Source organism: Excalfactoria chinensis, chromosome 13, assembly GCF_039878825.1.
Source record: "Excalfactoria chinensis isolate bCotChi1 chromosome 13, bCotChi1.hap2, whole genome shotgun sequence".
Classification (NCBI taxonomy): Eukaryota; Metazoa; Chordata; class Aves; order Galliformes; family Phasianidae; genus Excalfactoria; species Excalfactoria chinensis.
In genome coordinates, this window is record NC_092837.1 from 15,064,718 (window position 1) to 15,130,673 (window position 65,956).

The 65,956-nt window shown below is 55.1% G+C and overlaps 6 protein-coding genes across 13 annotated transcripts; 4 read left to right on the top strand and 2 right to left on the bottom strand.

The window, feature by feature from the left end:
- The first annotated feature begins 2,259 nt into the window (after positions 1-2,259).
- Positions 2,260-8,158, top strand: LOC140258350 (START domain-containing protein 10-like). The gene is made up of 6 exons (XM_072348553.1): positions 2,260-2,875; positions 5,171-5,318; positions 5,399-5,502; positions 5,576-5,693; positions 6,889-6,941; positions 7,060-8,158. Exons 1-6 carry the CDS (start codon positions 2,711-2,713, stop codon positions 7,270-7,272), a joined length of 801 nt encoding a protein of 266 aa, XP_072204654.1. The 5' UTR covers positions 2,260-2,710; the 3' UTR covers positions 7,273-8,158.
- A 2,504-nt stretch (positions 8,159-10,662) lies between these two features.
- ARAP3 (ArfGAP with RhoGAP domain, ankyrin repeat and PH domain 3) lies at positions 10,663-26,484 on the top strand. 4 transcript variants are annotated; one of them, XM_072348449.1, is made up of 34 exons: positions 10,663-10,797; positions 12,043-12,965; positions 13,436-13,497; positions 13,761-13,834; positions 13,975-14,039; positions 15,583-15,852; positions 16,095-16,164; positions 16,931-17,051; positions 17,240-17,427; positions 17,733-17,839; positions 18,154-18,353; positions 18,443-18,528; positions 18,643-18,825; positions 19,037-19,193; positions 19,471-19,587; positions 19,676-19,829; positions 19,989-20,091; positions 20,181-20,379; positions 20,449-20,512; positions 20,771-20,934; positions 21,070-21,282; positions 21,537-21,642; positions 22,094-22,241; positions 22,377-22,445; positions 22,712-22,786; positions 22,899-23,013; positions 23,132-23,260; positions 23,369-23,502; positions 23,607-23,689; positions 23,790-23,825; positions 24,355-24,418; positions 24,495-24,632; positions 24,825-24,863; positions 25,394-26,484. In XM_072348449.1, the coding sequence occupies exons 2-34, from the start codon at positions 12,082-12,084 to the stop codon at positions 25,973-25,975; spliced, it is 5,199 nt and encodes a 1,732-aa protein (XP_072204550.1). In that variant the 5' UTR covers positions 10,663-10,797; positions 12,043-12,081; the 3' UTR covers positions 25,976-26,484. The 4 variants fall into 4 exon arrangements, with proteins under 4 accessions (XP_072204550.1, XP_072204552.1, XP_072204554.1 ...); XM_072348451.1 differs by having other exon boundaries at positions 13,439-13,497; XM_072348450.1 differs by lacking the exon at positions 10,663-10,797 and adding an exon at positions 11,809-11,935.
- On the bottom strand, positions 26,455-29,343 carry LOC140258293 (proteinase-activated receptor 3-like). Its single transcript, XM_072348454.1, has 3 exons — positions 29,313-29,343; positions 28,302-28,609; positions 26,455-27,723 (listed from the first exon to the last, which is right to left on the bottom strand). The coding sequence occupies exons 2-3, from the start codon at positions 28,381-28,383 to the stop codon at positions 26,714-26,716; spliced, it is 1,092 nt and encodes a 363-aa protein (XP_072204555.1). The 5' UTR covers positions 28,384-28,609; positions 29,313-29,343; the 3' UTR covers positions 26,455-26,713.
- Positions 29,344-29,562: 219 nt separating this feature from the next.
- On the top strand, positions 29,563-34,682 carry FCHSD1 (FCH and double SH3 domains 1). Of its 4 annotated transcripts, XM_072347895.1 has the most exons (20): positions 29,600-29,670; positions 29,789-29,886; positions 29,997-30,042; positions 30,420-30,541; positions 30,864-30,937; positions 31,154-31,298; positions 31,375-31,511; positions 31,589-31,652; positions 31,724-31,852; positions 31,998-32,120; positions 32,208-32,303; positions 32,377-32,484; positions 32,565-32,669; positions 32,873-33,121; positions 33,201-33,284; positions 33,371-33,548; positions 33,618-33,823; positions 33,903-33,993; positions 34,057-34,124; positions 34,293-34,682. In XM_072347895.1, the coding sequence occupies exons 6-20, from the start codon at positions 31,287-31,289 to the stop codon at positions 34,350-34,352; spliced, it is 1,710 nt and encodes a 569-aa protein (XP_072203996.1). In that variant the 5' UTR covers positions 29,600-29,670; positions 29,789-29,886; positions 29,997-30,042; positions 30,420-30,541; positions 30,864-30,937; positions 31,154-31,286; the 3' UTR covers positions 34,353-34,682. The 4 variants fall into 4 exon arrangements, with proteins under 4 accessions (XP_072203993.1, XP_072203992.1, XP_072203995.1 ...); XM_072347892.1 differs by lacking the exon at positions 30,420-30,541 and having other exon boundaries at positions 29,563-29,670; XM_072347894.1 differs by having other exon boundaries at positions 29,584-29,670; positions 33,903-34,124.
- A 1-nt stretch (position 34,683) lies between these two features.
- On the bottom strand, positions 34,684-42,665 carry RELL2 (RELT like 2). Of its 2 annotated transcripts, none has more exons than XM_072347897.1 (8): positions 41,995-42,665; positions 41,334-41,547; positions 40,564-40,629; positions 40,421-40,487; positions 40,121-40,309; positions 36,149-36,629; positions 35,385-35,427; positions 34,684-35,171 (listed from the first exon to the last, which is right to left on the bottom strand). In XM_072347897.1, exons 2-7 carry the CDS (start codon positions 41,539-41,541, stop codon positions 35,386-35,388), a joined length of 1,053 nt encoding a protein of 350 aa, XP_072203998.1. In that variant the 5' UTR covers positions 41,542-41,547; positions 41,995-42,665; the 3' UTR covers positions 34,684-35,171; position 35,385. The 2 variants fall into 2 exon arrangements, with proteins under 2 accessions (XP_072203998.1, XP_072204000.1); XM_072347899.1 differs by having other exon boundaries at positions 34,686-35,171; positions 35,347-35,427; positions 41,995-42,287.
- A 1,121-nt stretch (positions 42,666-43,786) lies between these two features.
- HDAC3 (histone deacetylase 3) lies at positions 43,787-56,284 on the top strand. Its single transcript, XM_072347896.1, has 15 exons — positions 43,787-43,924; positions 44,102-44,184; positions 47,926-48,068; positions 49,108-49,189; positions 50,330-50,386; positions 50,480-50,535; positions 52,330-52,463; positions 52,718-52,798; positions 52,877-52,950; positions 53,190-53,254; positions 53,575-53,664; positions 53,786-53,844; positions 54,250-54,329; positions 54,713-54,870; positions 55,085-56,284. Exons 1-15 carry the CDS (start codon positions 43,870-43,872, stop codon positions 55,152-55,154), a joined length of 1,287 nt encoding a protein of 428 aa, XP_072203997.1. The 5' UTR covers positions 43,787-43,869; the 3' UTR covers positions 55,155-56,284.
- Positions 56,285-65,956: the final 9,672 nt, after the last annotated feature.

A 65,956-nucleotide genomic window follows, 5' to 3' on the forward strand; every position in this document is an offset into this window, starting at 1 on the left:
TGTGAGCATCCCAGAGCAGGGCTCTGTCTGAGTGGCAGGGCCCCAAGGGGTACTCTGAGCTATGCAGAGGTTAAATTGGTGCCATGTCAGCCAAGGGAGCTTGTGAGCCATCTCTGCTAGGACCCCACACTTGCACCATTGCCATGGGCTCTGCGGACACGGGGCAGAGGGGACTAAGTGCCACAAGGGGAAGAGGGCAGTGGGACCCCAGCAGCAGGACGGGCCCTGCAGTGCTACACAATGACCCCCACCAGAGCTCCCTGTCCCACCGCTGTCCCCTATCCCCCTGCTGCTCACTGTGCCAGGCTGTGAAGACATGGCAGGGACCCTACTGTGCAAGGCACGTACCTTATTGGGGGGATTGAGGGAGGGAGGGGACTGAGGGCAGTGTGTCCCCTCTGCACCTTCTGCTGTCACCAAGTCCCCACGGTGGCAGCAAAAGCGCTGCATAAAGGCGGACAGGAGGGGTTTGCCGGTGGTGTCCGGGCGCCCGACCGCTGCTCCTGCCTTGTCCCCAACACCGGGAAAGGCGAGAGGGATGAAGGGTGATCACCATGGCTGCTCCAGACCCCGACGGGGACAGGGTGGGTGCGGCCGCAGCGCAGGACAGAATAAAAGGACGAGGAGGAGGAGGAGGAAGAGGAGGCGGCTCCACGGAGTCGGGGAGGCTCCAAGCCCTCGGCACCCAGCAGCTTATCCACACCTCCCTGCTCTGGGTCCGGCCCCGGCCGCTCCCTGCCGTTGTCGCCGATGGAGCACGCGTGACACCCTGTGGGCGAGCAGCAGATTGCACGGAACGAGGAATCCGTCGCCAGGAGCGCTGGGATATGCTGGAAACCACCCGGCTTTGGCAACGCAGATACTGGGCTCCGTGCAAAACGAGCCCGTCCTTCTCCGGCTCAGCTCCTGCCGGGGACAGATGTGGATGGAGCTGATGAAGCCTTGAGGGCTTGTGAAGGCGGGTGGGCACATCATTGGGAATATACCAGCTCAGCTGGTGGCTGGCAGAGGGCACACAGCCATGACCAGAGGGTTCTTGGGTGACTGCACTCCTGTCCAGATTGATGCATCCCCCATGGTAAAGAATCACAGACTCATCAACTCACAGACTCATATAGAATCACAGACTGCTTGAGTTGGAAGCGATCTCAAAGGCCATTCAGTTCCAGCCCCCTGCCACAGGCTGGATGTCCCCCACCAGCTCAGGCTGCCCAGGCCTCCATCAATGGCTTTGGGCACCTCCAGACATGGGGCACCCACAGCTTTCTGGGCAACAGTGCCAGGCCCTCACCACCCTCTCAGCAAAGACTAAGACTAAATCTCTTAGTTTAATACCATTCCCCCTTACTCTATCACTTCCATTCTCTCTGACGTCCTTCACTCCATCAGATCCTTATGTTGGGGTCTACAGAGCTGAAAGCTGTACTGGATGCTGAGGTCTTCCAAGAGGAGACAACCTCCTTCCTCACCCCCTGGTCATGTGGCTTTTGATGCAGCCCAGGTTATGATCAGCTTTCTGGGCTACACATGCACACTGCTGCCTCACATCCAGTGTTGCACCCACCAGCATCCCCAGGTCCTTCTCCACACAGTTGCCAATCCTCCAGTCTGTATTCATGTTTGGGATTCTCTGACCCAGGTACAGGACCTTGAACTTGGCCTTGCTGTAGTGGATAAGGCACACAGGGACCCACTTCTCCTCCCTCCAGCATGTCAGCTTAACTTGGTGTCATTCTGCCAAGGAAAATGGGCTCACAGTGCTAAAAGGAAGGGGCTGAGCTGGAGCATCCTCAGTGAAGGGGTCTTGGGATAGCACCCAAGAGTGCACTGACCTCATCCTGGTTGGGGCTCCCCAATCTGGGGGGCAGTCTTGGTGACTGCACAGAGGTTTGTTCACCCAAGCAACTGGGGAACCTGTGGGTTGGACTGGGTTCCTTCTGTGGGGTTTTGCCCATATGATGGTGATCAGTGCCTTGATGTTCAGTTGGGCTCAGGCTGGGCACCCCAGGGTGAAGGCTGGGTCCATGCTCATTGTACCCATTGGTAGGGTACACTGGGTAGGGACCCACAGCACCCCTCACCATGCAGTGAGGCTGAACTGGGAGGAATGGACGTTTAGGGAAAGGCAGTGCCTGAGAAGCCCAAATCTGAGACCAATGGGGACCTCCTGGACACCACCACTGTAGGACAGCTGACCCAGGCCAGGGTGCTGAGCAGCATCTCAGCAGAAAGCATCAGGACAACGTGATGATAAATAACAGTGAGCTGTATCCTGGGCCAGCAGCGTGAAGGACAAGAGCGTCTCTCCTGCTGTGCACCAGGAAGGGGCACGGCTGGGCGCTGCATCACTCCCTGCAATCAAGCTGCTGCAGCAAAGTCAGGCACAGAGATTGCCAGGGGACAGCGGGGACGGGAACACGGGGACTCGGGCAGCCGGGGGCAGCTCTGCCCTGAAAACCGAGCCCCTAGCGAGCTGCTACCTGCTGAATAATAGAGGAGCAGCCGGGCAGCTGGAGAGAAACGTGATCCCGGCGAGCCCGGGAAGACATCCGAGCTGCCAGCAGCTGCCGTAACATCCGCAGGGAAGGAGCTTTCCTCCTCGCTGCGTTCTGCGGCCTCAGGGCCGTGAGGATGAGGACGGCCGCGTGAGCTGGGTGCGAGCTGGCTGCCGGGTGGGGAGGCAGAAGGAGCCTCCATCAGCTCAGCCCCCATGTCCAGGGGCGGGGAGATGGTTTATATCCCGGACGACTCCGATTTCAGCTCGTTCAGGGAGCAGTGCGAGAGCGCAGAGGGCTGGCACTGCCGCTACAACAAGGCTGGCGTCACCGTCTGGAGCCAGGGCCAGGAGGAGAGCTGCACCGTGCAGAAAATCAAGGTGAGCCCTCCCCTGCTCCAGCCCCAAACAGCAGGGCTCGGTGGGGTTTGGCCCCAGATGCGCTCCTGCATGCTGGTAATGTGCTTGGCAGCTTCTCTGCCTGCCCCATGTCTCAGCATTGCAAGCAGGGTGCTGCTGCAGCATGGAAACACACCCAGTGCACCTGTGTGTGCTTGCCTTGCCACTGCCTTTGCTCTGCACACAGGTGGGAATAATCTTGTGGTGATGGCCTTGCTGGGGAGCCCTGGGGCATGGGGTGGGCTGGTGCATTTCCCCCAGGCACACTGTCCTTGGGTACAATTGCCTTGCATCCCATACTGCTGAGCTTCTCTGAGGATCTCAGATGCCCCAGCTGTCATGGCAGGGGCTTTGCTGCATGCCAGGGGATGGATTTGGGATGCTGCAGAAGGATTAGTGATGTTCACCCATCCCTTGTGCCATCAAACCTCATTGCTCACCCACATGGCACCAGTGTCAGTGCTGGGTAATCTCGAGCATACCAAGAGCAGCTGCAGGGTAAGGGAGCCCCACAGACCCCACTGAAGAAGAGGTTATTCCAGCATGAGCATCATGTAGGGCAGCACTTGGCTGCGGGGCTGCTGTCATGGCTTTTGTGGCTATGGGATCCTCACCGAAGATCAGGCAGGGATGGAATCTGCCAGAGCAAGTGGGGCTGGAGCATCTGATCACAAGGCTGACTAACCCGGTAAGGAGCGCTTCCAACTGGGAGCACTGGGGGAGGGTTACTGTGGCCTGAAGAGCTGGGGAGGCACAAGGAGGTCTTGAGTAGGCCCCTGGGGTAGAGGGTACAGGGAACAGGGAAGACTTTTACACTGCTCTCTCAATCTCAGAGTGGCAGCAGCCCAGTGAGACACCAGGAGGGCAGAAGAAAGCTTCCTGGAGCTCCAGGCATTTGCTGGTTGCAGTGATGCTGGGGCTGGAGGCCCATCTAGCCAGGGAGAGGAGGAGGAGGAACATCAGCAAAGCTCTGCAGAGCTGTGACACGGATATTGAGCTGGGGCCAGCAAGCAGCCCAGCCAGCTGGGGTTAGATGTACAGACCCACAGGACCAGGTAGGATAAACCCAAGGGTGCGAAGGGGTCTGGCTGGTATCTCTGTGAGAATTCACGGTGACTGCAGGAGGTCCCCGATACCTGGGAAGAAGCAAAATTCACATCCAACATCCTGATGTGCAGGAATAAGGCTCCGGGGCACTGCAGGTGCTGAGCCACCTCTAGTTCCTTGAAGCCACGTTCAGGCACCCAAAGCGTGAAGGGCAATGGGGACAGCAGCAGGGACTGTGGCACTGTGCCCAGATCAGATTATAGGAACCTGGAGAAGTCCAGCCCTGTTCAAACAAGCTCAGCCCAGTGGGGAGGGTGCAGAATTTTCCATCGCTGCCCCTGTAGAGGAGGGGCTCCCAGAAGGCTCAGGGGATTCTGAGTGTCACACCATTGTCTAGACTGGGTCACTGCCAATATCTCCTTGCTGTGGCTTTTCCCTGCTCCATAAAGGGCCTGAGCACAGAGCTGGTCAGATCTGGTTCCCAATCAGCATTGCCCAGGGATCCTTCCCAAGAGATGCAGTGAAACCAAACCAGGCTTGGCATTACGGGGCCAGAAGAACCCTGGTTTTCTCACCAACAAAGGCACAGCTTGGAGGGTTCCTGAGCATCTGGAGCATCAGGAAACCCCCTTCAGCCCTGTTCTGGGCAGCTGACTGTCTGTTGAAGCTGTTGTGTGGCCTCCATTTGGCCACGCTTGGGTTGGAGGAGGATGAGCAGTGTGTGTTTAGGAGGGGATTCTATGGGTGCAATGGCCCCTCGGTGACAATGGGCATTTCCAGGAGGATGTGTGGACTCCTCCTGCAGCAGGACACCTGAGTGAGGAAGGGCTGGGTGCTCCCACACCTCAGGCACATCAGGTCTGCAGCCCTGCTGGGCAGACAAGCATCACCTGGGCCAGCAGGGAGAGCTCACCTGAGATTGATGGGACCTGCCACCAGCGTTCAAAGGGCCGGCTCCCATTACATGGAGCTGCCACGCACCTCATCAAAGATGCAAGGCCTCTAACGAGGAGCAGATGACATCTCTTTCCTCCCGGCATCAGGAGGAGCAGGGTTGGGGTCATCAATAATGCACGCTGGAGCGGGTGGCTCCAGTTACAGCAGGACCAGCCAAAAGAAACAAGCTAAATCCCCAATCCCTGGGGTGTGCACCACCCTGGGGATCCTAGGGGGAACCAATGGGGATCCAATGGGGACCCAGTGGGGACCCGACCTCCCGTCTCCCCTCAGACCCGCATCTCCTGCAAGGATGTCTCTGCTGAGACGCTCTACGACGTGCTGCACGACACCCACTACCGCAAGAAGTGGGACTCGCACATGATCGAGACCTACGACATCGGGCGCCTGACGGTTAACGCCGACGTGGGATACTACTCCTGTGAGCAGCCCCCAGCCCCTGCACACCCGGGGTGCCCCAGCTGCTGCCCCACATCAGGCTGTAACCAGGTGTCTCTGCAGGGAAGTGTCCCAGCCCCTTGAAGAACCGTGATTTTGTCACCTTGCGCTCCTGGCTGCCCCTGGGCAATGACTACATCATCCTCAACTACAGCGTCAAGCACCCGGTAGGTTCCCCTTGGCCTTGGGGGTGGCTGTGGGCAGAGGTTGGGGCAGGGTCTGAGCTTCTTTGTTTTGCAGAAATACCCACCCCGAAAGGATTTTGTCAGGGCTGTGTCCCTGCAGACCGGTTATCTGATCAAGGCCAACGGTACCAGCGCCTGCGTCCTCTATTATCTCACCCAGGTGGACCCCAGAGGTGAGAGCTGAAGGGCAGTGCTGCGGCGTGCTCCTGTGGGATGGGTCTTCAGAGCTTGGAATCACAGCATCATGGTATGGGTTGGGTTGGAAGGGACTTAAAGGCAACCCAGCTCTTAACCCGCTGACTCTCATCTAGACAAAGTTGTTCAAATCCCCATCCAGCTTGGCCTCGAGCACTTCCATGTATGGGGCATCCACAGCTTCTCTGGGTAGCATGTGACAGAGACTCAGCACTCTCTGAGTAAAGAATTCATTTCTATTTAATCTAAACTGTATAAATACTGTATTTCAGTTTAAAACCATTACCTCCAGTGCTGTCACTACAGACGCTCAAAAGATCTCTCTGCAAATCTTTCTGATAAGCCCCTTTAGGCACTGGAAGGCTGCTGTAACTTCTCCATGGAGCCTTCTCCAAGCTGAGCAAGCCTTTCCCTGTAGGAGAAGTGCTACAGATCTCTGAGAATCTTTATGACCTTCCTCTGGACCCACTCTAGGCTGCCCTGAGAGCTGTGGGTGCCTCAACCTTGGAGATGCTCAAGGCCAGGCTGGATGGGGCCCTGGGCAGCCTGATCTGGTGGGGAGCACTCAGCTCACAGCAGGAGCTAAAGGGCTTTGAGGTCCCCTCCAACCCAAACCATTCTAGGATTTCATGGTTTCAACAGCTCCACGTCTTATGCTGGGGATCCCAGATCTGGATGCAGTATTCCAGATGGGGCCTCACAAGGACAGTTACCTCTCTCACCCTGCTGCCAACCCTTCCTTGATGCAGCCCAGGATACAATTGGCCTTAGAATTTGCAGTTATTCACTTGCCAGTATCCTGAACTCCTCCTGAGGGCTGCTCTCAACCCATTCATCCCCCAGTTTGTATTCATGTTTGGGATTGCCCCAGCCTGACAGCGTAGGACCTTCTACTTGGCTTTGCTGAACTCCATGATGTTCAGATGGTCCCACCATGGATTCAGCTTGCCCATCTTGGTTCTCAACCATCCTGTGTCCCAAAGGGAAGGGAGGACAACTATGGGAAGAAGAGGGGACCCTCTCAGAGCATAGCACAGGGCAGTTTCCCTGATGGGGGGATCTGGGGGTCTCAGTCCAGCACTGGATGCTGAGCACTGACCAATGCACCTAGCAGGGATTTTGAGGGGTCATGGCGTCTCTTCAGCTCAGTGATGGAGCTCTGGGCTCTTGCAGGATCTCTGCCAAAGTGGGTGGTGAACCGTGTCTCCCAGTTTGTGGCACCAAAGGTAAGCAGGGTGCATGGCTGATCGTGGGGCCATGGGGAACCATGAGAGCACCTTGGAGAAGCAGAAGGTGCTGGAGTCTTGGGGGGACTGTGATGGATCACAGCTGCTCTTCCCACAGGCAATGAAGAAGATATACAAGGCAGGGTTGAAGTACCCAGAGTGGAAGCGCAGGCACGACCCCGGGTACAAGCCTTGGGTGTACCCAGAGCAGAACACACTGCCCAGCCTCAGCCTGGCCGAGCTCTCCCTGCAGCACGCTGACTCTCTGGAACACATTGATGAGACAGGGCTGTCCGAGGAGCACCTCAGCACCAGCGACCACGAGGCCTGATGCCTGCCCTGATGGGCCACCAGAGAGGGGCCACGGTGGGGATTTGGCACCCTGTGCCCTCCACGTTCTTCATCATAGACACCTTCTAGTGGGGGGACTGTCCTGTGGGAGCCCAGTGTCTGTGCACTGAGGGGGTGGTGGTCCATGGAGATGTTTCCATGCAGGTGGCAGTGTAGGCTGCAGGGTTGGGTACTCCAAGGAGAGGTGAAAGACTGGGGGGAGGAAGCCTTGTGTGACTGAATGAAGCTTTGCCACCACCAGGAGGTCCCTCTGCTGCTGTAAGACCTTCTGGGTGCGCTTCTCAAAGGTCCAGAATGGAGGGTTTACGTGAGACCAGCCCAGGTTTTGCAGCAGTACAGGACCAGAACTGTCCCTCTCTGCCGTGTGTCTCACTTTCCAGGTCCTCCCAGGCTCTGTGTGACCCCCACCTCTGGGAGCCCCCCAGGTCCTCTCCTGGGTGATGGGTTCACCTCCGCAGGCTGCCTCTAGTGTTTGCTGCTGCAGTGGTTTCTGGTATAATAAAGGGGTTGGTGTGTGCACAGCCGGGGAGCTTCAGGCTGGAGTGGGGCACTCCCAGGCTGTGCTGGGTGCTGCACACTGGGTTCAAAGACTGGGGGGGATGGGGACGTGGATGGGGATGCTGAGCTCTGCACATCTGGCAAGGGCAGTGCTGGGCTCTGCACATCTGCATGCCTGTGGGTGAGAGTGTGTGGGCACAGGTCGGCTTCCTCCGGACAGCAGGGAGTTTGTCTGGACAGACAGTGTGGAGGGAACAAGCTGACACATGCTGGATTTTCCACCCACCCATTTGCTGCTGGATTCCTGCCTCGGAATGATTCCAACCTGCTCTGTGCTGCTCAGTGCAAATGGAGACATCGTTGCTGGTGGTGCAGGGCTTTTTCCTGACTCAGCCAGATGCCCACTCTGTGCAGAGATGCCCACTGCCCTCCTTTAGCCACCCCACTGCACCACCCACATCCCCTGTGGAACAAGCATCCCTGGTGCTGCCATTCTGGGTGCTGGGGTAGGGCCCAACATGCATAGCCTCAGCCTCTCTTTGCTCCCCCTATATTTCTCTTCCATGCCCAGGCTGCGGCCAGATTTAACAAGGGGTGAGAAGCTGCTGCCTGAGCATTGTGATGCTGGCAGGGTTCTTCGGTGTCGAGGAGGACAGCACCTCACCCCACGTTCTGCCCCATGTGGCGGTGGCATTGGGTATATGGGGAGAACAACAGGGGTGGTGGGGACAGGGACCCACATCCTCCACTGCTGAGCTGTGATGAAGCCCATGGCCTCCAGCATCACCACACCTGGGGAGCCTTATGATGCTCATGGGACTAGGGGTGGGGACACCTGGTTCTCCATGGTGTGCTGGACCCCCAGCATGGTGTTTCCTATTAACGATGGCTTACCCTAGGCACAGGTAGCAAGGGACTGTATGCCAGCATCCCCTAAGGAAGAGACAGGTAGGCTGGGTGTGCGGGGGGACCAGAACCCCAAGGGTGCCCTGGGTGGGATACTGGGGGGATGGGTGGTAGGGGCCCCCCATGAGAGCACAGCTGGATGGCTCTTCCTGCCTGGCCCTGAGCAGTGCAGCCTCCCCAGAGCACAGATTGGAAAGGAAACGGGAAACCGCTGCTGGAAGAGAGATTAGCCGGAGGCGAGTGATGTCAGCCGGCCCGTGGATGAGTCTGTGAGGCCCCTGTCCCACCCACGTGAATGGCTGCAGACAGCTCCAGTGTCCCCATCAAACATCACTAGGGGAGGTTGTCTCTGTGTGCCCAGGATCTCATGCTGTGCAGGTAACGCCTCCTGAGCTCCTGTCCCTAACAGCCATAGGAAGACCAATGGGTCATGCAAGGACATCCCTTATCTGACATGCCAGAATACCTCCAGCTTCCCCATCCCCTCTGCCTCACCCTGCTAAATCCTTTGGACCCAATTGCAGACCCAACTCTGTGATATGGTGTTTCTCCATCACCACCTCACACATCCCTCAGCACCATCCTGTGTGGGCACTGCAAGGGGTGCCCATAGCTAAGTGGGGAGGGAGGGAGGGAGGGATGGATGGCTGGATGGAGGGATGGTGGGAGGGAGGAAGGAAAGATATGAGGGGGGAAGTGAAGGGAAGAATGGATGGGCAGGTAGGTAGCTAGATGCATAGACCTTAAGGGACAGTGTCATCCTGTGTGCTTCATAGGTCAGAGAAGACGACGACCAATGTTCTGGGAGGATCCAAAGCCCACTTTGATCTTTGCTTCCTCCAGCCCTTGCCAGCATCTTCACCATGCCCTGTCCCCAGCCTCAGAGCTGTTTTCTGCTCCTCCCAACTGCCTCCCCCTGGGACTAGGCGAAACCTTCCTGTTGTGATCAAAACTAGGAGGCCAGCCACTAAATATAGTCTGTATCAGCAGGTCGGCAGATGCCAAAGACAAACCTGAGCAGTGGAAGACAGACAGACAGACAGGAAGGCCTGGCTCAGTGCCTTGCCACAGGGCAGCCCATGGGCCCGTGCCCTGGGGTAACTGGCTGAGCCGTGGGAGGAAGGGGGGGACGTGCTGGGCAGTCACAGAGTTCTGCTTCTGCTTTGCCAGAAGGAGAAGCTGCGTTTCCAGCCCTTGCTGCACACACAGCCTTGGTCAAGGAGGACCTCATTTACTGGAGTGTTCCTTTATCTCCCCTGCAGTAAGTTTTGGGGATCAGACAGCCCAGAGTTGCAGTGAGGGGATCACCCAGGGCACAGAGCAGCTGTTACCTGAGCCTCAGGAGCTGAGGACGGCTGAAGGTGGTGAGAGATCACCCTCATACATCCCCTGCATGTGGGGAAGGTTGGGTAATAGCGGAGCTGGGCTAACCACACACGTCTCTTGCGAAAAGCATGGCACTAGAGGAACAGGCGGCTGAAAGAGCGGTGTCTGTTCCAGGCAGGAGCCCAGTGCCCACCAGCCCTGCATTCATCCCACCCCCATCTCCTGTTTGCAATGTCAGATGTGGTGCTGCTTCCCTGCAGGACAGAGGTGGCTTTTGGGATCCCAGAGTTTCAGCCACCCATCTCTTGTGTTCATCCACCCTAATTCCTCTGCAGATTTCTTTTAGCCTTATTTTAGCCCAATTTGGCCAAGCATTATCCTGCCTTCCCAGCACTCTATTGCTGGTGGATGGTGGATGTGGCAACGTGTCTGGCCACTTGCAGGGCACAGGGCTGAGTGCAATGCGTGGGTTTGGGGGGGCAGCCAGGGACCCTTATCCATGCCATGGATAAGACCCTTGCTAGGGTGGAGCAAAGGGGACGAAGTGTGAGGGGCAGCATCCAGAGGAGGGCAGAGCCTGCAAAGAGGCAGGACAGGAGGGTGGGGACAGGGCTGGGGACCAGAGGGCTGGCCTGGAGGAGGGACCAGTAGTGGGAGGCACAAGCTGGGTGCTGCTGTCGCTGCAGGCTGAGCCCCCTTCCTGGAGGGGACACCTGGACATCGGCCCTGCCACCATGCCACTACTGCGTTGGAGCCGGCCCTGCTGAGCCCAGAGGTGAGGGACGGCCCCAAGGGTGCAGGGGATGGGCAGGCTTGGGAACAGAGTTCTGTGGGAAGGGCCCATGCACAGCACTTAGTGTGGGTCTATACGGACGTGGACAGTTGTAAGGATGGCAGCTGGGCTGTCCCCAAGGGCCACCCCAGCACCCCGCACTCAGCCCTTTGAGGAAGTCTCGGGGCAGGGAAGCAGAGCTGCCCACAGATCATACAGGGCGATAGGGCCACGAGAAAGGGAGAAATTGCCCCATTTCAGTAGAAAGCCGCTGGGCAGAAGTAGGGACAGACACCCCACACAGAGCTCCAACCTCCACCCCCATCAACAAGCAGCTTTCCAACTGCAGTGTCCCTGCTCTCAGCTCCCCACGCCCTTCCTGGCCATCTTCTGTATACTGTCCCTTGTCACCACAGCCTGATGCACGGCCACCCCTTTGCACCCTTACATGGGCACACTCCCAGACAGCCATTCTTCCCCCCTGTGCTCCCCATGACACCCCTTCCCATAGTCACACCAGTGGGCTGCGGTGCAGTGCGGAGCCTGGGACAGCCGGGATGCAGCCCCCACTAAGGGGGGACAGGGGATGCGTGGGAGAGCACAGGCAGCAGGAAGGAAGCCTGCACTGAACAATAGGGGGAAATGGAGGAACTGGAAAAAAAGAGCCAGTGGCAGCACACTCAGTGCAGATGGTTTAGTGTGGAGCAGCATGATTCATGGGAAAAAGGCTCTCAGAGCCCCGCGGCTGCATCCAGAGAGAGATCTGGGGATGCGGGTCCCTGGGTGGGTGGGCACGGTGCTGGGCGCCCGCCCTGTGGGTTCCATCCCCCTCAGCCTGCCTGTGAGTCATGCTGACCTCTCTCATGCCCTCGCAGGCAGATTATGGTCTGGCCCTTCCGGCAGCAGAGCCCTCCCCGAGGCGGCCAGCACCAGAGCTCGTCCCCTGGGAGGGGCCCAGCTGCTGCCCCCATAGCCGCAATCAGCAGCCCCCTCCACCCCATCCCTCCATCCCGTCCCTGCACACACAACAGCCCCCCAGTCTTGGCGTCACTCGAGCACTGGCGAAGTGGGACGAAGGGCTCCAGGGAGGGGTGGAAGAGAGGGAAGTAACAGGATGAAGTCCTGGCTTGGACTGCTGAAGGTAAGAGGCTGAGGGGGGGGTGGTGAGCTGGGGGGATCCTGAGTGTGGCCAAGCCCCCAAATTCCCTCCTACTGCCTCCTCAGCTCTTTCTTCCCCTCCTTCACCAGATGATGGGCTGAGCACCATCACGGAGGCATCACAGGGCCATGAGCTTGCCGTGTACTCCTAATTCAGACATCGCAGACTGGCTGGCCACCATCCATCTGGAGAGATACCGGGATCTTTTCAAGCAGCATGGATTCCACTTGGCTCGAGATGTCACTGCTCTGGACAATAAGCAACTGCAGCAGCTTGGCATCACAGCCACTGGGCACCGCAAGAGGATCCTGAACCTGGCAGAGAAGACACGTCTGCTTGGGGACCCCCATTCCCAAGCTCCCCAGATGGGTGAGGATGCTACAAAAGCAGAACCAGGAATGGCAGCTGATGCCTTTGGGATGCAGCAATGCAGTCAAGCTGTGCCTTCACAGAAGGACCTGGATCCTCCACCGGTGAGGCCGGTTCCCAAGCCGAGGACGGTTTTTTATCGCCCCAAGTTGGAGCAGGGCTCAGCAGCCACACCAGCAGCACACAGCCCAGACAAGGACAGGACAGCTGGAGCCTTTGTCGTGCTGGAGGGCTTTGTGCCAGGGGAAAGCTCCACGGATCTGGAGAGCCCGGGGTCAACCATGGGCACAGGAACATCCCAGCTGGGTGCAAGGGAGGAGGCATGGCTCCCCACAGTACCAGACCATGGAGAGACACAGGAGACACTGGAGAAGCCCTGCCTTTGTGTCCCATCTGTGCCACCACGGCTCAGACACAGGGTCCCAGTGGCCGAGCTCAGTGCTGTGGGCACGACAGGCAGACCACCCTCAGTGTCGGGTGTGGGACAAGGCAGGATGGAGATGGTCTCCAATGTCATCTACGAGGGGTTCAAGCCATCGCTGGCACCTGTGGAGGACTCAGGACAAGAGGACAGTCCCCGGGGCCAAGCTCTCACACAGGATCCGTCCCCACAGGACCTGACACAACCGGCCGAGAAGCCTAAGTAAGCAGAAGCTTTCCTTTAGGAAAGACAGATTCAAGGGCTCCCCAACCCCAGAACCTCATCCTTAGGGAGCATTGTCCTCATCATGCCTTCCTCAGGGGAGGTTGGGGGGGTGAATGCGCTCTATGGGGAAGCTGGGACCCACGTTGGTTTGGGGAGGGATGGTGAGAGCAGCAGGGATAGGGGTTTCTAGCATGGAATAGCACTGGCCAGGGCCTCTGGTGCTGGCTTGAGCAGGGGGCAAGGTGGGACATATTGGAGGAGATCAGGCTGAGGGAGGAAAAGTATCCCCAGGAGGTACAGTCTCAATATGTAGAAGAGAGCAGGCAGTGGGGCAGGTTCGTTGCACATCCAAGGGAACAAGTACAGGCTGAGAAATGGGCCGACAGCCTCCAGCCCTTCAAACCAGAGAGAGGAGAACAGGGTAAAATCCTGGTCACAGCCGCAATAATCTCTCTCCTGTTTTCCAGCAGGGCCAGCTGGCCAGGAGGGGGTCTGCCCCCCATCCCACAGAGACCTGCCAGCAAGTCAGGTGAGAGCCCCTGGGCTACTGTGTGCAGTAAGGACCCCACGGTGTGCCCAGAGGGAGGGTGGTCCTAGGGGGAGGGTGGACCCAGAGTGCAGCCCCATGAAGGTTTGAGCTGATATCTCTGCCATACCAGGTGCCCTGACTGGATGGGGTGTGCTGTGAGGGGATCACTCTGGGGGGGTCCATGGGTGTCCCCACGTGTTGGCAGGTCATTGTCCTTTTCCAGCACCATTGATGGCCTTTTCTCCCCATGTCCCTGCCTGTAGAGCTCAGTGAGTCGCTCATCAGCCCATACAGTGAGACCACCTTTGGGAACATAGTCCCAGCCCGGGAGCAGAAGGTGAGAGGGGGCCATGGGATCAGAATCTATCCCCTGGCATCACCAGTGGCCACTCTGTGTCCCCCACCTCCTGAGAGCCAGTGAGCCACAGCTGGTGGGACTGTGGTACCAGCTGAAGTGTGACTGCTGTCTCCTCCCAGGGCACAGATGTCTCTTCTGGGCAGGGCTATGAAGCAGTGACTGAGCCGGAGCAAGAAACACAAAGGTAGGCAAGGGGACGATGAGAGTGCATAGGAGACCTTAAAAGTGCTTTTCAGAATGCACTTTCCATGAGTCCTGATAGCATCTCAGAAAGAGGAAGGAAAGCTGCTCTTCCCATTTCAGATGGGGAGGGTTCCTTTTCCTGTGTTGCTTGCAGAGAAGGGAGCTGAGCTGTGGCTCTGCATCCTCCAGCTCTTGTGGCTGCTGTGCCTTCATGTTTCTGATGCCAGCGCCTGGCCTGATCCAGGGAGCTGGTCAGCCCAGGTGACACAGCCACATGGGGTTCATGTGGGGGACTGCAGATACCTGGGAACACGAGTTCTGTGTCTGGGAAGGAACTGCAGTCTCTTATCCTGCAATGCAGAGCAGGGTCTAGTGCTGTTTGCAGTCTCTGTCTGGGGCTTGCAGGGATCTGAAACCTCAAGCATCCCAAGGGCATGTGCAGGGAGCCTACAGCACTGACAGTGCCTACCCACTCTAAACACTTCTCCCCATACCTCAAAGCTCCTTCCCTGCAGGACATGAAATCCCAGGCATGATGTGACCCTGCCAGACACCAGGTGCCCACTCTCAGGCTGACTGCCTGCCTTATAGTCCCACCTGAAAAACACCCAGATCCACCTACAGCTCCTTGTCCTTCTTCCATTACCGATCCTTCATCTTCCACCAACCCTGCCATGTGAGCAGTGACAGGCTGAGGCTCTCCAGCTCAGTGCACCCCAGCTGTCACCCTCCAGGCTATGCAAACCTTGATATCCCTCCTGTAGATCCTTCTACTGGCTCTGTCTCATGACCCCTCCTCCTGGGATTGAAGCTGTGGTGGCTGGAAGGTGCCTTTCTGCCCTCCTCATCCCACTTATGACCTCCAAACCCTCCTTCATGGAGCGATGGATACCACCAGGAACCACCTCAGGCAGAAGCAGTGCCAGGCTGGGAATATCCTTGCTGCTTTTTCTGGAGCCTGGTCTTCATCCTGGAGTCAGGTCCCATTGCTGAGGTGTCCTTGCTGCCATGGGCCTCTTCCTGCCCATCATCATCGTGCCTGGGCAGCTCCTATGTGACCATCTGACGTTTTCTAGTCTGTTTCCTTTTTGGGGGAAAAAAAAAGCTCCTGGCTGACAGGACTGAGGGAAGGGGCAGGCTTAATGGTTTATTTTTGTCATTTCCTTTCATTGTTATGGCTGGATAGGCTCACCAGGCCCTCTCTAGCCACAGCTTCCCAAGAAAATGAGGCTGTTGCAGGAGCTCCACCTGCCAGCAGTCTGTCCTTCCTTTGGAGCTAAATGATCTTTAAGATCCCTTCCAACCCATTCTATGACTCTATGATTTCCAAGAGCTTTGCAGAACATTTCAGCTGGGCATGAGGAAGACCCATGGGGGTCAAGTGCCAAGATCAGTGCCAAGATCTTGGTGACCACCAAGCCCTCATTGCATCCCACTCATGGAGATGCAAAGACCCAATCAGATCTGTACCCCAAGGAGCTCATGATGAGGCCAGAAGCAATATGAAGCATCTCCTGGTTTTCTCATGGCCCCATTCCTTGCAGGACGAGCAGTGAATACAGCAGTGAGGGGAGGAGTGAGAATGAGGAGACACGCACCAGGCTCATCGAGCGCATCGCCCAGAATGACACAGAGGGATACTCCACTGTGGATGCTCCACGGGCCAAGGGTGCCCCGTTCAGCCTGCCACCCCACCTCTACCCCGATGAGGTCCTGGATGACTTGACCATCTCTCCCTATGCAAGCTACACCTCACTGTCTGAGCCCCGGCCCGCCATGCTGAGTGGTTGGTTGGACAAGCTGTCCCCACAAGGGTATGTGCTCAACGTGGGTAGTGACAGCTCCCCATTGTTAAAGCCCCCTTGAGCAAGGCTGGTGAGATGGGCACCTCACCTCTGAGTCTCCCAAAGCCAACCTGAGCTTCTTGGGTCTTGGTGTTACAAGGATTCCTGTGCCTCATCCTGGGGTCTGTGCAGATGTGGGGTTTGTGTGCAGTTGTGGGGCACTTGGAGGACCTTCTGTCTCCTAACAGCCCATTTTTCCACCATGCCAACAGGAATTATGTCTTCCAGAGGCGCTATGTCCGCTTTGATGGGAAGAACCTGATGTACTTCAGCAGTGAGAAGGTAAGAGTGGGCAGAATGTGGGCAGGAGAGAGGCTGTGCTGTGCTACCTGAGCAGGAAAGGCTGAGAGTGCTGGGGATGTTCAGCCTGGGGAAGGCTCAGGTGGATCTCATCTATTTGTATAAGAACCTGAAGGGAGTGTGCAAAGAGAACAGAGCCAGGCTCTGCCCAGTGGTGCACAGTGCAAGGACAAGAGCCAACGGGAACAAATTGGAACTCTGAGCATCAGGAAGCACTTCTGCGGTGTGTGGGTGATGGACAGCAGTGGGACCTAGAGAGGTTGTGAGGACTCCATCCTTGGAATCTCCATCCTTGGAGACACTATATCCTTAGAGATATACAAAAGCAGCCTAGAGGTGGTCCTGCACGCTCTGCTCTGGGTAGCTCTGTTTGAGTGCGGGTGGGACCAGATGGTCCTAAGGGTCCCTGCTAACCTCAACTGATCTGTCACTCTGTGACAACATGTGGTCTGTCGTGCCCTCTTGTCCCCCTTGTGTGAGGACCCAGCACAACTGCAGCATCACCACGGTGGAGTCACTGTCTCTGTGCCCAGGATACAGCCTGACACTGTGTCAGTGGAACACAGAGAGGGCCATGCAATGCCCTGGAGTAGCTGCTATCACAGGAGGCTTGCAGCCAGCCTTCCCCTGTCCCTTACTGGGACTTTGGCACCTGTATGCCCAGTGAGGCAGATTCAGGGGTAATAAGACATAGTAATACCCTGCAGGAAGGGGAAAGTGGGGTGACCACACCTGCTGCTCCTTCCAGGAGCCCTACCCCAAGGGTGTGATCCCACTGTCCGTCATTGAGATGGTTCGCTCCACCAAGGACAACAAGTTCCAGGTCGTCACCAGCCACCGGATCTTTGTCTTCCGTGCTGAGAATGAGGGTGAGTGAAAACCCAAGTTGGGAACCTTCAGTTTCCCAAGAAACGATCCCTCCCTTTGTCCTGCAGCTCTCACCCTGTCCCCACACTGGCTGAGACGAGCGAGGGACATCTATCCCTGCCACACTCTGGCCATGTTGGGGTAAAGGGATGGGCTCTGCACCACTCCTTCAACCCTTCCCTCCCTGCAGCCCAGAGGAATGAGTGGTGCTCCACACTGCAGCAGAAGGTGATGAATCAGCACCTGGTGGGCACTCGGCCACGGCCACCCAACACGGCTCACTGCCAGAAGTCGGGCACCCTGGAGCTGAAAGGTCAGAAGTCCAAAGTGTTTGCAGTCCTCAGCCTGCCTGAGATGTGGCTTTACAAGAGCGAGCAGGTTGGTGGCAACCACAGGAAATCCCAGCTCCTGTATGCTGAAGTGTCTTAGCACCCTGTTGTTGTTTTCTTCTGGCTGCCTCATTTCTAGTTTGTGCAGTGTACCCTAAACCACAGCAAGTGGGTTTTGCTCAAATTGCCCTACCAGCACACCCAACCCAGCAAGGCCTTTAATTTTAAGATCAAAGTATTTGCAGGATGCTTTAATCCAGATCAGATGGGATGGAATCAAAGGTCCCAGGTCTTGGTGGTCTGGGTGCTGTGGGTTGGGTGCAGAGCCAGAACAGGCATTGCTCTGATTTGCAGTTCTTTAAAATGGGCATTGGCATCTGCATGATTGAGATGCGTGGCTCCACCATCCGTGAAGCCAAGAACCGCACCTTCGAGCTCATCACCCCCTCCAAGATATTCAGGTAACAATGGCACGAGGAGAGGGATGGGAGTGAGGATGAGGATAGGGATGGGGATAGGAAGGGGAATGGGAACAGGGGCTGGGATAGGAATGGGAATGGGAACAGGGATGGAGATGGGAATGGGGATGGAGATGGAGATGGGGATAGGGATGGGGATGGGAACATGATTGGAGATGGGGATGGGAACACGGTTGGAAATGGGGATGAGGATGGAGATGGGAATGGGAGCAGGGTTGGAAATGGGGATGGGAATTGTTCAGGGAGCAGCTGGCATCTGGAGCAGGATGTGTGAATGCTGACTGCTGGTGTTGTAGCTTCGTGGCAGAGTCAGAGCGGGAGAAGCGGGAGTGGATGGAGGCCCTGCAGGAAGCCATAGCCGAGACGCTCTATGACTATGAGGTGGCAGAGAAGATCTGGTCCAACAAAGCCAACAGATACTGTGCAGACTGCTGGGCACAGAGCCCAGACTGGGCATCCATCAACCTCTGTGTGGTCATCTGCAAGCAGTGCGCAGGCTAGTGCTTCTCCTCAGGGCTGGGCAGGGTGTGGGTACCCCCTGGGTGTGCTCAGGGCCATGGGTGCTCACTCACCTGCTCCCAACAGGACAGCATCGCAGCCTGGGCTCCAACATTTCCAAAGTGCAAAGCCTGAAGCTCGACACCAGTGTCTGGTCCAATGAAATCGTGCAGGTAGAGGTGCACAGGGCTTCTGTGTGCAACGCAGCAGCCCCATGAGCTCAGCTGTGATGCAGGGATGCTGGGTATCCTGCTCTGCCTGCTGCTGATTGCAGGTCTCTCCCACAGCTCTTCATTGTGCTGGGCAATGACCGAGCCAACAGATTTTGGGCTGCCCACATCCCTGCCACAGAAGTCCTCCACCCAGATGCCAGCACTGAGCAGAGACGGGACTTCATCTCCCGCAAGTACCGGGATGGGAGGTACCGCCTGCCCCATCCACACTATGCATCCCACGAGGACGTACTTCAGGTAGGGGCCACCTCAGGGTGTGTGCAGGGTGCCAGGGTGCTGGGAATGACAAGAATGACTCTGGAACTCAGTTTGAGGTGTCAACACATTCTGCTTGTCTGATGTGCCTGAATCCCTATGCTGGGCTTGGGTGGGATCTTGTGATCCTTGAAGTGGGATGGGCTTTCCATCAGACAGGATGTGGTCCCTACTGGTGTATGTCTCATCCCAGGCACTGTGCGCTGCAGTGGCAGGACCAGGTTTGCTCAAGACCATCCTGCAGTTCTTCTCCGCTGCGGAGGCTGGGCTGGCAGCTGACCCCACAGCCCATGAAGTAGCCCCAGCAGCTGAGCCATGGTGGGACCTGGAAAGCAAAAGGAACCATGCAGGTAAATCAGTCCCCTTAAGTTTGTGATGGGGCGTTTTCCTTCTTGCCACTGCCCCACCGCTGCCCCTGTGTCCCAGAGCTCAGGACAGCCAGGGCACCAAGTGACAGCCCCACTGCGCCCCTCTTCTGGAATGGGGCAGGGTGATATCTACTTCTGGATCCCCTTTTCAGGGGATTCCCTCATGGTTGGAGCATTCCTCTGCCTACACCTACATGAGTAAGGGACTCACTGCCCCCAGTACCCACACTTTTGGCCCACTCAGTGCCATTCCTCACAGGTGTACCAGGTCTGGAGGGTGTATACAATGAGATCACACAGCCAGTGGCACACAGTGGGTACCTGCATCGGTCTGTGGCCCACCCCCGCCTCCCAGGTGCCAAGAAGAACAGAGAGGGTAAGTGTGGGGAATGTGGGGAAAATGAGGAGCGTGTCTGAAAGTGTGGGTTTCCCACTCCAATAGCACTTACTCCCCACTCTCACAGACTTCCAGCGTGTCTGGTGCTCATTGGAGAGAGCCCTGCTCATCTTCGAGACAGAGAAATGCACTGAGCCTCTGAGCCACATCCAGAGTGGGGATCTGCTCTCCCTGGGTGTGAGCAGAGCCCAGCCTCTCTCCAGCCCTGGTCCCACTGAGAGGTACCTCAGGGTGTCCCCATCCTGGCATGGGTGAACCTGCAAGCCTGGAGAACCTAAGGGCATGCAGGGGGCAGGGATGGGTATCACTCTGTGTTTGGTGTCTGGACACATACAGAGCAGGGTGGGAGCAGCCCTGATAGGTGGCTTCATCCCCTGCAGGTTTCATTTCAGCCTTGAGCTTTTCCTCACCGGGGAAAAAGTGCAGCAACTGGGGGCTGACAGTGCTGATGCACTGCAGGCATGGGCCAGCGCCATTGGAAAGGTGAGCTGGGCTCTGTCCATGCTGCTGTCCCCATCCTCGAGCAGGCTGAGCCCTGCCTTCCCTATCTCACCTCTTGCTTCATCCCACAGTGGTTCACTCCTGTGAGCTGTCACTGTCTGCTGGGCTACGAGTTCCAGCGTGTGGGCCAGCTGCGTTACAAGTGCATGCTCAATCCCGAGTGCTGGCAGCGAGCTTTTTTCATCCTGCAGAAAGCCCACCTCTTCATCTGCCCTGCTGAGGAGGATGGGGCTGAGGACAGCATCAACCTGCGGCGGCTGCAGGAGCTCAGTGAGTGCCCAGGCTGAGCACGCGGTTGAGGATGTGCCTGGCTCTGAGCTCATTCTCATTCCCACACAGGTCTGGTGCCCCCTGCAGAAACACCGGAGAAGAAGGAGATGCTGGTGTTGGTGGAGATGGGGAGGTGAGAGTTGAGCATGGGAAGGGTGGAGAAGGTGCTGGGGTGAAGGTACTGGCATGTGCATAGAGGATAATCCTAAATCCACTGTGGAAATACTGGTGGGGTGGCATGGCTGTGGCTGAGGGGTTTGCAGTGGTCACCCCAGCTTGGGATCCCTTGGGGATGGGTGTTCATCAGCTCAGCCTGGCATATGAGGCAGGAGGAGGCAACCCACATCCCTGGAGACCTTAATTCCCAATTCATCGCCCTTGTTGTTCTCAGGACATTTTACCTGCAGGGCCTGTCGCGGGCAGACACGGCAGCCTGGTATGCTGACATCCAGGCATCAGCAGGAGGCCGAGGCAACGCGCTGCGGGACCAGCAGCTGAGCCGTGGGGACATCCCCATCATTGTGGACAGCTGCATTGCCTTCATCACGCAGTATGGTGAGTGTGGGACAGTGCCCAGCACTCACGGTGTGACTGATGCATCTGGATAGGAAGCATTACCCACCTGACACCTTCCCTGGTGGGGACTTTCTGAGCAGCATCAGGCCTTGTGACCCTGCATCCCTTCCCCAGGGCTGCGCCATGAGGGGATTTACCGCAAGAATGGAGCCAAGTCTCGGATCAAGGTACTGATGGAGGAGTTTCGACGGGACGCTCGCAATGTCAAGTTGCGCATCAGCGATAACTTCATTGAGGATGTCACTGATGTGCTGAAGAGGTTCTTCCGTGAGCTGGAGGATCCCGTCTTCACCCTGGAGCTGCACCCACAGTGGAAGGAGGCTGCGGGTATGTCACCTCATCCCCTCTGTTTGCCCAAAATGGTGTCCCATTGGCATGTCAGCTCTGGGGCCATCAGAATCAAGGATAGTGGAACAGATTGCCCAAAGAAGTTCTGGATGCTCTTTGGAGGTGTTCAAAGCTAGCTTGGATGGGGCGCTAGGTAGTTTGTTCTGGTCCACTGCGGGGATATTGGAACTAAATGGGCCCTTCTAACCTGAGCCATATCATATGATTCTATGGTCCATGATTTCTCTCTCCAGCAATCTCCTCCAAGCCCCAGCGCCTGGAGCGGTACAAGGAGCTCATCCATCGCCTGCCTCGCCTCAACCGCAAGACCCTGGCTGCACTGATTGGGCACCTCTATCGGTCAGTCACCCCCCCCCAGGTCCCCTGGTCTGATGATGTCTCTGAGGCCAGCACACAGGGTGGCATTTCCCAGAGAATGCTGGCTTCTGTTCTTGGGGTTCAGGCAGAGCCCAGTGCCCTAGACCAGTGTTGGGAAGTGCTGAGTGTGCGTGGCAGCTCAAATGTTCCCAGAGTTGTCCTACAGCAGTGAAGTTTAGGAGTGGGGAACACACCGTTATAAGATGTCTAATTCACCAAGTGCACACAAAAAAATAGGGGGAAGAAACAAATTCCCATCCCTGACTCAGAGCACTGTGTGATGGCAGCCTGAAGTCCTGGAAACAGGAATTTCATGCCCAGCGGATGTGGGGAGCTGGAAAGAAAGGGGGTGGTTTTTGAGTGGAAGTGGGCAGCTGGGGCTGGCACACCTCCAGACCTGGCCAGCCCCTCACCCCTATGCTTCCTGCCCCAGTGTGCAGAAGTGTGCAGACCTCAACCAGATGAGCACCAAGAACCTGTCGCTGCTCTTTGCGCCCAGCCTCTTCCAGACTGATGGCAAAGGCGAGCATGAGGTGAAGGTGATGGAAGACCTCATTGACAACTACGTCACCATCTTCAATGTAAGCTGTCCTTGTCCCCCTGCCTCCACCCATGCTGGTCCCCTGTTCCTCACTCTACATCACCCATCCTGCCCCTGTCCTCACCCACAGCCCCCTCCATGCTGATGCCATGCATCTCATCTCTTTCCCTGGCAGATCGATGAGGACCAGGTGTCCCAGATGGAGCTGGAGAACAGTCTGATCACCACCTGGAGGGACACCCAGGTACCTGGGGTGTGCTTGCTCTCCCCACATCAGGGGCCTGGGATGCTGAGAAAGACGGGGACCATCAGTTGCCCACTCTGCATCCCCACTGTCCCAGATCTCCCCACGCTGAGACCAAACATTTACAGAAGGGGCTTTATCTCCCTTCTCTACCCTTCTGTCACCTTGAGGCTCAAGCCCAACTTCCACTCCCTAGTATACCTGGGGACAGGAAATGTGCACTGTGCCCATGCCATTGTGGCACCAATACCATCCTTCTCCCACAGCTCTCGCAGGCTGGGGACCTCATCATTGAGGTTTACCTGGAGCAGAAGCTGCCTGACTGCTGTGTGACCCTGAAGGTGAGTCCCAAGGACAGACACGTCAAGGAAGGGCCACTGCCTCCTGGCACAGCTTGTCCCCAGGTCCCATTCTGCCACCACCTACCTGGTCTTCCTATGTGTCCGGCCCCAGGTGTCTCCCACAATGACAGCAGAGGAGCTCACCAATCAGGTGCTGGAGATGCGCAACGTGGCAGCTAGTCTGGACATCTGGTTGACCTTCGAAGTCCTGGAGAATGGGGAGCTGGGTGAGCACCATGGATAGATGTGATGGGATGCTCTGGGGGAATTTGATGCCAGGAGCAGGGAGGATGGTGGCTGGAAAAGGGAAAGGACACAGCAGTGATGGTGCCTCTTCATTCCCAGAGAGGCCCCTGCACCCCAAGGAGAAGGTTCTGGAGCAGGCGTTGCAGTGGTGCAAGCTGCCAGAGCCCAGTGCTGCGTATCTACTGGTGAGGAAGGTCCCCATCAGCGAAGGCAGCTGCCTCTTCACAGGTGCGGTGACAATGGATGGGCCCATCACCCATGGGTGTCTCCAGCCAGGACTGTGGAACTTCCCCTAATATCCCCAGCCCCCTGACCCACATCTCTTCCACTGGGCAGGTGCCAAGCGTGAGACCCCCAAGTGTGGGCTGCTGAAATGCCGTGAGGAGCCCCCCAAGCTGCTGGGGAACAAGTTCCATGAGCGCTACTTTGTCATCCGCAACCGGCAGCTGCTGCTGCTCAAGGAGAAAAGGGTATGGAGGGGACACAATGGGGCCAGGGAAGTGGGGAGGGATACAGTGGGGACTGTGGTGGCACTAGAAGGGCCACAAGGGTCAGCTGGACTCTCCATCTGCAGAGTGCTAAACCAGAACGTGAGTGGCCACTGGACGTAGCCAAGGTCTACATGGGCATTAGGAAGAAGCTGAAGCCACCAGCACCGTAAGTGGGAGCATCCTGGATGTGGCTGTGGAGCACACAACCCCTGCACAGTGCTGCACTGGGTAATGCTGCCTCACTGCCTGTCTCTTCCCTTCCCCAGGTGGGGCTTCACGCTGAGCATGGACAAGCAGCAGCTGTGAGTAACTGTCCCAGCTGTGTGTCCCTGGGTTTAATGGGATCGGAACATTTGGAAATGCTGGGTCCTAGGGTCAGGGCCAAGCTGGTGGCTGGCTGTGATGCCCAAGGGTCAAAGAGTTGGGTCCTTGTGCTGCCTGGGCACAAGGTGGAGACCAGGTTTTGGAGGAAATCCACCTCTGAGCCCCCATACATCTCCAAGCACTGGGCTTTGGTGCATGCCATTAACAGGTCCATGCTACCTGCAGGGCTGTGCCACCCTCCACTATTTGCCCCACCACTGCTTCACCCCCATGCAGTCTAAACCAGGGTGCTCCAGGGTTCTAAGCAGAGCTGCTTCCCAGAGCCTGGTGTACCTGTTGCCTTACACCAGAGCTGTTATTTGGACATACAGTGAGTTTGGAGGCTGTTTCCAGCAATGCCCACCAAGGAGAATTGTGCTGGTAGCCCTGGGTTTGCAGGCAAGATGTCAAGGGAACCTGGACCCTGCTGTCCTTGCTGCCTGCAGTTCTCATCTGGCTCCCTTGCAGGTACCTGGTGTGCACGGGGCAGGCGGAGTTGTGGGACTGGATCACCAGCATCCTCAAGGCTCAGGTGAGTGCAGGCAAGGCTGGGTGGGCAGGGGGCCAGCAGAACAGCCCCAGTGTGACCCTGTACTCTTGGCATGCAGCACGATGACCTACGCCCCGTCATCATGCGCCGTCGCTCCTCCTCTGACCTCGCCAAGCAGAAATTCGGCACCATGCCATTGGTGCCTCTGCACGGGGACAGCACCGATGCCACCATGCTCTCTGCCAACCAGACCCTGGTAAGAGCCTGGCACCGGTGTTCCTGAACCCACCCATGTCATTGTGCCCACCCAAGCAGGCGCTCTGGGTGTGTGTCCCTGTGTTTGTGCTACGTGCTGTGCTCATATCTGCCATCCCCATGCCTGCTTAGGCAGGTGTCCCCACATCCCTGCCACCAGGTGCTTATCTCTGCCTGTCTCCTCTGTTTCTAGCGCCGTCTGCACACACGAAGGACTTTGTCCATGTTTTTTGTAAGTACCCACATGCATGGGGCGTGTTCATGCTGGCTTTGCACTGTGCATCCTGGCTCTGGGGGATGCATCTGTGATGCTCTGCACACACTGCATCTACTGTCCTGTGTGTCCTGTGCACAGTCCTGTTGTGCATGCCCAAGAGCAAAGATGTCCAGCCCAGTTCCCAGCACCTCCCAGAGGGGCTGAACATAAGAAATGTAAGGCGGCAGGTTTGGATGCTGCTTTCCATCAGGTTGTTTCTATATGCGCCTGGTCTTGCCTCACCTGGTTTCATGCATGAGCACTTATGGCCCTCCATCCCCACACTGTCAGGGGCTATGGAAATAGTGCCATTGCTTGGTGGCATGGATCTGATCCCAGATGAGCCCCAGGTGGCTCCACTGGCCAGAAGGGCAGCAGGAGCATGTCCAGAGACCCAGAGCAGCATGTATGACCCATAGGAGCACCAGCCCCACAGCAAGGCAGCCCAGCTCCCCAGGCAGCACCCTTTTGCTGGGCACTGTCTCACTCTATCCCTGTGTCCCCAGCCCATGAAGGTGCATCAGGACTCCCTGGAAGAACAGCAAGAGAAGGAGATGGACACCGAGCCCGTCTATGAGGAGGTGGGCAACTTTCCTGAGCTGGCCACGCTGGAGCTGCAGCGGGGGCTGCTGGTGGACCCCTCGCCTGAACCCAACATGGACAGATCCCAGAAGCCATCCTCATCCCCTGGGAAGCCCCCAACCCCTATGCTGCGCTCCTCACTACCCCCCAGCCCAGCACAGAGGATGCCAGCTTCCTCTGTCACCAAGGCTGTGTCCCTTGAACGGGGCTTGAACCTGGAGTGTGACAAAGCCCCATCCAGTGGGCTCAGAGCCACCCTGACTGCCTCTCTGGAGAGGAACCTGGAGCCACCTACAGTGCTGGCCAGAGACCAGGAGCAGGCTGCAGTGCTGGGGTACAGCTCCAGCCCCGAGACCTCCATTAGCACCAAGAAGAGGAGCGCACAGCCATCTTCACCCATCAGCGACAAACTCATCCAGGAGCTCAGTAGCATCATCCTCAAGAAGAGTGATGGCCAGACACAAGGGACGGGGACAGGGACAGGGTCAGGCCAGACAGTGACATGAACTGGAGTGGCCACCGACCTGGCAGCAATGACAGTGTCACAGAGTGGGTATCCTCCTCCCAGCCTCACCCCGGGGCTGGGCTGGGAGTGGGGACAGACAGACAGGAACCACACGTCTGCATGTGTGGGCAGCACATCAGCCACCACTGTCGGTCTCGGCGCCGAGGGAAGCGAGTCAAAGGAAAAGTAAAAGCAGAACTGCAGTGCTCCTGTCGTGGGCTGAGGACACGCAATGTCAGAGACATGGGGTACGCAGGGTGAAGCTATCACCGTGCTGCTCTACCCAGCATCCTCTTCCCAGCCCCTGTTCCATTGGGCAAGGCACCCATTTGCCCCCGCTATCCCTTCTTGCATACATCACAGTGTGTATTTTGGGTGGTCCCCAGCAGCAGAGCTGGCCATGTGTGCACGGTGCTTGGTCCCGGCGATGGAGGATGGCTCCTGCTTATCTGGGGTGTTCACACCTGCTCCTTCCAGCATCAGGGAGAAATAAAGGTTTATTTGGATTCTAAGTTGGTTCGGTAACTGCAAGGTGTGTGAGGGAGACACCAGGTGGGGATGGGGGTGGCAGAGACAGGGATGGGACTGTGCAATAGGAGGATAACAGAAGGCATGGAGAAGTGACTGTCCCCTATGGGGATGTTCTAACAGCATAGGGTCAGCTGGGGGGAACCCCAGACTGCAGCTGCAGGACGGTCCTCTCCACATGGAGATCATGGCACAGTGTCCCTAACTCTGCCTACAGCTGGCTCTGCTCACTGGACCGCAGGGGCAAGGCTGCCTTCTTCCATTCCCCTTTTGTCCCCAGCCCCCAGAGACAGCAGCCAGCATCCCGGACCCAGCCCCGAAAATCCTTGGAGATGTAGAAATAGAGGAAGGGATCAAAGCAGTTGTTCAAAGCACTGAAGGCCAAGGCCAGGGCATACCAGCTGTAGGTGATGTTGTTGCAGCCCGTGTCCTGATGCAGGTAGTGTATGAAGAGCAGCACGTTGCTGGGGGTGAAACAGAGGAGGAAGGCCAACAGGACCACGGCCAGGACGCGCACCACGTGCCCGTAGTTCTCCTGCTTGGCCAGCAGCCGGGCCAAGATGCAGCCATGGGAGACAGTCATGAACACAAAGGGCACACCGAAACCCAGCCCCACCAGGCAGAGGAAATAATGCTGGAAGAAATTGTCCTTTCCTTGGACATCGTGGCATGTCGTGATGTTCAGCTTCAAGATGTGCTCTGTCTGTGGGTAGAACAGCAGCGGGCTCACACCCAGCCCCACCAGCAGCCAGATGACCACACAGATGCTCGCCCTACCCCACGTACCCATGGAGCCCTTCCAGAGGAACGGGTGAGCCACAGATACATAGCGCTCCACACCGATACAGGTGAGGAAGAGGATGGAAGTGTACATGTTCCCATAGAAAAGGGCCACCATGGTGCGGCAGAGGTAGTCCCCAAAGAGCCAGTGGTTGCCCAGGAGGTGGTAGGAGATCTTGAACGGCAGCAGGAGGATGAAGAGGAGATCAGCAGCAGCCAGGTTGAGCAGGAAGAGGCTACTGGAGCATCTCCTGAAGTTTTTGGTCAGGACCCAGCAGGCCAGCACGTTAGCAGGTAACCCCACGAGCAGCACCACAGAGTAGAGGGTGGGGAGGAGGATGGTGGTCGTGGTGCTGTTGAGGAAGTATTCCAGAGAGGCGTCTGGGCACTCAGCTTCTTCTTTGGGGGTCAAGTGCCATAATGCCCGCCCTTTGCCATGTGCTACAGAGGACACCAGGAGTCAGACTGGGCTAAGAACACCATCCCAGCTCCCCTTCCAAACTGGGTCCACATGGCAGCTGTCCTAAGGACCCCTCCCTGCACCAGGAGATGGTGCCTCTCCAGCCCATGGCAGCTTCAGAGCACAGGAACTCTGAGCATCTGCTGAGGGATGGGACCTCGGAATGGCTGTGCCCTGGGTTAGGGGACATGGGACATGGGCACCAACACCAGGTCAGAGCTGGGACAGCCACCTCTACATCATCCCATGTATCCCAGTACTGAGCTGCCTCTGCTCTCCGGGTCATTGCAGACCCACAAACCCTGTGATTTAGGAGCACTGTATGCACAATGTGCCTATGGGACTACGCATGGGGACATGGGGGAGATGTTCTCCCACAGCAGGGCCAGAGTCACCCACGGGTCTGCAGTACCTGAGCTGTCCCCCTGACATACAGCCACCCCCTCCAGGAGCCAAGTCTTAGCATGCCCCACAAGGATCCCACCCTCTGCCCCTTTGCCCTCACCCAGGCTCAGCCTCTACCCACATCACCCACATCTCCACGCCAGGGGACACTTACCCAGGGACAGCTGGGTGGCCAAGCCAAGCAGGAGGGTGACACCAAAGCCAGCAAAGCCAGGCAATGTCACAAGCCGGGCCATCTCTGTGGGGTGGCCTCTGCAAAAGCTGCGTCTCAGCAAGTGCCAGAGGCAGGGCTGGCCCAGCCACACGTTACCGCAGCAGGATGTCCACCAGGTCCTTCCTCTTTCTCCTCTGTCTCTTGTCCATGCGCTGCCCTTCTCCCCCGCGGCCGCAGACAAAATGTGACCTCGAAGCGTGATTGTCTCATGGACGTCACTGAGACGTGAGAGGTTGGGGCTTTCCAGCCTCCGGAAGAAGGAGGAAACAGATGTTACGTAGCTGTGAAGGGATGGTTTGCAAACCACAGCAGGTGCTGGTGGGCATTTCCTGGCAAGGGCAGCAGAGACACATCTGGAGCAGACGTGCAGTGAGTTCAGTGGTGTTGATCAGGATGAGGAGCCTGACTTGCCCCTGTCCCCTTCCTGCCACCAAGTGGGTGCTGGCTCCACTCCATGTCCTTAGTGAAGCAGAGGGGAGTGACAGCTTGGTGACACAGCCCAGGACAAAGCATTGTGCATGGAAAATGCCAAACCACGGTCAAAGTGCCATGGAGGGACAGAGGAGACAGCAGGGAGCCCTGCAGGGGCAGAGCACGGGTTAAAAGTGACAGCAGAAGGAGAAGTGAGCAATAAGGGGGATGGGGACAGGAGGGTGTGGGAGGCATGGAGGACATGGGGTACTGAGGAGCACTGCACAGCACACATGGCAAGGCTCAACCAAGCTGGCACCTGGGATCAGTGCCCTCCCTGTCCCCACGCATCGGATAGCACAGTGCTCCCCACGTCCCCGTGTCCCAGCAGCAGGGTTGCAAGGCTCCCTATGTCCTCCTGTCCCCATATCCCCCTGTTCCTACACCCCCGTGTCCCCTGTTTCCCTGCCCCTCTCTCCTCATCCTCCTATCCCTGTATCTCAGTGTCTTGCTGTCCTTATGTCCCCATGTCCTCCATACCGCTGTCCTCCTGTCCCCTTGTCCTCGTACTCCTGTCTCCACGTCTGCCCGTCCCAGTGTCCCCATTACCCTGCCATGTCCCACGTGTCCCCACGTCCCTGCGGCGGGGCTATGGGGAGAGCAAGGCGGAGCCGGAGATGCGGGGTGGGACCTACATGGGTGGAGTGGGAGAGCCCTGTCGGTGGGTGTAGCCTACAGCGGATGGGGGTGGCCTACAGTAAATGGGGGTGGCCTGCAATGAATGGGCAGGGCAGAGCTGTAGGAGTGGCTTAGAGCGGAGGAGCTTCAGTTCCGGGCTACGCACACGCGCTGCGGGGTTGGATGCGGGATTGGGGTGATGCAGCCGCCGCCGCGCAAGGTGAGAGCGGGGTCGGAGTGCGGTAAGGGGGGCACTGGGACTTGCGTATGGGGACCGGGGATGGGGATGGAGATGGAGATGGGGATCCCCGGGCAAGGGCTGAGCATTCTGCCTGCAGGGGAAGCTGAGCCAGGTGGTGAAGTTGCATTTTGCCGAGCAGCTGTGCGGGTTACAGAGCAAACAGCAGCGGGATGCCGAGCTGCTGGAGGACATCAGGTAGGGCCATCCTCAGCCCGCTGCGGTGCAGGCATGGCCGTGTCACCCGTAGGGGTGGCAGGGGGAGGTGGTCCTACTGCCACCCCCTGCCCTGCTGCCTTGTCTCACAGGTCTTACAGTAAGCAGAGGGCTGCGATTGAACGGGAGTACGGGCAGGTAAGGGTGCGTGGGAAATCAGCCCTGCAAACAGGGCTTGGATGGGGCCCTCGGGAGGAAGGGTCAGCGCAGTGCCAGCCGGGAGGGATCGATGCATCCTGGAGCACTTTGCTGAGCGTGGCACAAATGCATTCTGCTGAGTTTTGGGGGCACAGTGAGAGTGCCGGGGGGGAAAGAAGCATTCCCACTCTGGTGTCTGTTGGGTCATCACAGGGCTGGCATGTACCTGAGCTCCCAGGGTTTCCCACTGCATCCCTTGGGGTCTGGCCTGTGCCCCACACCTGAGCCTCTCTTCCTGTGTCCCCTCTTCTCAGCTCACCGGGATTTTGGCAGTGCCACCATCCCCACCTCCCCCTGACCTCTCTTCTCTCCTTCAGCATCACGCAGGGGGCTCTGTGAAGGCCCTGGCCTCTCACTGCACTGTGCCTTCTGCCTCTCTCCTGCTGCCCTGCTGCTTTCTCAGCCACTTACCTGCTCTGGGCTCTCAGCACACATCTCGGTGGGTGCAGCACCCCATGGGGACCATCCTCATGGGGCCAAAGGGTTGGGTTGCTCAATGCTTGGGGCTGCCCTGCCTTCACAGCTGGCATTTATCACCAGTATCCCCTTCCTGGTGCTCACTCCTGAAAGCTGCAGCATGCGGGCTTTCCTTTGCCTCCTAACCCAGGGCAGCATTGTGGAGCCAGCCTTCACCTCCTTCCCTTGCATGGCCAACACGACCCCCTAGGATGACCATTGGGTGGAGGGGTTCTCCCTTACCCTCATCCTCTGAGGCACAGCAGGGTGCCCATGAGGGAGTGCTGACAGCAGTCTGTCCACAGGCACTGCAGAGGCTGGCAAGCCAGTTTGTGAAGAGAGACTGGCAGCGGGGCCGCAGCGATGCTGGAGACTCGAGGTGGGCTGTGGGGAATGGGGATGGAGACAAGGGGTTGACGTGTGGCCTTCCAACTGGGAGGTGACAAACATCAGACTGGATTTGGGTGCCGTGAGGATGCAGCACTGGATGGTACATCCCCACGGATGTGATACCTGGAGCTGCCTCTCCCTGTGGGCATCCTTCTGGATGCAAAGAAGCCCTACAGATTGGCAAACCCTGTTCCCATCCTTATAGGAGTGTCTTTGCTGTCTGGAAAGGCATTATTGAGGGGACTGCATACACAGGGCAGGCACGTGTCACTGCCTCTGAAAGCTACCGCAGCCTTGCTGCTGAGGCCACCAAGAGCTCCCGGCTGTCTAAAGAGAGGATGCTTAAGAAGGTATGGGGTGAGGGCACGTCCCACAGGGTTGAGTGAGGTGGTGGGGATATGTCCCTGATCTCATGTCTCCTCCCAGAGCATGGAGCAGCTGCAAAAAGCACAGGCAGAGCTGCTGGAGACGGTGAAAGAGCTGGATAAAGCAAAGAAGCAGTTCAGCCACCTGCAGCGCAGCAGCGAGGTGGCCAAGGACAAGGCAGCCGATGTGGAAGCACGGTGAGCAGGGATGGGACAGGGGCTGCTATGGCAGCACTGGAGGCATGTCATGATCAACTGGTCCCCATCCCCACCAGGCTCCGTAAGAGTGACAGAAGGATTTTCCACACCAAGGCCAGCCTGCAGAAACTCAGTGCCAAGGTGGGCAGCACGGGGATGGCACAGTCCCTGAGCATGGGGACAATGTGTCACCTCTCTGTCCCCATCCCCAGTTCTCCATGCAGATGGCGGAGTACTCGAAGCAGCGGGCAGGGGTGCAGAACGAGTACGTGCTGATGCTGGTGTCTGCCAATGCCCACCTGGAGCACTACTACCATGTGGAGCTACCTGCCATCATGCAGGTGGGGGCTGCGTGGAGACACAACAGCGCTGCGGGGACACCATATCCCCATCATAGTCACCCAACGCGGGGTTGTCCTGTGGTGCTGGGGCTGGTCTCGCTGGCAAGGCTCCATGCCTGTCCCTATGGGGATGTGCTGTCCGCAGGCTCTGGATGGGGACCTGTATGAGAGGCTGCGTGACCACCTGAGCACGGCTGGCCGGGCAGAGGTGGAGAGCTGTGAGATCACACAGGATTGGTTCCAGAGCATCTCGGAGGCGGCCGCACGGGTACTGCCACCCATCCCATCTCTGTGCTGAGTGGCACGTGGTGGGGATGGGAGTGTATCCTCCAGCCTCTTATTCTCCCTTATAAAGGTGTGCCGGGAGCAGGACCTCCTCCTCTTCCTGCAGGACCACACTGCCTTCACGCTGGTGCCTGAGCAGCGCTTCCAGCTTGATGGCATCCAGGAGGTAGATAAGAGAGTCAGTACAATATAGGCTACTGCACACCTGGACCCTTCCCAACAACCCCATCTTTGCCCAGGTGTCCTTGCTGCAGCCAGAGGATGGAGGGGCCAGCCTGGAGAAGGAGGCACGGCGCTGGGCCATGCGGGCAACACGAGACAGCAAGAACAAGGCACATGGCGAGGAGGTGGGCATGCAGCCCTGGCTGTTCCTTCCAGGGGGTCTCAATGGGGTGGCTGCTGCAGCCCCATCTTGCTGCCCATGCAGGTGCTGCAGAAGCTAGAGGCCAGGAGGCACCAGGTCCCTGAGGCAGAGGCAGCTGTTGTGGAGAGGCAGATGGAGGAAGTGAGAGAAAACATCTGGAAGGCAGAGGTGGGTCCTACATGTACTCAGGGTGCCCTCAAGCTTCATCACCCTATGGGTATGGAATTGTGCTGGGATGCTGTGCTATGGAGCAGCCACTGCGGGGACTGGGTCTGGGGAAGGAGGGATGAGGCTGGGCTGTCCCCTTCCCCATAGCTGTCCCCTACTCCATAGACATTTCCATAGCCCTTGAAGCATCCTTCCACTCACAGGTTGGCAGGGCAAAGGCAGAGGCACGGCTGGCACTGCTGCGCACGGCAGGGCTGGATGTGGATTCCTGGCTGGCCGGGGCTGTGCGAGCAGCTGGGGAGCTCCCACGCACCCCCAGCACAGAGGCACCCATGGGGCTGGACCCCACTGAGTTCGATGACTATGACAGCGATGAGACTTTTGAGGAGGCTGAGCCTGGACATGCTGCCCGCACCTACCCCTACACCTGTCGGGTCATCTTTGGGTACCAGGTAAAGCCACTGATGCCATGCATGCATGAAGATGGCACTGCTGGCCTGGTTGTCACATGTTGTCACCCGTCCCCTGCAGGGCTGCCATGCAGATGAGCTATCCATCGCGCAGGGAGAGGAGCTGGAGGTTATTGAGGATGGTGATATGGAGGAGTGGGTGAAGGTGGGATCTACCATCCAGCTCATCCTATTGTTGGGAGTCTGGAGTCACGTCACTGGGATGGTAATGTGGTTTCTGGCCCCCCCCAGGCTCGGAACAAGGCAGGGCAGGTTGGTTATGTCCCTGAGAAGTACCTGCTGTCCTTGAGCTGTGTGGGCAGTGAGCCGGACTCAGCTGCCAGCACTGGAGCCACAGGACCCTCTGGGGCAGCCCTGCAGCGGCAGCTGTCCAGCATCATGGCTGCGGAGCTGGTCCTGGAGCCTGGAGGTGGGTATGGGATGGGGACACGGGGCGCATGGGACCACATCCCAGGATGCTGAGATATTTTGCTCTCAGCCTGGCTGGTGCGAGCCCTGTACGACTATGAGGGGCAGAGCCCCGAGGAGCTGAGCTTCCCTGAGGGAGCCATCATCCGTGTGCTGCCCCGTGCTGAGGATGAGGTGGACGATGGCTTCTGGACTGGGGACTTCAATGGCAGAGTTGGTGTCTTCCCCTCTCTAGTGGTGGAGGAACTGACTGGGGCACGGGGCACGGTCGGGCAGGTCAGTGGTGGTGGCAGTGGCGGCTGGGGGGGTTGTGTGCTGTGCCCACCCACTGCACTGTCTGTCCCTGTGTCTGCAGGAACTTCCCTCGCCGTCCCCACCACCCTTCTCCCCTCCTGGCCTCGCACTCAGTGCCAGCCTGGATTCTGGCCCTGAACCACTGCTGGGAGGTGAGTGCCACGGGGGTGGACTTGGGGGCACACAGAGCCTGTCTGAGCCTTCCGTGGATCTAGTCTGCAGGCAGGAGGGTACAGGCAGCGGGCAGAGCTCTCCGGACCTGGCAGCCAACCGCATCCGTCCGGTACGTGCCCCTTCATGGTGATGCTCTGACCCCAGAACCTATCCCAGAGCCCAGAAAAGGGCCAGAAGAACCCTCTGTGCTGGGCTGTGGTGTGATTCTGGAGAGGTTCGGGGCAATGGGACTCCCCACCTCAGCCTGAGGGCCCCATATCTGCTCTCCTCCCTGCAGGTTCGTGCACCGCCCCCACCTCCTGGCCGAGCCCCTGACCTGGAGCAGGACCTCAGCTGACACTGGGGTGTTCCAAGCCCTCCCTGGGCTGCAAAATCTTTGCCCATCCACACATGCCCCTCACCCCTGGGCTACTCCCAGCAGTGCAGAGGGGAGCAGGACTCACGGCACAACCTGCTACTCCTTGAGCTGGTCTCCCTGGGGGGGCCACATCCTGCCTAGCACTGCTTGTGGGGCAATCCTGCACAGTGTGGGGCAGCCATGTCCCTACCTCTGCCCCTCGTCCATGGCATCACTTCCCTAGGGCCTCTGCTCCTCCCCACGCTGGGTGCTGCACTGTGTCCAGTGTAGGCACAGGGTGACCATACCCCATTAAAACCAGTTCACCCCACCACCGTGTTCAGCAGCTTTAATGGTTTTAGCTCATCTATTTACAGTGCGGTTCAACACCAAAGCTCTCCCTGCAGCAGGGCAGGGCAGGAGGCTCTGTTTCCATCAGCGCCCCCGGGGGCTGTGTGGTCCCACCCCATTGGCACCATGGGCATTGTGCTGGTGCTCAGTGGCACCACTGGGGCTGTGCTCTGCAGTGAATTCAGGGTCAGGGAGCTCAAGGCGGTGCCCCTGCCCATCCCTGCAGCATCCTTCCTTGGGGTGTCGGGCATGGGCAGCAGCAGGGTGGTGGGTGCAGTGCGGGAAGTTGGGTAACTATTGCTGATGGGATGAGGTCTGTAATGTCCGTGCGTCGCTCTGGCCATGCCAAGTTGCTCACCCAGGCTGGAGCTGGGGCCAGCTGCCCCCCCACAGCTGAGCCTCTAGTCCTGTGTGGGGCCAGGGGCCCTGTGCCTGCTGTCAGCCACCAGGGCCAGGAGTGGAGAGGAGCTGTGGGGAGAGAGAAGTGGGATGGGGCTTGGCCATTGGCGCATCTGGAGTAGCCCTGTTTCATCCACATCTCCTGATCCTGGGTACCAACCCCCTGGAAGAGCTATATGGGCTGTCTGCAGCCAAAAGTTGGCAAGGTGGGCTGTGATTGCTTGTGGCTTCCCCCCCTGCCCACCTCTGGATGTGGCCCCAGGACTGGAGACGAGCACTCACATCACACAGTGGCTCCTCGGTCGTGCACCACAGCACTGGGCTCCTATGGAGGGAAAAGAGATGCAGGCATCATGCAGCCCATGGCCACAGCAGTGACTCTTGGAGGTGGAGTCAGCACCACTGACTTACAGCCCAGTCCCCCCTGACCATACCAGCCGTCATGGTGGCCCCAGCAGAGACCCAGGAGATGAGGTAACTGCTGACTGGCTCCAGGGCTTGGGGGCAAACATATCAGGGATGTCCTATCACCATTCTCCCTGGTGGAGCAGCCCAAGGGCTGGGTGTGTAGCTGTGCCCAGGGCTGTCTGTGCTCCTCCTGTCTCATGTCTCATCCCACCACGCAGTTGTAGGGCTGGGGTATGCAACCTATTTTTTATCTCTTTCCCAGCTCTCCTCAGAGAGCCAAAGGGAGAAGCCTGGCACAGGAATTTCAAACTGAAAAGGTGTCAATTTAGACTAGATGTAAAGAAGTTTGTCACTATTAGGGTGGTGTGATGCTGGAACAGGCTGCCTGGGGAAGTAGGACCCATCATGGGAAGTGCTCAAAGTTGGGTTAGACAGGGCTTTGAGCAATCTGATCTGATGTCTCTGGCCAGGGCAGGGGGTGAACTCAGTGATCTTTAAACGTCCCTTCCAATCCCAAACATTCTGTCATTGCATGTTTGGCAGCACCCTGGGACCTTAGTTGGGTGCCGCACCACAATGCCTCAGCACCTCCAACCCAGAAGACCATGCAGGGACAAGAAGGAGGAAGAGGAACCCACCTGCTGCCCCACATTCTCTGTTCCAGGCTGCCTCCGGCCGCTGTCTTCTCTCCCCATCTCATCCGGCACTTCATGGAGGCTCAGGCTCCCGTGAATATCCGACACCTCATCTGCTGACCCCAGTCCAGCCTCCTCCTGCCCCAGCTGCCCTGGGATGCTGGGACTTGACCCTCCCAGGACCCGGCGGCTCAGCAGCCTCCGCTGTCGACTGGTGCTCCCAGGAGAGCTGCCCACTGCATTGCCAGGCACTGGGGTGCCGGTGCGGCTCTGCTCCGTGCCCTTGCTGCCCTGTGTCCCCTCCTGCACAGCCCCATTCTCCAGGCTACGCATGGGGACAGTCCCATTGTGAGCCTGTTCCCGCTGGAACCGCTCACTGCTGTGCTCCAGCTCCTCCGTGCTTGGCTCCTTGCTGCCATCAGGCTGGGCACCATCCTGCTGCTCATGGAAAGCCGGCTTCTTCCCGATGTGCGTGACGCGGAACCTGCAGTAGGGTGACCAGGTCAGAAGCTCTTCTCTTCCTGCTCCCACTGTTTCCTTCCCATTGTTATTTCCAGCTTCCCTTTAGTTGGCAGCCTCTCTCCTTTGTTGGAGGATCTCTACCCCTCATACTCCTTCAACACCACTGACGCCCACCCCAGCCATGCCCCATTGACCTGATCCCATATTTCCCTCATTTTTTTGAAGAAAATACACCCAGTACAAAGTGCTGCAGAGAGAAAGAGAAAAAACCCAATCCAGATGTGGACTGGTGCAGGCCAGGCTGGTCTGTCCTCCCCACGGTGGGATGGGGATGGGTCTCTATTCTATGAAATGCCCTGAGATGCAGCTTGGCCAAAACAGGGCTTGAGGAGGGACTCAAGTGTGGATTTGGGGGGTATACAGTAAGTGGGCTGAGGCCAGGGAGGAAGGAATGCTCTAAACAATGAAGGTACTACCAGCCATGGGGATGTTACTAACCATGAGGATGCTACTGACCGTGAGGACTCTACTGACCATAAGGACGCTACTAACCATGGGGACTCTATCAACCATGAGAACATTACACCTGGTGGCTGTCCACTGTTCAGAAAGCAAAAACCAGAAATCTCAGCAGGCAGAGGGAAGACAAGGTTTTGCAGGGTGAGCAGCATTGAAGCAGAGGAATCAGAAGCCAAGAGGAACTGCTTGGCTAAAAGCCACCAGAGCACACTTTGCACAGTCCTCTGGGACAAGGGATGGTGTCTAGGTGTCACCAAGCCTCCACCGTGCACCAGGAACAGCTCAGAGCTCCAGGACAGGAAGGAGAGCTACCACAAAGTTGACCTGACACCCACAATGGGTGAGTCCATAATTGGAGGTGATTGTAATGTTTTGGTTGGGGAGAAGGGAGAAGCCAGGGAACTACCACAACCTTGGAATGTGGGAGGGGTTTTGCGTAGACAAAGTGTAAGAGTCTAAAGTGAGCTGGTTGCGACCAACGCTCTGATTCTGCCTTGCAAGCATTATGAGCCCTTGCTGGCCCAGCAGACAGGAAATCTGCAGAGTGAGTGGGTGTCCAGTGGTCGAGGAACATTGGATTCATCACAGGGACATGACGGCCCACAGCCACCATTGCTGTACGAGTCACACGTGGAGCAACCGCAAAAAGACTGGGCTCTGCTGAGCTCAACTGTGAGTCAGCCAGGGAAAATGCAAGTTCAGCTCAAGCACTGCTCAGAGAAGCATAAGACCTATAAGCTGAGAGAACGGCCATCTCAAAGAGAGGAGCTGAGAACACAGGTCTGTGCTCCAGATGAGATGTCAGAGGTGAAGGAGCAAAGACCACCTCCAGACTGAATGGTCCCAGAAGTCGAACAAGGATGGATTGGTCAGCAAGGAGAGAGCAGCAGTGAGGAATGGGACTTCAGAAAGGTATTCAGGATCGTAGCTCTTAAATTCTCTTCAAACACAGGGGAGCTCCAGACAGAGACAGGGCAGGTTCTAAGCGGATCATCAGAGCACTGAGTGTCCAAAATGATAAGCTTATGTCTATGGGGTAGACACTACAGAGTCTTCAGCATCACAGCTCAAAATGGTGCTCATAACTGGAAAGCCAAGGAGATGCATCCTGAGAACTGCTGGGTCAAACCAAGCAGCATCAGATGTGACCTTCCATCCAGAGATTTGGAGATGAAGAACCAGCACTGTGATACAAGACCAACAAATGCTCCAGTCCCAAGGAGAGCCTGGGAGGAGGCACAAAGGACAACATCATTTCTTGGTAATGTCTTTGAGCAATGTCAGCCTGAAAGAGCCAGGAAAGGACTCTGAGAAGCTGGAGGGGACTCAAGAGATAACGTAAGAAACCTTTGGATCATGAGGCAGGAGTGCTTTGGCTGTCTGCCTAGGCAGCATGGCTGGGACACTTGGTTCAATAGGACACAGTGTGCTGCGGCTGAGCAAGCCTGGGATGAGAGCTCTGTGGGTCGATGAGCTCTGCCATTCTTTGATGGGGCTGCCCAGCAGCATGGTAGATGTGACAAAGGTGAAAGGAGAATACAGCACACATAGCCCCGATTACCTCAGAATTACAAGGATTATTTAGGTGGGAAAGGCCTTCAGATGGTCTCCAGTCCCTCCCCACCCCCATAACTGGGCTAATTCCCACCCTCATTCTGGTTGCTCCAGGTAGGTTTTGGAAGCTCTCCTGAACATTCACCTCCCTGCTCCTACAGGCTCTGTCCCAGGGTAAAATATTTTCTTTTCATGCCTCATCCATGTTTCTCTTGTTGCAATTTCTGGCTGTTGCCTCCTCCCCTTCCAGCGTGCATCTCTGGGAAGAGACCAGCTCCATCTTCACTTCAACTCCCCCCACCCCTTTGAGTAGTTTTAAGGAGCAATTAGATCCCCCCAGAGACCTCATCAGTCCAAACAAACCCCATTCTCTCAGTAGCTCCTCATGGGCCACGTGCTCCAGCCCTGGACAGCTGTGGTGGACCTACGCTAACCTTGCAGTTGGACCTCATACCAAGGAGATTCAGGAAGTGAGAACTTAAAATATAACCTCGGAAACACCTTATGTGACATGAGAACCTAACAAGGATAAGGACAGAACATCAGAATGTGAGGAAAGCTGCAGTTAAGGACAGAGACCAACTTCTTTATGCATTCAGAGGTGAGTGAGAGGAGACTGAGAAGAGCACGGATGGAGGACACAGAGGAAAGATGGAGCTGGGCTCTGGCCAGGGAATGAGATTAGCCATAAATATGTGACTGTACAGAGGTCTGGCTTACCAGCCACCAGCCCAAAACCCAGACCAGCTGACAGCAGGGGCACCAGCTCCCCACGAAGCCCCCAGTTCCCCTCCCTTCTGAGACTCTTGGCTCTAACAGTGGAAAACCCACAACCCTGGTGCTCAATCTGGCTGAACATCAACAGAACTCTTCTGCTGGGGAATAGGGCAGCCTGGGCAGGGTCACAGATTGCATTGGGTTACTCACAGCGTGGAGACCACAGGTAGCTGATGAAGTCCCTTGAGGTGAGAACAGATAGGGACTGGGAGACTATTTGTGGGATTTGTCAGTACATTCCCCTATTCTTACCTTCCTCCCACAGTATCTAATTACCATAATTATTGCAGGCGAAGACTTGGAACAGAGTAGCCATTCTTTCATTCTGGTGGGAGTAACTCGCAACAGCTGTTCCCCCTCTTCATGAGATCCCTATAACCTGCCCCACAGGAAGGCTGCCCCTACCCTGCTGTAGGCTTAGAAGGGATGTGGGTTTGGTGCTGCCCTGCTCTGAGCCAGCAGGACAACCACCTTAGCCTGAGTCACCAAAGGGAGGAGGAGGGAGGAAACCCGTGTGTCACAGCCACACACCATGGGAATTTCGAGGTGTGAGAGGACACAACAGCAGGGCCAACCTGGGGCATGAGATGGGGAAGAGCACGGGGCAAGTGGACAAGGGGGACAGAGAAGACTTTGTGGAGCAGTGCTCCATCTGAGCAGTACCTGCCCACTGAGAAGACAGTGGTCTCTCCGGGGTGCATCCGGCCTTTGCCATCCTTGGACCGCCCCTGACGGTGCAGTGGGTGCCTCCTCCTTTTGCTGCAGTGGATGCAGGGGGCTTGCGTGGAGCCCAGGTGCACTGTATGGTGGTGAGGGGGGCCTCCATCCTGGCTGTTACGGTGGGGACAAAGGCTACAAGAGGAAAAGGACATGACAGGTCAGAGCCTCAGCACTGAGGTGATGCATGATGGTTTCTTTTCCCTGATGCTGGAAGAGCTACAAGCTGGAATAGGTTTCCCTCACCTGGGTATTGGCACTGCGATGTCCCCATCATTGTCCCCCAGCATCTCCTTGAGGGCTTCTGCATTTGCTGAAGAGAGAGGAAAAAGGGATTGTGTCAGCCAAAGCGACTGGCAAGACTGTGAGCCAGCAAAGGAAACACTCACCTTCATTCTGGATGATGCATCTCACGATCTTCTCCACTGTGTCCTCATTTAGCTCCTCCTCTTCATCTGAAAGGAGAAATGTTGGCACTTGAGGGGTGGGATTGGGTCAACCTTACAGCTCCTGGGTGTTGCAAGGCTAAAGGTCTCCAAGGGTAAATGGGACAAGTTCAAATACGAGAAACCTGAGGAGGGCTTGTTAAATACATAGAAACCATCTCCAATGGAGGAAGTCCCAGAGTTATGGTTTTTGAAGCTTAAAAGAGCACGCTGGAGAAATATGGCTGCATATCTGCCCTGTTTTGATACCTATTCCCAGCACCCATCATAACATGCTTTGGCCATTTGGGGGGACAGGAGTCCTGGCTGGGGTCCTTAGCCCAACCTGCAGGGTTGGCTGTTCCTGTGAGCAGGTCCAAGCTGGCAGGGAGCTGCCCTGGGGAGCACAGTCAGGGGCTGCTGCCGTGCTTCTAGAAGCCCACAGGGACTTTCCCAGGGTTGTGGCATCTCCAGCAGTCAGCATCAACCTGGAAACTTCAGACACCATCCATGTGCAGCCAAGTCAAGCAGCTTACTGGGACCAAGCTCTGCCTTGAACCCACACTCTTACACCCATACACTGCTGTCTGTGATGGGGACAGCCCCATGGAAGCAGGGCTGATTCCCTGCCCCATCACACCATGCATCCTTCAGCCAGCCCAGCTCACACCCAAAGGCTGTGGTTGAGGAGTCCCAAAGGGCAGCAGCGGAGCCCCCCAAGCCCCTGTACTCACTGGCCTGGAGTTCTGCCAGCACATCCTTGTTATCTGGGTCAAGCTCATCCCGGAATGTCCTGCACCGGTAGCCCTTCTTCTTCAGGACATGGCAGATGAGGAAGCCTACCAGCCCCATGATGAAGAAGACCAAGACGAGGAGAAAGACCATGTACAGGCTGTGCTGGGAGTCGGACTCCCCATCTTCGCTGCTGCTCTGGTCGGACATGCGGATCTAGGAGAAGGGGGGAAAGCAGCTTGGAGACCCCCAGCAGGCTGCCCGCGCCTCTTCCTCCTCCTCTTCTTCCTCAGTCCCATGCTGCCTCCAGGCCCTCTTGGGTCGGACCCGGCTCCCAGCTGGGGATGAAGGCTCAGCCCTGCCATGGCCGGCTCAGCTCTGTTTCCCAAGGACACACCGCAGCCGCTGAAGCATCCCAAGGGCAGCAAAAGCAGCGGGGGCCCCTCTGCATCCCCCCCACCGCACACAGCAGCCCAAGGACACCGGCCCCCCGGCATCACTCTGCAGAGCCCCCCGCCCTCCCCCCCCTCCCGTGACTCACGGCGGGCGGAGGACCGAGCGACCGCCAGCTCCCGCATCATCCCCGCAATCCCCGGAGCCAGTTCGCTCCGCCGCCCGCTTTCCCATCCCCATCCGCGGTGCGGTGCGTGGCTGCGGCGGTACCTGGGCCTGCGGTGCTCCGCAGCGCTGTCCCCGTCACCTTCACCTGCCTCCTAGCAACCCCGCATCCCCGCGTCTCTGGACCGCCGCGAGCATCCTCCGCTGCCCCGGCTTCCTCGGGAAGAAGCCCGGCGGCTTCTGCCTGTCGAGACGACCGCTGCCAACCTGCTCGTCCTCAGCTTGAGATCTCCGGAACGCCCGCGGTGGGGGATGGCTGCAGGCAGGCTCAGGGAAATGCTGCTGGCAGCTGCAGCGCGGGGCAAGCGGCAGCAGCGGGTGCTGGCACGCTGCTCCCTGCCACAACACCCCCCTTCCCGGGCAGCTTTTGGAGCAGTAAAGAGCCGGCTGGAAGGGGTCTGGGCACAGAGAGAGGTGTATTTTCCTGCAATTATAGAAGTATTGCAAAGGAGCCCCTGTGGATCCAGCAGCCCATGTTAGCACAAACAGCTTCTCTTCTTCCCCAAAATATCCAAGCTGTTCAACATTCCAGTGCCACAACCTCCCTCTCTGCCCTCAGTCTGGGAGGTTTCACCCCAAGTCTTTTCTGCTGCAAATGACACCTCTGAATCCTGCACCCAAAAGCCACACAGCGCCCTTGTGAGCCCTGGTGACACCAGCCCCATCCCACCACCACCACTGAGTCTCCATGTGCAGCTGAGCCCATGGGGATGTATGCAGGCAGGTGACTCACAGCCCTCAGTTGTACCACCACCAGATCTCCCTTTCCCATCCAGAAGTGGCCATAGGAGACCTGGCAGTGGCTGCAAAGAGCCACAGACCATCCTGCATCCCGTGACTTGAGAAGGTCACCAAGTCACCAGTGCCACCCTTCTGTCTGCTGTCCCAGGAAGGAATGGAAGCACAACAGCCCTGGCAAGGGGAGACAATGGGCATGATGAGGCCAGGATGGCTGCTTGAGAGAGCTCCTGATCTCAGCTCAACACACTGCAACAACATACAGCATTGCACAGCCTGCTGACTGGGACATTAAAAGCGGTTTGCTCTTTGCTTCTTCAAAGTGCACCTTGTAGGTCCAGGGTTTTCCTGAGCCTTAGGATGAGGCTGATTCCCATCTGTTCCCATGCCCACACCGTCCTTCACAATAAATCCCTTTCTGTTCCCTGGTGCTTCCGCCCACCCAGTGCATTTCTGCATAGCAGTCCAAGCAGGGGTTGCAATCAGTCCTGGTCACGCCATCCCCTTTCCCATGCCCAGGGGAACCCCTGATGGGAGGAGCTGAAAGCAGGCAAGGAGCAGACAAGGAGCGAGCTCTGCTCCTGCCAGGCACCTCACAGGGGTATCCCATCCCACGGAGTTTCTCCCCCCATCCTTCTTTCCTTCCATCACCACTTATGGGGCACTACGGGGCCATGGTGTGCTGGCTCTGGCCCCAGGATTCCCTTGGACCTGCATCCCCACAGAGCCCCAAACTCAAGTCTTTATCCCCATAGGGATACCCCCTGGTGTCCTCATCCCCATGGAGCCTCCTGTCCCCAGCCCTATGGAGCTGCATCACTGTGGCTGTGCATCCCAATGGGCTCCATCCACACAGAACTCCATTCCAGCAGATCTGTATCCCCGGAGGGCTGCACCCTTCATCCTTACATGGTTCATTCAGACACCTTGGAGGCTTCGGGCCCCCTTGTAACACTGTTCTGCCCCAACCATGGCCCGGGGTACCTGCGAGCACGTGGGTGCAGCCGGGCTGCGTGCAGTGGGCGGAGCTACCACAAAGCCCCGCCTCCATAGCGCACCAGCCCCGCCCCTTGCCTTCCACTTCTCGCGAGAGTTGACGCTCAGACGAGCGCCGACGGGCGGTGCGGTCGCGGAGTGATGACGTAGAAGGGGGCGCGGAGAGGTGGTGGCGGCCTGTTCGCTATGGCGAAGACCGTGGCCTATTTCTACGACCCGGACGTCGGCAATTTCCACTACGGTGCGGAGCTGGGGTCGGGCTGGGTGGGCAGCGGGATGCTTTGGTCCCGCTGCCGGCTCGTGGTGGGGGCTGCAGAGCGGTACCTGTCCGCGGGAGCGGCCTATGCCGCACTCGGGCCTATTGGTGCTCCGTGCCTCCCCTAACCCCCCCCCCCCATTGTGGCTTCCTTCGTTCCAGGAGCCGGGCACCCCATGAAGCCGCACCGCCTGGCGCTCACACACAGCCTGGTGCTGCACTACGGCCTCTACAAGAAGATGATCGTAAGCATCGCACCCCGGGGGGGGCTGGGGGACGCGAGGGTGGGCTGTGGGACCGCCAGGCACGGAGCTGAGCTGCTAAGCCCGATTCCCAAGTACCGGCCCCAGTCGCTGTCAATGCAGAGGCTTGACCCGCATTGCTGAGTTCTCCATTCTAAAGTCCCATTGGCCTTTCTCGTGCCCTTCAGCTCCATACCCAGCAGGTAACAGCCTGCTCACAGGTGTGGCTATAGGTCTAGGCCTGCTGAGGCCCCCTAGTGCCTGCCTGAGCTGTGAGGGCATGCTGTCACAGCTGGCTGGCAGTGCTGAGCTGTGTCTAGCTAGCGCTAATGGGTGTCAAACTAATGGGCCTGGAGCTGCCTCTGGGCAGAACCTGTAATCAGCGTGGGCTGTGTGTTATCGTAAGCTGATAGGAAAACAGCCCTCTGGAGGCTGATGGGTCCATCTTAGTGCCTGAATGGAGTTTGTTCATCCTATTTCATGCTTCGTACATGTCTTCAACATCCTCACTACCCAGCCAGTTCGCTCAGCATGGTCCAACATGTTACTGATGTTATGATTGGGGAGATGCTTTTTCTCCTGAATGCTGAACTATGTAATCCTGTTAAAACACAGCCATCGTTTAGCGATGATCAAAAAGAAAGCTACTGTTTTCTTATATTCCAAGTATGAGACGAAAGGAATCTCACCACAAATGCGTGGTACCCAGATGGTGAGATACTTTCTTTCACTTGGCCTAAGGGGCTCTGAGCTCAGCCCCTCTCCTGTGAATCCTTGTTCACTTTGCTGTCTGTTCTCTAGTACAGAGCAAAGAAAGCTCTGCAGTATGGGGTGCTGTGTCTCACCGTACAGGAGCGAGGCAGGGGTGCTGAGAAGCATCTGCGTGCTTCTGAGATGGCTGCTGCACATTTCAACCTGCAGAATACTTTGTGCTGCTGAATGCGTTGGGGCTGCTTCCTTTGTTCTTAGCTAGCTTATTGGCACCTCAGTTCTGAGGGATGGTATCTGAACTGTTTTGGCTGCTGAGGGATTCGATTCCTGTGCCAAGTGGCGCAGTTCCAGGTCACAGTGTCTGATTCACAACCCGGGTCTGGCTGCTCCTTGTCCCCAGAGCTTTGTGTGCCCTGGGGAAAGGCTGCTCCCCAGGAGGCTGTATGCTTCAGCTCCATGCCTTTCCGGTTGTGTGTGTGTGTATATCTGTATGTGTATGTACTTGCTTGTGTCCATGTACGTACAGGGTGTCCTCTTGTGGGTGTTACCTCTTTAAAAAGACTGAAAAGCACTTCTGTCACAGGCATCATCGCACATAGCACAGAAGGGATAAACCATTGCTTTAAGTTGTGGGGATGCTGCTGCTGCTGTCTCTTCCTTTGTGTGCTCACACACCCCATCTGCATTCCTCTGGCCCGTTGCAGTTAGGCCATGCTCTCTGTGACGCTCCAAACCAGCAGCTTCCCTGTAACTGGTGTCTGAACTCAGTGACCAGGAGATTATGCTGATGCAAGTGCACATTCCTCTGACAGCTTTGTGCAAATAACAGTCATTCCAGCTAGGCCAGGAACCTCCACACTGCTGACAGCTCCCCAGCCTTCTTCTTCCCCAGCATTAAAGCTGTCACTGCACTTACAAGGATCTGACTAGGAGTTTGGTGGTGATAGCAGAGAAAGCCTGTCCTCAAAGGACACTTGTTCAAGCACATAGGAGTCAGGTGATACTTAAACCAGGTCTGTGTTATTGTGAGCACAGGAGAGCAGTAGTGTTGATTCTGGCACATCTTGCTCTGGCGTGTTGTTTGCAGGACAAGGTGCAAAATTCCTGCAGGCAGTGTAGCCAAGTGTGAGCAGACAAATTAATGCAAGCAGGAAAACTGGATCTCAGCTTCTTTAAAGGTGCCACACCATTTTGACATGATCTTTTAGCACTCTGAGTGCCTGGCATTTGGCGTGGGCTCAAGTTCAAGCTGTTCCGCTGCCAGAGCGCTCTCTGTGGTGAGAGACCTGGGGATTGAGTGGGAGGAAATAGAAAACGAGCTGTCCCAAAATGAACACACGGCATCAATTTTTAAAAAGGAGATGCTAAAATGGGCCGGTGAAACTGCTCCTCGATGCAAGATCTGAAATTAATTCAGAATGCTTGAATGTTAAAAAAGCTCCCTTGTGCATTCAGTTTGACTCCTGCAGTTTGGTGTTTAGTAACATCGCATCCTTAGGATTTTTCACCTGCCATTGTAGGAGCTTTTGCAGGTGTATTAATCGGCAGCTACTGAGATTTGAGCCCTCTGCAGGGTCCATCCTCATGCTGGTTTATTCTGGCTTCTTTGGCCAGTCGCTGGGAAGCCAATCCTTGCTTGGCACAGTGATGGAATGCAGGCTGTAGGGGATGTTCTGTCCCCTTTAATATCAGCTCTCTCTTCCCAGTGGAACTCCTGGTCCTCACCACCCACCCTGCCATGTCTGCCTTTCCCTTCCTTTGATTTTCTTGTCCCGGTCTCCTGCCCCAGCAGAGCTTGCTCTTTTTTCTCCTTCCATCCTCTGAGGCTTCTTCTCTGCCTTGATTTAGCAGGGGGTTGTTGGAGTTAGGGTACTGTGGTTAAGGCTGTGGTTGAACTTGATGATCTTTTAGGTCTTTTCCAACCTGAGTGATTCTGTGCTTCTCTGCTTTTCTGCTGTGTGTTCCTGCTGCCTTTCCTGTGCTGCATCTGGAAGCTGCTGGATCCTGTGGGAGCCAATGGAACTCAGTCACTCAGCAAAACTAGGAGAGCTTTGTGCTGAGCTGGCTGAGCGAGGGGCTGAGTGCCAGGCATGCTCAGGGAGGTGCCTGAGGTTGTGGCTGCAGTGAGTGAAGGGCAAGAGGAGGGGGGAAGGAGGCAGCTTTCCCCTTTTACCAACAGCAAGAAGGTCTGGAAGCTTTTGATGTTGTCTTTTTTGTTGTTTTACCTCTGAAAAGTATCCAGGGTCCTGCCTGGCCCAAGGAAGGTGTGCTGTGTGAGCTGCCCCAGCATCTTCTCCCTCTGGAGAGTATGCTTTCATTAAGTCAAGGTTTGAAAGATGGTAGATTTTCTTACTGCTTTCAGTGTGGCTTTAATTTCCCCTTTTTGGGTATGTGGTGTTGATATTTTTTAACTTCCTGTTTATTGAGGTATGCGTGTTAAGTGCCAAACTGGCAAATGTGTGTTGTCATGAGAACTTTAGTTCGAATCCATCCGGCCCCGTGACTGTTTTTAGCTGACTTTCCAAAGGAAACAAAGCTTTTGCAAATGTTCCATCTGCCTAAGAACCTTCTTCAAATGAATTTGTGAACTTACCAGCCCCCGGAGGCAGCTCTGATGGAGGGATGGAAACCTCCATTACATCAGGATGTCGTGACTGGTGAGGCAGTAGTTAGTGCTCCCCGTGAGGACAGAGCTGAAGTTTGGATTTGGCTGCTTTTTTTTTGTTGCCTTGCCATTTGTCCAACCAAAGGGTGGGGGATAGTGATGGAATAAAGGGATCAGAGAGCATATAGGAGAAGCTGCAGTTATTATGAAGGGCAAGAGTTGCAGTTATGGCTAAAAGATAGGAATCAGTTGGGAAACAGGCTCTATGGAACAATTTCTTGCATGTCAATGAACGTGAATATCAGGAAGCCAGTGTACTGGAACACTTTTAGATACACTTTGTGTGAATCATTTGTCAGCCTGAGGTTTCTTACAGTCAAAGCAAACACAGCTTTGGACAGGATGTAAGTCTTGTCTTTCTCTTGAAGGTTTTCAAGCCATACCAGGCATCGCAGCACGACATGTGCAGATTCCACTCCGAGGACTACATAGACTTCCTGCAGAGAGTGAGTCCCAACAACATGCAGGGCTTCACCAAAAGCCTCAATGCCTTCAATGTGGGCGATGACTGGTGAGTGCTCTGTGCTTCCTATGAGCCTGGGGGTGGAAATGCTGCTGTGACCCTGCACTGTTTGTGTCTGGAGAACTATTGTAGTGTGTTCTGGTTCTTAGTTTTTAAGCAGAATGAGGTGCACGCCCCTCTTGAGCATAGCAGATTATTGGAACCTCCTCAATTCCTTCCCCTTCTCTTCATATCTTATCATCCTCCTTTTTAGAACTGAGGTAGAACTGAGGAAAGTTTAATGCTTCTGTATTCACACGAGAGCTTGTTATGAATATTCAGTTCCAGTCTTTCACATTCGTGAGAGGCAAACCTTGACAGAAGTGTGTAGAAGGGCTGTATGTGACCGAGGAGGTGCACAGTATGCCTTGTCTGAGGAAAGTAATGGCTGTCAGAGAATAAGACTGTACTTTTCTATTCTTTGGAAGGGAGACTGTAAGTACTAACGTGAGAGGAGTGACATTAGATAGAGAACAGTGTTATCCCAATAAGGTATTGGGATAGCCAGGTTTTTGATATTTAGATTGGGAATCAGAAGGCTGTTCTGTAACATTACTTTGATCAGAAACCACTTACAAGAATGCAGGGAGAAAATAAAAGTCTCTAAGCTATTATTTGTCCATGGATTATATTTGTGATGTGATGCCTGTGAGTTAGTGGCACATGGGCACCACATCTTCTGTTTCTATACCCTTTTAGAGATCCTGGTGCATTTATTGGCTCTGCATGGTGGGTTTGATCCTCCCTCAGCTCTGCCCTAAGAGCGGCATTCACATCCAGTTATTGTATATTGCATCCTGTGTTGTGAGCTGGGAAGGGGAATGGGCAGGGTCTTATCAATGCTGATAAAAGAAGATAGCATGGGGCAGACCTGTACTCCTTCCTAAGTCATGTCCCAGCTCTGGGCACACATTAGCAGGGCTGCAGGGTGGATGCTGGTGTGTGTTGTGTCAGAGGAGAGCTTTCAGGCCTGGCTTTGCTTGGAAGATGTGTGGAGGAATGAGAAGATGTTCCTTGTTTGAATCATGACTTCTTTTTTCTTTTTCAGCCCAGTGTTTCCAGGGCTCTTTGAGTTTTGCTCTCGCTACACTGGGGCCTCCTTGCAGGGAGCAACGCAGCTGAACAACAAGGTAACTGAGCTGATGGGCTTGTCTTTGAAACACTGGTAGGAAACAACTGGCTATCAGTTCAAGGACGTGAATGTGTTTAGTATAATAATGTAGCAAGCTCTGCTTTTTTGCAGTGGAAATTCTTCCCACTATATGACTGTGAAGGTTAAGACCATTCCTGTGTCATTACAATGACAAAATTATAAACTCATTTAACTTGGAAGAGGCTTCTGAGATTATCAAGTCCAACCATCCACCTAACAATGCAAGTCTACCACTAAACTGTATCCCTAAGCTCCACATCCACAAGTCTTTTCAGTACCTCTAGGTATGGAAACTCCCCTGCCTCCCAGGGCAGCCTGCTCCCATACCTGACCACCCTTTCTGTGAATAAACTCTTCCTGATACCAATCTAAACCTCCCCTGGTGCAACTTGAGGCTGTTGCATCACGTCCTATCATTTGTCACCTGAGAAAAGAGACCGTTATCTCCTTGCTGCCTCCTCTTTTCAAGTAGCTGTATAGAGTGATGAGGTCTGTCCCAAACATCCTCTTCTCCTGGCTGATCTGCCCCAGTTCCTTCAGCTGCTCCTCATATGCCATCAGAACCAATCATTTAGCTCTTCAGTCCAGAGAGAGTCACAGCTTGCTAATACTGCACATAGTAAATCCAGAAGTGCTCTCAGCACTGTACAATAAGCTTGTGTTCTTCAAAGAAACTCGCCTGCTGAGAGATGTCCAGAATGCTGCTAGGTGTCTGCTATGGAAATGCATTAAAAATGGGACCACTCAGTAGGTCTGAAGAAGAGGTCTGCTGGGGAGGATATCAAACAAAGGTGTCTTTCAGAGAGAGAATGCTTCTGGGAAAGGTCTAATGAGCATAGCAGGAAAACATGGGAAAAAGCTACATGTGGCAGGTGTTTTGCCTGGTTCTGGATGGAGGGGAGCTGGTCTTTTCTAAATTGAAAGGGGAATGATTAGCACACAGCTAATCTGTTGTTGGTTGAGCTAATGAGCAACTTTGGAAGGGCCTCTATGGGTGAAGCAGTGAGCAGAGAGGTGTGGGCAACAGTGCTGGCCAAAGTCCCTTCTGACTATCATAATGGATGCAGGGTTGATATAACTGTACTGTCTTGTTAAAGTGACTTATCTTTCCTTTCAGATCTGTGATATTGCAATAAACTGGGCAGGGGGCCTACATCATGCCAAGAAGTTTGAGGTAATGAGGTGTATCTGCATCCTCCTTTATGGTATTTGTGCCTGTTCTCTGTTGATCTCGTTCTAATGCTGTCTGGTTTTCTCCGTGTGGCAGGCTTCTGGGTTTTGTTACGTCAACGACATAGTAATTGGCATCCTGGAGCTGCTCAAGTAAGGACGTGGGGCAAGTGCACTGCTGTCTTGGCTGGTGTGTGACTTCCCTCTCTGTGTTGAATCTCTCCCTCATCTGCCTGATGGCTTTTCCTTTCTGGAGTCCAAGAAGGACTCAGTCGCTTGGCCTGATCTCTTCCTTACACACAAGGAGTCTTAAGAATTAGAATATCTGACTCCAACTCTGTTATTCTGCTGCCTAAGTGATCTGGTGAAGCTCACTTCTTTTTCTCCTCATCCATCTGTGAAACAGCCATTTCAGGGTCTCCTGGCTCTCTGCCTTTTTGCCTCAGTGAGTCTTTTGTAGGTAAAAGCAGAGTATGGCTCACAGGAGAGTTGAATGGCTTGCATCTTTCTTGACTTGCTTGACTGGATTAAGAACAGAACTTGGGTAACACATAATGATCAAAGGCTGCTTGCTTTGAATAGAGTCAATTTTTTTCTTCAGAAAACAGTAAAATCAGAACAGAAGGAAGAGGAAAAATCAGAACAGAAGGAAGAAATACCGTACATCCCTTGGATTAGTCAGTGGTGTATTTTTCATGCTCTCAGGTGCCCTGCTTATCACCAAATCTGAGGCAAGATCTTTCAGAATTAAACCAAAAAGGAAAGATTTGAGGGTTCTGGTTGGTTGACTGGAAAATAGTTATATGACTGATGGCAAGCTTGCCCACTTACACAGTCAGACTGATAGGACATACTGGGGCTTCTTATACCTCCTTCCTCTCAGTCAGCCTTCCTTATTTTGAGTTTGGGACCTCAGGTCTTCACTTTTGCATCTGTGCACACCTGTTTTCTTGTCTCACATGAGTCTTGTTGGCTAGAGGTTTCAATTACTCCTCATGGGAGATTATGTTGTGTCCTTATTCTTTTGTTCCACGGTTTTGAAAAAGTCCTTTCCTCCCTTTACACAAAGGCTGTGTCTATGCGGCCCCTTGTTCTCTGCTATCATTTGCCTATAGGATAAAAAAGCAGGGCAATTTTATGACTTTTTGTGTCTCTGGGAGGCTGAGATGAGGTGCTGTTCTGCTAACCAGCATGGCTCAGCGCCATCAACCAGCATGATTAGGTCACTACAGACACACTTAACACTGTGCTTCCAGCAGACAGATGGTGTAAGCCACGCTTTCCTGCTCTCTGTCTCAGTGTTGTCTTGTTTTTTCAGGTCCCTCCTGCTGGGGTTCTGGCATGCATGCCAGATCCACTGCTCTGCAGGGACTGACCAGATGTAGCGTTTCCATAGGAAAAGTTGTGGGAGTTCTCTGCAGCTGAGCAGGCAGTCCTTGAGCTGATAAGCAGAGTGTGGCTTAGTGCCATGTCTCCAGTGTTTGACAGTACCAGTGCTGTCACCTGCATGTCAGCTTTGACCATTACACCAGTTTATTTCCAATGATCTCCCATTCTTCCTCCTCTGTCTTTGTGACCCAGCAGGCTGGTAAATGTCATGCCTGAAATGCCTGTTAGTGTGGCTGTGCCAAAGGGAGCCTTCTAGATCCCAGTGACCCTTTTCCCATTATACCTGAACGTGTGTTCTGACTCTGAAAGCGTTTTGTTCTACAGTCTCTTTCCAGGCTCAGCGGAAGAAAATGCTTTAGTGGGGTGGGTGCTTAAGTTGATGCTGTGTATAAATGTAGCGTAGCTAAGGCTATTTGGTATGAGATAGATGAGATCTTCTGGTGGGTAGGCTTGCAGGGAGACCTCAGTGGTGATTTTCATAGCACTGAGGCATATGGGTAAAGGTGTGGTTGAGCGTATAGCAAACAATAATGCTGCTTTTCCTCCTGTTTCTGTTAGATACCACCCACGTGTTCTGTATATTGATATTGATATCCATCACGGAGATGGTGTGCAGGAAGCTTTCTACTTGACAGACCGTGTCATGACCGTGTCGTTCCATAAATATGGCAACTATTTCTTTCCTGGTACAGGTATGTAGCTTCCTTTGCTGTGTGAACTTGGCCTTGTTTCAGAGTCCTTCAAAAATGCTGCTGGTGTTTAGGGGTCTAAAATGATTATAGAACTACAGGGACAAATGGTGGAAGAAGGGACATGGAGAAGCAGCTAGAGAGGAACAGGACTATAATTCTCTGTAGTAAAGAGATTGTAGCTGGGTTAACAGACCAGATCTGGCCTTCTGACTCCTCTTAGGGCTGTTGTGACTCTTCTGTCTTTCCTTGGCCAGGGGACATGTATGAAGTTGGTGCTGAAAGCGGTCGTTATTATTGTCTCAACGTGCCTCTACGAGATGGTATCGATGACCAAAGTAAGTTGGTGTCCCTTACCCACATGTCCTTTGATCCTTTTCTCCAGAGCCATGACAAACTTGTTTTTCTCCCCAAAGGTTATAAACACCTCTTCCAACCAGTCATTAACCAGGTGGTAGATTACTATCAGCCCACCTGCATCGTATTGCAGGTAAGGAAACAAGCCTTTGTGCACATGCACGTTCTTGTCAGAGGCTGCAGTTCGAAGGGCCATTTCTCAAACATGCTACTTTCTGTTCCTGGTTGGTCAGGGTTGGTGGGACCCATCTGAACTGCTGGCTGGAGTCACCTTTGCTGAATGAAGTTGGCAGAGGGTTAGGGATGCCAATGTGTGTCTGGAAATCAATGCCTATGTAGCCAAAATTTGATTGTTCTTTTTCTCTTCCCCAGTGTGGTGCGGATTCTCTGGGCTGTGACCGTTTGGGCTGCTTTAACCTCAGTATAAGAGGACATGGGTAAGTACAGCAGGGTTGGGACGCAGCAAAAGGACTGCAGATAGTTCTGCATTATAAGACCTGAGCTTTGACTTTGGCCTTCCAGCTGCACCAACTTTATTTGTTTTAAACTGTTGTGTGACAGAGACTCTCAGAATGGGGCTTTGTAGAAAAGCAGTAGTTCACAGAGTAGCACATGGTTCAGGACCTTTGAGTAGAGAAGCCCTGAGCCCCATGTTTGTCACACCAGCTGTGGTGGTGGATGAACACACGGTGAAACTTCGGGCATGTGAACACGTGCTGCAGGTAGCAGCTCTGATGTGTTTCTTTGGGGTTTCTAGGGAGTGTGTGGAGTACGTAAAGAGTTTCAACATCCCCTTACTGGTGCTGGGAGGAGGCGGGTACACAGTCCGCAATGTGGCACGGTGCTGGTGAGTCTTATGGGCGTGTTGTGTATTTGATGAAGCATTTGCTGTGGGCTTTGTCCCTACATGCACCCTGTAGCTTTCTCTGGACTGAGCTCATCTTAATCCGGTTTCTGGGTTTTTTCAGGACTTACGAAACATCGTTGCTTGTAGATGAAGCAATTAGTGAGGAGCTCCCATATAGTGGTAAGTTCACGTTCCCTTGTTTTCCCTATTAATTGAGCTAAAGCAGTTGTATCAACGGAAGACTTAGCACTTAATTCTGTGTTGACCAGAGCCAAAGAGACAGCACTTTCTAACCTTACTTAGTCCTGATTCCCTTCCATCTCCCCTTCATAGGCTTATCTGATGCAGTAAGGAAGTGTCTGCTCAGCATTTTGTTTGGATCACTTCAGTGACTCGAGCATTACTTCTGCTGACTCTCATTTCATGTAATTTTTTGCAGTTGCAGAGTTGTACATCACTGTGGCTTATAGGGTCTGGTTACCTCTAGCAAGGTGGGAGGGTGAGCTCTGCTTCCCTGCAGAGCTGTGCACCTGCTGACTGACTCCCTGTGCCCTCGTGCTTTAACTCTCACTCGTGCCTTCACAGAGTACTTTGAATACTTCGCTCCAGATTTCACTCTTCATCCTGATGTCAGTACGAGGATAGAAAATCAGAACTCCAGGCAGGTGAGTGCCTGCATGTCTGGCCCCAGAACTTTGTGGTAGATGCTCTGTCCTGCAAAAAGAGATGGAGCCCAGGCTAGGAATTGTGGCTGCAAAAAGCTGATAGAGAAAAGCAAACACATTTGCTCTGGCACAACAGAAAGTCTCAAAGGGTCTATAATATTAGTGAACTCTGCTGGATTGCCTTACTGTTTTCTGAGTGCTGGAGCCTCGGTGATTGAATTAACTTTCTCATCTCTTCTGCTCTGCTAAATAGCTTTCTGCACAAAGGCATTTCTCATGGCCACCACACAGACAATGTAGGCAGGCAGTAGGGCTGACTGTTGTGGCTCTGAGCGAAGCATCGATCTGCTGCTGATGATCCCTCTCTGTGTTTTTCTGTATAGTACTTGGATCAGATCAGGCAGACGATATTTGAGAATCTGAAGATGTTGAACCATGCTCCCAGTGTGCAGATCCACGATGTCCCTTCTGACTTGCTGAGCTACGATCGCACAGATGAACCTGACCCAGAGGAAAGAGGCTCTGAGGAAAACTACAGCAGGTACAGCTGTATCAGCTGCATCAGCTCTGATGTTCTGCTGAGATGAGCTTCCCTTTCTGTCCCTGCAGGTTCCTCTCTGTAAATGTGTGGTCTCCTTGTAAAACAGTCCATGTGGTGTGTGGGTGCAGGGCATCTTCTGACCTTTTTGTAGGCATTTTTCTCTGTCAGGGCTCTCCTCACTGATATTGATTGTCTTTTTCCCCCCCCTCCCCAGGCCTGAAGCTGCCAATGAGTTTTATGATGGTGACCACGATAATGACAAAGAGAGTGATGTTGAGATCTGAGGAATCTAGTGGACTCTGAACTCTGGACCATGGGAGGTTGCCATGTTGGACGCTGGTGCAGTTAACTGGGCTGCATGGGAGCCAGTGAGCCCTCCTTTCATATTCGACTGCTTGTGGTGGCAGCAGAAAACAGCACCACCGCAGACTTCTGCTCCCTGCAAGGCAGAGAGCAGTGAAACTTGTTCCTTACTTTCCACCATGCATCACGGTTCCACCTGTCACCATCTGGGAAATGGAAATTGAAGCAGCACTCAGACCCATGCCATGGACTGGCTGGCAGCCACACAGCTGCCTTCTGAACCCACTCAGCTTCTTCAGCTCCCGTGCAGGCTCCTGCCAGAAAGGTGGGAGCTGAAGTGTCTGTGCCTAAAACCTCTGCCTCGTCAGCAGCACACCTGCCACATCCCACCGTCCCCAACCCTCTGCTCAGGTACCCACACGGTTGTCCTCTCAAAGCCTGAGATGAGACTTTGCTTCTTCATATCCTTTCTACCCATCTGCTGCTCCACAGCTCAAGGAAAACCATTCAAGAAGACAAGGCCAGTTCTGGGGTAGGGGTCAGGAGTGTGGTTGGAGCAGGGTGAAAGAATGTATGCAGTGTAGTCTTGTTCCTTTTCCCTGTCCTCAGCTTTGCACTTGCAAATGGGTAACACAACACTTTGCCAAGTTGGACCTAACACCCTTTTTTTTCCTTTTTAATTCTTTGAAAGGTTAAAATCACTGTGAAACAGCCATTCAGTTGCCAAGATCAGCACGCAGTGTGTCCTGCAGCTCTTAACGTAGCTTCCAAGCTGTGTTTTCCAAGTTGACAGGTGTGTTTGCAAGAAGCTTGGGCTGCTCATTGGGAGCAAAAACCACCCCCTCCTGACTGTGCCCCAGAGGTGTCACTGCTCACGGGTGAGGGAGGCTGCTTCCTGCGGGTCCTGTTGTTCTGTCCTCACACAGCAGAGGTTTCCCAGGTTCCAGACTTCGCTGCTCTTTCTCCTGCACTGTCACCTGGTCCTCTCGTGGTTTTGGAGGGTGCTGTTTGGGGAGAGGGGGAGGGGTTCGGCCTCTTACTGTACGTACTGTTCCGTTTGTTTACTGATGTCTTTAAACATTAAATGAAGAGGCGGTATTTTTCTTACCTGATCTGTTTGTCTGTTTAATGCTTGTGCCTTTTTTTGACTCCTGTCTTCCTTGAAGTGTGCACTGCTGCATACAGTGAGCTGGAACGCAGTGAAGGGAGCCCTGGGTTCTGGGCTTGTGGCTGCTCCTGCTTATACATCTGGAACAAGGAGAGCTGACCAGATTGCTGCAGAGTCCATGTAAAAAGCTTGTTTTAAGTGTAAGTTGTTTACATTGCACACTCCATGAGAGGCTGCTCCTCCTGTGTCCTTCAGGCACATCCTTGGGGATTGTCCCCAGAGATGGTTGTACAGACCAAGCTGGACCAAGGTAAGACCTTGTCAGACTCTCACCACCATCACCCTTTTGAGGCCTTTCATGGCACCAGTTCAATAGTCTGTAGGGAAGTCTGCTCTCTGCTTGGGGGGTGAGTCAGGTTGGGATGGATGCACTGCTGTGTGCTAAGAGCAATGTCTCACATCCACCACAGTCCTCCATAGGGCTGCTATTTCCTTACCTCAGTGTTATCTATCCCCATTTTTCCTTTCCACTTTGAATGTGGATGCTGAGCTTCCAGGTTGCTCTGTTATTTTGGAATAAGTGGGGATCGATAGGGAAGAGGATCTGAACCTTCCCAGGCCACCAACCCTTGCCTGTGTTTCTGAAAGCTCTGTGCCTTGTCTCCTTTCCTCTGCTGTCCCCTGCTCCGTGCTCTGGGCTGTAGCCAAGTCTAAGCAAGCACTTCAGTGTGGGCAGCTCTGAGTGCTGAGCTCAGTGTATGCCACGCACCCAGGGGCTGAAGGAGAACAAAACCCACTGCTGTCTGTGCCTGTTAAGGTCCTTATTTGCTTCCCAGCAAGGCTGAACTTAATGGGGCCAAGTTAACACATGGCCTGCAGCAATTGGCCTGAGCCATTGGGGGCTGGGACTGCAAAGTAACAAGGTGGATTGTGACACCTTCCCTCCAGCTCCATAATGCAGCAAGCCGGGTTTGAGCACAGATAGAGGGAAGGGGTGAGGTAGGTGCCTTCCAAAACAGAGGGAGTTGCTGTGCCAGATCCTGCTCCTTGCACCAGAGACTTTCTATGTGATCTGATAGCAATCAGAGAAGGGGGAACGGCTTTAAATTAAAAGAGGGGAGATTTTAGGTTAGGTATTGAGGGAGAACTCCTCACTTGGAGCACAGGGAGGCCCAGGCACTGCTGTGGGTGCTCCATCCCTGGAGGTGCTCAGAGCCATGGATGGGATCTGGGCAGTCTGAGCTGGTGGGAGGCACCCAACTAACAGCAGGAATGGAAGTGGGGGCTGCAAGGTGCCCTCCTACCCAACCATTCTGTTATTCCATGATCATATTGACATGCATTGTAAGGGCAGAACAGTAGCTGGTGTCACCTTGAGTCCTGCTGCTGCCAGGAGCTCGTACCTCATCTTTCAGAGAACATTAGAGCGCTCTGGCCTACATACAGTGTCACACCTTCAGAAACAGACCTGGAAATGTCACCACCGAGTTTCCAGCCCAGTTATCAGAGAGGACACATATAGGCGTTCTATGGAGGTCTGTGCTGCTGTACTCTCATATCTGCAGGCCTTTGGAGCATGCAGGGCAATGCTCTGCCACTCTGCAGCAGGGCAGGGCGGAGCTTGTCCCGATGGTGCTATTATTTAAGTCTTAAACTCGTTAAAATATCGCCGTTTTAGCAATTCGGGTCACAGTGCAGGGCTGCTGTTGGACGCCAGGTGGCACATGGATCTCTTGCTTTGAATGGAAGCTCTCCCTGCAGTGTCTGCTCTAAGCAAAACTTCTTTTCCCAGCCCAAACCTTTGTGTTTTGTCAGAGAACCTTATGTTTTTTGCTTTGCTTTTCCTCTGGCAGCCATTCACTTGTCCATTGTCAGCTGACAAGTGGCACTGAAAAGGAATAGAGATGTCCCTCTTCCCCTCTTGTCCAGGAGTACTCACACACAACAGATGTGCTCACTGCCAGGCCTAAGGAGAGTTTGGAGTCTCTTCTGGCAGGACAGCTTTGCTCTCTGCCCTGACCCAGGCTCCCTTTTCCATGCTTGCAGGAATACACCATGCATCAGGTCAGGATTTCACACTGGTATTAATGCAGACCCTGTGCTGCACACCTCGCACTCTGTGCATTGCCATACGACCTTACAGACATACAGATAGTTCGGCTCGTGGGTTGATTCATTTTGCAGATCTGATTTCATATTAACTTTTTATTGTTAGTCCTTATCAGAGCAGTTGTACTCGATCGGGGCTTTGGGAATGGTGCTGCTGGGGAATGAATGCTGTGCTCTCAGAGGAGGCCTGGAGCCTTCCTTCCTGCACCATGTCTGCAGAAGGGGTGTCTGTGCCTTCACAGTTACTATAGGAAAGGGTTTGGGGCCTGAGCAGGAAACCCACAGATCCTAGAAGCTGCAGTCTCTTGTCACAAGGATGCCAGAAGCACACACAGCTCTCAGCCTGTTGTATTGTCCAGCACCTCCTTGTGCCAGCCCGGATACATCCTGAGCTCAGCTTGTGTTTCAGCAGCTGATGGTTTTTGTCCACCACAGATGCTGCTGGTGTCTGTATGCCTGGGACTGACTTTCCTTGAGCTCTATGACACAATGATTCCTGGTCTCCCATCACATCATTACCCATGGGGTACCAATAGTGACCCACATCTTGGCATGCCAGGTGAGCTGGCACTTCTGACACAGGATGCCATGCACAGAAAAATACATGCAGGTGAGACAGAGCTGTGCTACAGGGGACTTCATTGCTAGGAAGGGGTTACACCCACTCCCCTTGTTAATGCCAGCACTGTGGGGGTGCTCACTGTGCAGGAACCGGGGGGCAGAGCACTTGGCTTTGCAGGTGGCAAAGGGTCAGCATTGGGGACCCGCTCCTGCCAGTGCTGTGCCATCAGGCTGCTGCTTTGGGGAGCACTGGGGCACAGCTGGGCTGCGTGTGCAGGTGTGGGGCACTCACTGGGAGGTGTTGAGGTCTGCAATGCACATCCCTGGCACTCACAGGGGGGTCATAAGTGCCAGGTATGGGGATGTTGGTGCCAGGCAGAGTTTGCGGCAGCCCCACCTGCAGGAGGTGCTGGGGTGAGCCCCAGCTGAGGGCCGGCACTGCACCAACTTTCTGTAACCTCGTGGGGGTCCGAGGACTCTCCTGGGCTGAAAAACCTGGGGGATTCCGTGTGCTCCCCCCGATCTGTGCTGAAGTTTTTAAGCCCGTTGCAGTGCTGCTTTCAGACGCCAGATGCGCGCAGTTGAGCCGCGTTGGCTCCCAGCCTGGAAGTGAGGTCAGAGGATGGGGATTGGGAGAAGAAGTCATCTGGTTTCCTGCCTGGGCTCTGACGCATCCCTGCATCCTCCCTTTTCCCCCCCGTGACCTCCTTTTGCAGACAAAGAGGGGAAGTGCTACACACGCAGCATCCCCCGCACCGCCCCCCCTTCCCCCTTCCCTCCGCCTTTGTCCTGCCTTGCCAGGGGGATTTCTTTCTTTCTTTCCTTTTTATTTCCCCCTGCCTTTGACAAGTCCCTAATGGGGAGGGGGTTTCCCATCTGCTGCTGCTGGGGGCACAGGGAGGAATCACCTGCTCTGGTGCACAAAGGCAGCACCGCAGCCTTTTGGTGCTGGTTGTTACGCAGCAGGAGCCGCAGCCTTTTGTGCCATTAAATAAAGCAGATCCCCAGGGAGCATTATGCAAACCCTTCTCTCCATCCCTTTGTTCTACATTGCAGGGCTCCCCACACCCCCAACTACACCCTATTCCAACCATTGCTGTTCCTCTTTCCCAGCTCCCACCATACCCTCCCCTACTGATGGTTTGGGCCCAGACCCCAGAGCTCCCCCCAGCATCTCCCTGCCCCATGGCACTGTCCCACCAGGCTGGGTCCATCCTGCCATGCTGAGTCACCCTGGGCGTGCTGAGACTGCATCATTATTTAATAGCCCCAGAGCTGTGCTTTGCCATTATTTAGCCCATCGTTGCTCAGAGGGTGAGGTGTTTTGGCACTTTAGATGCCCATTTCCATGCAGAAACCCTGCAGCAATGGCTGTGCTGTGCTTTTCCTGCCCTTCTAGGCCAGTTGTGACCTGCTGCTCTGTGCTGTGCAGCTGCCAGACCCACTCATCCCCCATCACACTGTGGATGTGCCTATAGTATCTGCTGTGGGGTTGGATCTGGGTGTCCCGTTCAGGTCTCCCATAGCTGAGCACAGTGCTGCAGCACAGATGAGGCTCAGAGCTGCTGCCCCAGCCCAGACCTGACCCCAGAGGTACCCTCCTTCCCTAAAAAGACCCTTAGGGGGTTTTGGGGTTTGTTACATGGTCACTGTGGCTTTGAGTTGTGTGAGTGCTGGGCTGTATGTGTGCAGATACAGTGCCACAGTGTGTGCTGGGCACCTTGCTCCTGGCTGGACTTCCTTCTTTAGCATTATGATTTTACCCACAGTCACCAATATAAGTGCTTTATCTGTTTCTTTCTGCTCTGTTGTGGGTTTTAATTCCCTGTTTTCCTTCCTCCTCGCTGCTCGCTTTGCTCCAGCTGCCCCAGAGCGCACAGACCCTGAATCTATGTTTTTCTCTCCTATAATCAATGCCTGCTGTCCCCTTGTGAACTGAACCTGAAAAACCCTCTGTAAGGTTGACGTGGGAATTTAAGCTGCAGATCCAGCTAGCTTTGTCCCTAGGCTGATTTACAACTGGGGGATCAGGGGATGGCCTGCAAGGTGTCCTGGGCTCCTTGCCATTCCCCTTTGGCTCCCAGCCCTTCATGTGGGGGCAGCTCAGCTCAGTGTCACCCTCAGCCCCTTCTTCCTCAATCTGGATGTGCCCCCATCAGGGGAGAAGCACAGCACAGGATTTCTGCTGGGGGTTTTAACAAGGCAAAGAATACATCAGTGGGGAAACTGTGTATGTATATATACACATATAAATGTATATAACAGCTTCTTTAGTTGATAGGAACTATGTGAAAAGTGCTGGATTTTCCTAAGCCTTTCCCTATGGACTGTGCATGTAATACAGTGAGGGAAAAAAAATGTATATTTAATACATAGTTATTAGGTTATTACATAGGGTCGAAAGGAGAGGCAGCCAGGAAAGCTTGGGTGAAAAGCAGGCTGCTTCTGGAGTGTTTGGGGTCGGTGTTTGGGCCAATAGGGTCATTCCTATGAGGTCTGGCTGGGGTCTGTTTGTGTTGGAGCATCGCTCCTCCATGGTCTGTGCGGCACCAGAGGGTGCTCGTGCACCACAATGCAGAGCCGTCCTCTCCCTCAGCCATTTTAAACCCAATGTTTTTCTCTCCTGCAGTCTCCATTTTATGTTTCCGATGCAGAAAATAGAACAGGGTTTGAAGGAGGGGGAGAAGGGAGGAGAGATGCTGAGGTAAAGCCCAGGGCTGGTGGGGGGATGGAGAGGGCAGGTATGAGGCAGCGTGAGGGGGCTCCCATGGGAAGATGCTGGAAGTGGGCTCTGCAGGGCTGCTCTGCTTTATGCCCCTGCCAGCTCCAAGCCCTCTCTGTGCTGTTTCAGAGTGTGGCATCGTTTTTTGGCCCTCATCTCTGCATCCAGCTGGGCACATCACCGCAGGCCCCATAGGATCTGCAGGGCTGCTCCTGCCCCAACTTCCCTCTTTCCTTGCTGAGGATGCTGAGATCTATTCTTGTCCCTTTTCCTTCCTGCCCACATGTGCTGGATGGGATGTTGTCCCAGGTTTGTTACCAGCACATCACCTTTCCCAGCTGCATGGAAAGCCCCAGGAGAACCTCCAGCATGCAGTAACTGAGTGCTTGTTGTCCTTGCCTCTATTTCTAGGAACTGCCCTTATGTTACTCATCACAGTGCAGCGTGGGGAGATCAGGCAGGCATTTCTCAATCCAGGATATGAAGCAAGCTCTGCATTCACTTCCAGAAGGGAACATCATTGGGGCAGACCCAAAGCCCAGGTCCTCACCCCTGGGATGTGTGTGCAGCAATGGCAGCTGGTGTCACAGTGTCCAGCTGACCTCAGAGCAGGTAACACAGCCAGGTAACACCGCAGCTCCTTCCCACATCACTCTGCCCATCCCTTGCTGGTGCGTCCCACTCATTCTCAGCCCTGGGCCTGATTTATCCTCCAGCCCTTTCATCCCCTTTGATTCCCATTTTGTTGCTCTCGTCGCAATGTGACTTTGCAGCTTAATGGAGCTTTTTGTTCTGCTTGTACCCAGCCGCTTTTTATCTCTCTTTCCTTCCCACAGCCGTGCACAAAGAGGCTTCTCAGGAAGATGATAAACATCCTTAGAGCCACTGTGGCTTCTGGAGACACTTACATCAGTGTCTTTTCCTTTAAATATCCTGAGCTGAAGCGCCCTTTGCCTGTGATCTCGTGTATGCCCACACAGCCGAAAATAGGTCAGTGGTTGTGTGCTGCCAGCGCCGTGCTGTCTGGTGGGGAGCATCCCTGGGAGGAGGTGGGGGCTCCCACATGGCACTGGGGGGTGCTCGGGTTCTTTGCAGGACGTGTCACTCTGTCCCACCGAGGGTGATGTGCAGCTGGATATTGTCACCTTGGCCTGAGCTCTCTGCTTGGATTTAAGGTGATTGATGCCTTCAGTGAGGTTATGGTGCTCTGTGAGGGTGTCAGGATGATGCCAGCGAGCACCAGAGGGATGCTCTCTGGTCTCTCCCCACCCCAGTTTAAATGCATTTTGTTGCACGGAGCAGCCATAGTTTTCTTACTGATTGCTGGTATGGTTCTGCTCAGCCACTGCATGGGGAAAAGCTGGGGGATACTGAGGGATGTGCTCATGCAGCAGCATTTGTCTGAGGCCTCAGCACTCAAAGAGAACAAAGAGCAGGAGGATGGAGAGAAGGATCAGCCCCTTCCCTTAACAGCAAAGTTGGGTTTGTTGCTGTTCTGTTCTCCACATGGTGTCCCACTCCACCTCCTCCTGCATCCTCTGTGCTTTCTGACATTGCACAACGGCTGATGCATGGCACAGGCAAAATGCACACAGTCAGTACCCAGCACGTCACCTTAGTTCCCAAACAGGCTGCCTCTGGTTCTGCAGAGGAAGAAGCTGTATGTTCTACCCTGGGTACAGGGCAAGTCTGGGTGAGCCCATGTGGGCCTGGATGCATTTAAAGACCTAAGCAATATGAAAGGTCCTTATATATTAAGGACAAGCTTCTGTTAAGTGCTCACTTGGGTTGACCCCTGCCCCTTAATTGTAATGGGTAAGCGATGAACGGGTTGCTCCCACCCAAACAGCTTGAGAGGACCTGGAGAGCTTTGGGCTGTGCTCATAGGAAAAACTGAGTGCTTGAAATGCAAAAGAATCTGCCCTGCAAAACTCCAGGAGGATAAGTCATGCTTTCCTGCCACATACAATGCCAAAAATAAAACAAGGTTGGTTGTGCAATGCCGGTAGTTACAGCGGATCACGGGGCTGTTTTTCCTTCTTGCAGTGCAAGAACTCTTCCAGGCATAGATCTGAGAGCCTCCTTCAACAAAACCCTCCCTTCTTTCCTAGCCCTGCTGGATGCAGGCAGCCACAGGATGATGGGCTGCTGGGGGTTAAGGCTGTGACCTGAATGAGAGCAATGCTGCGCCTCACAGACAGTGGAGTGGAAATAAATCTGACCTTGTTCCCAGTGCCAGAGCCTTTATAATGCTGGAGTAGTACGGAAGGATGAGGTGCCTCAGGCATGCTCAGCTCTGTGCTGTTGCTTTGGGGTGTGGGGTATTTGTTTGTTCCTAAACTCATCGATCAGATCAGCGTTTTCATAGCTGGGATGTAGTCAGGCCTTTCCCCTGAATCCCCAGCAGCCAATGAATAGTTCTGCTACCCCTCAGCCCTCCTGTGCTGTCAGCTCTGAGTATCCCAGTGCCTGCCCTCTGCCCCAGCTCCCCAGCTGCTGCACGGCCTTACAACCCCTCCTGGCTGTGGCTGAGGCTGTTTCCTTTAGCCAAGGATGAGATCTGAACGCAGAGCTCTGGAGGCACGGCGCAGCTGTTTACAGAACCCTTCTGCTTGCTGTCACGAGTTGGGAAGCAGCACGAGTAAGAAGCAGTTGTTTGTCTGCCACGTGGGAGCTGGGAGTCCAAAAAGCAGAGGGCTGCTGGGCTGCTCACCCTGGGCAGCATCCCTCATCTGCACTTACACGTTTCTGCATTGCTCTCCTGCTGATCCCAGTGCTCAGATCAGCAGGAATCCCCATCCTGCTTTGTCTGAAGACCTCAGGCACTGCTTTAATGCTTTGTGTTTGATCTGGCAGCAGTACAAAGGGGACTTGGGGCTGCTCATCCTACACCTACAGTCTCATCTGCTTCTTCTCCACCTTGAGTCTAATTTTGGCTTGATAGGGAGAGCTGTGGCCACCAACCAGCCCTGATGTACCAGAGTTAAGCCTGCGGAGGGTGTTACTGTCCCAGGGTGGCACTGGGACCCTGCAGAGGGTTATCTCTGTGCAGGAAAAGTGCTTTGCCCTGGGCTGAGTATCCTGCGTTTGATGGGGTGGTAAGCACCTTCTGTCTCATCTGTATGTGATGCTGCACTGCCCTGCTCTCAGGTCTGCTTGCTCTCATTCCTTGTCACCCATGCAGAGCCCCAGCAGCAGGCTTTGGGTGCACACACTGTGCCCTCCCCAGCCTGGAAATTGCAGTTCCAGCAGCAGCTCTGAGCCCCAACGTTGGAGACCTTCTCCTTTTGGGTCTGCTGTGCTCCATCCATCCTGGTGTGTGAAGTCAGCATCCAGGTGCAGGCTGCTCCAAAGGCTCAACTCAGGCTCGTTGGTCACCCAGCAGCACTGGGGGAGGCTGCACAGCCCCATGCCTTATTTCAGTCCCTTTGCAAAAGAAAGACCTATCCACAAAACAGCCGGATCTGACGTCTGGAAGGAAGGATGCCGATTGTTTTTTCCCCCTGTGATTAAAAACTGCTCGTGCTGAGTCAGCACCGGGGAGGAAGGAAGGTGGGAGCAGCAGGATGAAGCTCTTCCTGCAGGCAGGATGGCAGCAGGGGACGGTCTGCCTGGATTTAAGTGCCATGGTGTTTGCATGGGTACCTCTTGAGTCCTGGCAACAGCTGCAGGGTTGCAACCACACTCCTGGTTGGAGCCAGTATTTTAGGAATGTGCTTCTCTGGGGTGTTATTTTGTGTGTGTGTCTTCTTTAATTTCAGTGTCTGAGGCCTCGTTGTGTAAGCACAACCAAGGGGGTGGACTCTGCCTGTGGAATGTGGAGCTCAGAACCTTCCAGCTGACACAGAGAGTGATAAATGTGTGGAATGATGGCAATATGCTTTTGCTTTTAGGGAGATGGTTGTGTGGAAGTGTCGAGGAGGAGCAGAGGAAGCATGGAAGAGAAGAAGAGGATACTGAATGTGAAGCTGGTAAAAGAGGAGGCAGAGGAGAAGTGCAGGAGGAGAGCAGCAGGTGGAGGTGAATGCAGCTGTAAGATGCATCTGGGTGTCTGAGAGGGCAGAAGAGTTGGGCTGAATGCAAAGCTACACCAGTAACGTGCAGGAGATATGAGTGGGGTTGGATTCCTGGGGGTGGAGGCCTGGGGTTACAGTGGGTATGGCTCTGCTTTGCTGGCAGGGTGGATCCCAAGAGCAGCAGCTGGAGGGTTTGCCTGCATAGCCCGGAGGTGCTGAGCATCACTGTATGCCCACTTCCATCCACACACTCTGAGAGCACTGGGC

What these genes read in the sequence shown, in the direction of transcription:
- LOC140258350 (XM_072348553.1), top strand. Translation starts at nt 2,711, where the DNA reads ATGTCCAGGGGCGGGGAGATGGTTTATATCCCGGACGACTCCGATTTC. An exon ending in CGACGTGGGATACTACTCCT is followed by an intron (nt 5,319 to 5,398) that starts GTGAGCAGCCCC and finishes GTGTCTCTGCAG; the next exon opens with GGAAGTGTCCCAGCCCCTTG. An exon ending in ACTACAGCGTCAAGCACCCG is followed by an intron (nt 5,503 to 5,575) that starts GTAGGTTCCCCT and finishes TTTGTTTTGCAG; the next exon opens with AAATACCCACCCCGAAAGGA.
- ARAP3 (XM_072348449.1), top strand. Translation starts at nt 12,082, where the DNA reads ATGAGCTTGCCGTGTACTCCTAATTCAGACATCGCAGACTGGCTGGCC. An exon ending in TGCTGCTCAAGGAGAAAAGG is followed by an intron (nt 23,503 to 23,606) that starts GTATGGAGGGGA and finishes CTCCATCTGCAG; the next exon opens with AGTGCTAAACCAGAACGTGA. An exon ending in CCAGCATCCTCAAGGCTCAG is followed by an intron (nt 24,419 to 24,494) that starts GTGAGTGCAGGC and finishes CTTGGCATGCAG; the next exon opens with CACGATGACCTACGCCCCGT.
- LOC140258293 (XM_072348454.1), bottom strand. Translation starts at nt 28,383, where the DNA reads ATGGCCCGGCTTGTGACATTGCCTGGCTTTGCTGGCTTTGGTGTCACC. An exon ending in GGCCACCCAGCTGTCCCTGG is followed by an intron (nt 27,724 to 28,301) that starts GTAAGTGTCCCC and finishes TGTCCTCTGTAG; the next exon opens with CACATGGCAAAGGGCGGGCA.
- FCHSD1 (XM_072347891.1), top strand. Translation starts at nt 29,650, where the DNA reads ATGCAGCCGCCGCCGCGCAAG. An exon ending in GCAGCCGATGTGGAAGCACG is followed by an intron (nt 31,512 to 31,588) that starts GTGAGCAGGGAT and finishes CATCCCCACCAG; the next exon opens with GCTCCGTAAGAGTGACAGAA. An exon ending in TCTCGGAGGCGGCCGCACGG is followed by an intron (nt 32,121 to 32,207) that starts GTACTGCCACCC and finishes TCCCTTATAAAG; the next exon opens with GTGTGCCGGGAGCAGGACCT.
- RELL2 (XM_072347897.1), bottom strand. Translation starts at nt 41,541, where the DNA reads ATGTCCGACCAGAGCAGCAGCGAAGATGGGGAGTCCGACTCCCAGCAC. An exon ending in GCTGGCAGAACTCCAGGCCA is followed by an intron (nt 40,630 to 41,333) that starts GTGAGTACAGGG and finishes TTCTCCTTTCAG; the next exon opens with ATGAAGAGGAGGAGCTAAAT. An exon ending in ACTGTCTTCTCAGTGGGCAG is followed by an intron (nt 36,630 to 40,120) that starts GTACTGCTCAGA and finishes ACCCTACTGCAG; the next exon opens with GTTCCGCGTCACGCACATCG.
- HDAC3 (XM_072347896.1), top strand. Translation starts at nt 43,870, where the DNA reads ATGGCGAAGACCGTGGCCTATTTCTACGACCCGGACGTCGGCAATTTC. An exon ending in AGATGGTATCGATGACCAAA is followed by an intron (nt 52,799 to 52,876) that starts GTAAGTTGGTGT and finishes TTCTCCCCAAAG; the next exon opens with GTTATAAACACCTCTTCCAA. An exon ending in AAAATCAGAACTCCAGGCAG is followed by an intron (nt 54,330 to 54,712) that starts GTGAGTGCCTGC and finishes TTTTCTGTATAG; the next exon opens with TACTTGGATCAGATCAGGCA.